The sequence below is a fragment of the Tenrec ecaudatus genome, chromosome 2 (assembly GCF_050624435.1).
Source record: "Tenrec ecaudatus isolate mTenEca1 chromosome 2, mTenEca1.hap1, whole genome shotgun sequence".
In the NCBI taxonomy this organism is placed as follows: domain Eukaryota; kingdom Metazoa; phylum Chordata; class Mammalia; order Afrosoricida; family Tenrecidae; genus Tenrec; species Tenrec ecaudatus.
Window position 1 is genome coordinate 3,581,450 of NC_134531.1, and position 72,089 is coordinate 3,653,538.

Genomic DNA, 72,089 nt, shown 5'->3' on the forward strand with positions numbered 1-72,089 from the left:
AGACAATGAATATGGAACACTGGAGGTGAGCTGATGCCTTCACGTCATGCTTGGTGACAAATAATGAATGTAACATGGACCGCCAGACGAAGAAGAACAAATCTGTTGAAAAGTACAGCCAGAAGCTAGAGTGGTGAGACGTAGTCTCTGCACTTAGGAGGGACGGTCTCCGGAGAAGGTTGTCATATGTGGTAAAGCAGAGGGTCAGCAAAAAGAAACAAATAAGGAGTTGCACAGAGGCTTCAAGAATACAACATGGCGACGGCTGTGAGGGTCACACAGAACCACGCGGTGTGTTATTCTTCTGCACAGAGGGCCGCTGTGAGTCAGATTCAATCCGATGACATTCAAAGACAACAAATGGATTAGAGAATTCAAAATTGTAAAACTGAAGCTGAGGCTGTTTGCTTCAATCAGCTGTAATGAATTACCCCGATGGGACTCCATGCCCTAGACACTAATCCAGCTTTTGGAGCCCAGGTGGTATTGTAGGTTAGACTGTTAACTAGCCACAAGGTCAGTAGTTTGAGACCACCCACTGCTCTGAGGGAGAAAGACGAAGCACGAAGAGTGTTGTAACCACGGAAACCCCCAGGCAGTTCTATTCTGTCTTCTAAGGTCACTAGATTCAGAACTGGCTTGTCAGCAGCGAGTCTGTTCAGCTTCCCACCGGACCTCTGGCACCCTGCCGACTTCATGTAACAGGTGACGGTGCGGGCTCTCCTCATCAGAGGGCAATGCCTTTCTGTCCTGGTGAGAGACCAACACTGAGAGAGCAACCATCTCTCTCTTATCTCCCTCTGCTTGTTGCAGCATTGCTCCTGTGATCCGGCGCATTCCACTCAGTTCCGTGTCAGAGGGATCCAATGTGCAACAGAAGGCTATGTCTGAGCCCATCGTTAGCACCCAGAGTGTCCATCCATCTTTCCTTGTGGAACATTTTCCTAGTTCTCTCTGATGTTTTATTTTTGCAAGCATGATAACCAGGATTGGTCCTTGTTAACAGCATAATTGAAGTACTTGAGATAAAGTCTCACTAGACTGGCTTCTAAGAAGCATTCAAGTTGTACTTCTTCCAAGAAAGACCCATCCATTCTGCTGGAAGTTCATGGTATATTCAATGCTCTTCACCAACACTGTAATTCGAAGGCATCAATTGTCTTCTGCTTTACGGATGCATTGTGAACGTTTTTCATGCAAATAAGGTGATTGACTAGATCAAGGATTGGGGTAGGTGCACCTTACTGCTCAAAGTAATATATTTGCTTTCTAATGGTTTAAAGAACCTTATAGAGCAGATTTTCCCAACATAATATGTTGTTTGCTTTCTTGGCTGTTGTTTAAATGTGCACTGGTTGTGGATCCAAGTAAAATTATACCCTTGACAACTTCAATCTTTTCTCTGTTTTTCATGATGTTGCTTGTTGACCTAGTTACGAGAATGTTTGCTTTCCTCTTGAGTTGTAATCCACACTGAAGGCTGTGTTTGATTTTCATCTGTAAGTACTTCAAGTGCCCTTACATTTCAACAAGCAAGGTTGTTTTCATTTGTATATTGAAAGCTCTTCATTAGTCATCCTCAAAATCTGATACCATGTTCTTCTTCATATAGCCCAGCTTCTCAGGTAATGCTCAGTATACAGACTGCATAACATGGTGAAAGGATCAACTCTGACACATGTTTCCTGGTTTAAAGCCATACCATATTCCCGTGTTACATTCAAATAACTGTCTCTTGATCTATGTACAGGTTCTCCATGAAGCATAATTAAGTGTTCTGGAATGCTCATTCTTCAAAATATTGCTGACAGTTCTTTATTGAATTAATGCTCCCACTATTGTGCTGCTCTTTTTAAAAATCATTTTATTGGGGGCTCATACAACTATTATCACAATCCATCCATCCATCCATTGTATTAAGCACATTTGTTGCCGTCATCATTCTCAAAACATTTTCTTTCTACTTGAGCCCATGGTATCAGCTTCTCATTTTTCCCTCTGTCTCCTCCAAACTTCCTCCCTCAGTAACCCTTGATAATTTATAAATTATTATTATTTTTTCATGTCTTACACTGTCCTATGTCTCCTTTCACCCAGTTTTTGTTGTCCGTCCCCCAGGGAGGAGGTTATATGTAGTTCATTGTGATCAGTTCCCCCTTTCTTCCCAACCTTCCCCTTACCCTCCTGGTATCTCTACTGTCATTATTAGTCCTGAAAAGATTATCTGTCTTGAATTCCCTGTGTTTCCAGCTCTTATCTATACCTGTGTACATCCTCTGGTCTAGCCTGATTTGTAAGATAGAATTGGGGTCATGATAGTGGGGGCTGGGTAATGAAGCATTAAAGAACTAGAAGAAAGTTGTATGTTTCATCAGTGCTATACTGAAACCTGACTGGCTCATCTCCTCCCTGTGACCCTTCTGTAAAGGGATGTCCAATTGCCTACAGATAGAATTTGGGTCCACACTCCACACTCACCCTCAGTCACAATGATTTAATTTTTTGTTCTGGGTCTTTGGTGCCTGATACCTGATCCTATTGACACCTCATGGTCACACAGACTGGTGTGCTTCTTCCATGTAGGTTTTGTTGCTTCAAAGAAAGATAGCCGCTTGTGTATCATCAAGTTTTTAAGACCCCATACACTATATCTTTTGATAGCTTGGCACCATCAGCTTTCTTCATCACATTTACTTATGCACCCACTTTGTCTTCAGTGATCATGTAGGGAGGGTGAGCATCATGGAATCCTACTTTAATAGAACAAAGTGTTCTTGCATTGAGGGAGTATGTGAGTAGAGGCCCAATGTCCATCTGTTACCTTAATACTAAACCTATAAATATATGTACATACATCTATTTCCCCCTCGTTGTTTATAAATATATTTGCATATGTACATGCCTGTATTAGGACCTCTATAAATGCTCTTTGCTTCCTTGTTCTTTCCTCTATTTCCTTGTACTTTCCTTTTGCCCCACTATTATGACCAGCTTTCATTTGGGTTTCAGTAATTCCTCTCAGTTACATTGCCCTTGATAAATCCCTATCAGGCCTCCTACACCCTCCTCGCCATCGATTTTAGATCACTTGTTGTTCTCTTGTCCCTGGGTTTGATGGCACCCCCTTCCTTTCTCCTGCCTTCCCTCTCCCATGTCCCCCCAGAACTGTTGGTCCCATTGTTTTCTCCTCAAGATTGTTTATACTGCCTATCTTATCGAGATAGCCATGCAGAGACAATAATATGCACAAAAACAAGACAGAGCAAAACAAACCAACAAAAGAAAACAAAACAATAACAACAACAGAAAAAAAACAATGACAAAAAAAGAGAAAAGCCTATAAATAGTTCAAGGTCTGTTTGATGACCTTTAGGAGTGTTTTCCGGTCGAGTCTAATGGGGTCTCGTGCCCTGGTCCCACAGTCTAATTCTGATATTCCCTGAGGAGTTCATTGCTATGCTCTCCTTGCTGTTGTGTTGCACACCCTTAGTGTTTTGCCTTGGTGTGGTAGGGTCAGTTTGGGTACAATTCCTGCACTGTGTCTCCCTTGTTGTCCCCTGTAGCTCTATGGGTCAGTGAGCAACATCGTGTATCACAGTGGGGCTGGCCCTATGGTCCTCTCTGTGCTTTGGCTTCTCTGAGCAGGAATGTCGTCCTCAGGACTTGGTGAGCCAGGATGGTTCCACTCTCTCTCCATTCTCCTTCATTTGATCCTTTGTGGTCTGGCCAGACATGACCCTCGCCCTCACTTCAGTGCTGTTCTCTGAAGTGAATTCTTCGGGGGGAAATGGGGGTTGTCCATGTAGTTGGGATTGGTGCTGGCCCGGCAGACTTCTCTCCTGTGCGGTTCTATAGTTTGTCCAGGTTATTGTTGTTGCTGGGTGCCATTGAGTCAGTTCTGATTCATAGCAACCCTATGCAAGACAGAACAAAACACTACCGGGTGCAGTGCCAGTCTTATAATTGTTCCTGTGCTTGATCCCATTGTTGAAGTCACAGTGTCAATCCCTCTTCTTGAGGGCCTTCCACCTTTTCACTGCCCCTCCACTAGGACATCAAGCCTAATGTCCTTCTCCAGGGACTGGTCTCTCCTGATAATATGTCCAGAATAGGTAAGAGGAAGTCTTGCCACCCTTCACTCTGAGGAGCAGTCTGGTCGTACTTCTTCCAAGACAGATTTGTTTGTTCTTTTATCAGGTCAGATTCTAATATTGGAGTCTAAAGAACAAGCAAATGTATCTTGCAGAAACACAGCCAGAAGGCTTCTATAACTGAAGATGGTGAGAATTTATTTCAAATAATTTATGCATGTGATTGAAGAGATCAGTCCTTGGAGAAGGTCATTATATTTTGTGAAGCAGAGTTCTCAGCAAAATTCTGAGTTATCTTGATAAAACTGACTTGAATGGTTTAATTCTTGTCACTTGATCCTACCTCTGACACAATGTGTTAGGCAGGGTTCTCTAGAGAAACAAAATTATATGCATATGTCAATATATATATGATTATGCATTTGTCATTTTATATATATTATATACATATATAAAAGTATAGGTTTATATAGTGAGATGGAATATAACAGCTAATTAGACCACACAGCAGTACATAGGGCTCAGTTTAACTCACTTTCGTGGGACAGTTAATATACTGAAGGTTCTTCAGCCTACACACTGGATTGTATCCTCAGGCAAGACAGGTGAGTCTGCACATAGGCAGCAGACAGCAGGATGGGGCAACGACAGTCAGTAGCGAGGGGCCGTAGTGTAGCAGGCCCCGATGGGGTCTCGAGCGCCAGTGATCTACCACATTGACACAATCCACCACCAGCAGGGTGAAGCAGGTCTTGAAGGAAGCAACGACACCATCCACAGGTTGGCTAGGCCCACAGGTAGTACAGCACATGACTGAGGCAAGAACTAGCTCAAGCAGCAGACAGTCTGATCTGATCACTAGGAATAGAGAGAGAAGGGGACCAGCCCTGGAAAGCCATTTATCTCTCACCCTCCAATCAAGCTGTGACCTGATTAAACTCCACCCACATATTCCTATGGAAGCCTAGTTGGCACAATACACTTAGCTATCACATACTTTGGGCTAGATCTTGTTTTCAATATATTCTGTAGGTTTTTTTCATATTGGGATTTATCTCTCATGTATTTTGTCCTTGTGGCTATCCCATTTGCATTTTTGTTATATGCTTTTCTGTTTTTTGATATGTGAAACTCCAGATTGATGAGTCGATAGAGACAACAAGTGGAATAAAGGTTCATGTGGGGTACAGTGGGAGCAGATGTCAAGGAGTTCAAGAAGGAAGACAACATTTTGAAATAGATTGTGGTAGCCCTTGTACAATACTGCTTGATATGATTGAACTATAGAATGGTATGTTATCTGGAATAGTTCCCAATAAAATGGTTTTTGGGGAAAAATCTGATTTATCGATCAAATTCAGTATTCTGATTACTTTATATTTATTTGATGACACAATGATTAAACTGCTAAATTAAAGACCAGTAGTTCATACTCAGCCACTTGCTGGGAGAAAGAACGAGTGATATGCTCAGACATAGAGCACAATTTGAAAAGTGGAAGCAGTAGCTCTGTTCTGCCACATAAGGTCATGATGCATTAAAAAAATCTGCCTAAAGGCATTCAGCATCTAACTGGCTAGTTAATGTCTAATGTAGAATTTTGCTTCTGCGTTTATGACACAATTGGTCTGTACTTTTCTTTCTTTGGGTTGTTGTTTTTCAGAGTAATGTCCCACTGCTATTGAGTAGTTCTAACTCCTCACAACCTGCCATCGTGTTTCTGAGGCTGTAAATCTTTACGGGAGCAGACAGTCTCCTTTTGTCCTGAAGAGTCTTGGCGAGTTTGAACCATGGCCTTGCTGTCATCAGTCCAATGCTTACCCAACATTGCCATTAGGGCTCCTTATTGCAATTCCAACAAGTCACAGACAAGAAATCCACACATACATATTGTAGTGTCCTTAATAGCAAAGGGTCCAGAATAAATTAAATCTGAGTCTGGTTTCTTATCTGTTTTGACTATATGTCCCTAAAGGAGTTTAGCAACAGCAGAGGCTAGGATACATTTGGAATACAGCCAGAGGCAAAGTTAAAAGGTCATTTTCACCTAGACAATTCTGTGATTTGAAGCCTGGAGAAGGATTAAAAAGTCTGTACCCGCTGGAAGGTCTTTCTTTTTCTAATCTGTATTTGGCAGGATTAACAATCTGAAAAGTGTTTCAATAATTAAGGAAAAAGAAAGTGTAACAGGATGCAAATTACCTTATTCACCAAATCACCAAGTACTTCCTGGCCTCACCACTCAGATTATTCACATTTTTCTAGACCAGTGGCTCTCAACCTTCGACCCTTTCTTATAGTTCCTCATGCGGTGGTGACCCTCACAACCATAAAATTGCGTATGTTGCTACTTCATAACTGTAATTTTGCTAATGTTATGAATCATAATGTAAATATCTGATATGAAGGATATATTTTCATTGCTACAAATTGAACATAACTAAAGCATAGTGACGAATCACAAAACAACATATAATTATATATTGTGAAATATTTATTTCTAATGACAAATAAATGAAATGTTGTCTTGAAGCATGGTGTAGCATGGGTAACAGTCTTCATGCAGAGTACTCATATCTGAGCGTAGCTACATGTGAGCAGACCCACCTGGAGACAATAAAGGAGCCGTCTCTTGATTCCTAAGACCATCGGAAATATGTCTTTTCCGATGGTCTTAGTCGACCCCTGTGGGTCGCGACCCACAGGTTGAGAACAGCTGTTCTATACGTTTCCCTGTTTTGTCCTATTGTCAAAGTGGCAGTTTACTCCTCTGGTAAGGGGAGTGTTTGGGTCAGCATAATGGTAATGCAAGACTGAATGCAGGCAAGCTGCCAGTCATGGACTCCAGAGACCCTCGAATGAAGGTGATAAGGTGACCTCGTAGTGGGACGACAGGCCTTTAAAGGGCTCCAGTCCGTGTTCGCTGTGTTAATGGACTAAGCTGGGGACTGACTGGCAGGATTGCACAAGATCTTCGCCGCAGGTAACCTAAATAGGAAGAAGAGGAGATTTTCTCAACTCCTGGGCATCTGACTTCCTTCCCAACCTCTCCTGAGCAGAGCTTCTCTTAAGGAACAAGGTCCATGATGGCCTTGGTCACTTTTAGTAGGTCTGAATGCTCCAGCGGAGTATAATGTATCCCATGCATCTTTCTTGATCTCAGCAGCAGGGGACGTGTTTGGTTTGCCTCGTGCCTCAGCAGCTCCTTGTGTCTGCCATTTTGCTGGCACATTCTGCCACACCAGCTCCTCCTAAATGTGCAAATACTCCCAGGATTCGGCCTGAGCACTCTATTCATTTCATCTGTTCCCTGTAGCCTTGGCCACGTGAGTCTCCCACCCTACTGGCTGCAAATGCCATCTAAAATACGCTCCCGCCCTCCGTGCTTCCGTCTCCAGCTTGATGTGTCTTTGCGCGCCACACTGAGAGCTGCTGTTGGAGTTATTTGGCAAGCAGCTGGACTATAGCAATCACTCCCCACTCCGTGTTTGCGTGTAGGCTGCTCTGACGCTCAGGTGGGGTGTTTCTCCAATACACAGAGGCTTTTACTCAGCGCTCTTCCCTCCTCTCAGTCCTCCTGGTGCAGCTCAAAGCCATGGGAGGAAGACCTGGAAACTGACTTCTGGAAAGCTCTACGGGGCAGTTCTGTTGTAGCCTATAGATTGTAACGTATGCTGGGTTGAAATCACTTCAAAAGTCCATGACAAAAACAAAGCCTTCCTGTGGATCATTACGTGTACATCCGTGTGCACATGTGCAATTATATGTTATAATATGAAGGCATTGCTTCTATAGAAATATATGTTTCTATAGTGCGGCAGCACAAAAGAGGAAGATTTTCAACACGATGGATTGACACAGAGGTTTCATCAAAGGGCTCAAACATATGAACAATTGTGAGCACAGGGTAGGGCAATGTTTCATTCTGTTGGATGTAGGGTCACCTCAGGTCAGAACTGACTCGGTAACACTTGACAACAACAACCACACCACATTTCTACACACACACAAACACATGGAAGACTTCATGGGGACCCAGCTCCGAGAACATGATGCTGTTTTAGGCAAGAGGATGACTGCATTACTCTCACGTTTTCAGCTGCTCTGTGGCATCGGGATGTGAGGAAGTTGGACTAGAAGTGGAGGAGCATCAGAGGGAAGCTGAGGCGGTCGGTGACAGTGAGTGGGTGAACTGAGGCCCTGGTGTGTAATTGGAGGAAGTAGCACATTTAGCATGCTCCTTCAGCACCTGGAGGAGCTCTGGGGCACAGTGGGCCCATGAGGTCAGTGGTTTGAACCCACCCGTCTCTCCACAGGAAAAAGAGGAGGGTGTCCACTCCTGTAGAGTCTGTCCTACAGGGTCATTCCGAATCAGAGGTTAGAGTTTGGTTCAGCACCCGGTGGGGCGATTGGAAGCATTAATGAGTGTACCCTGGAGGAAGTCTCCTAGTCCCTGAACTGGCCAGACTCCATGCAAGAGATGGTGAGCCCTTTGGGGAGAGGGGCGGGCAGGTCTGGACAGGTGATGGTGGTTGCGCTGTGCACCTGGAGGCTACAGTCAATGGGGGTCTAGGCTGGAGGCCACTGTTTGGTGAAGACAGTCCAGTGTTTAAAGGCACAGAAGAGCAGGCTGCAGAGTCAGGGGCATGGCGTTGAGTCCTGTAAACGTATGCCCTTGTCTGCTGTTTCGTCCAAAGTGTAAAGGGTTCCAATGACAGATGCGCACGCAGGAGCCGACGCCCCAGCCCTGAGGGAAGAGGCTGGTGCAGCACCACTGCCTGGTGTTTCTGTTTGCGGGATGCTAATGTTCGGGAGCAGAATAGGGACAGGGGCTGCCTGCCCCATGCCTGAAGACCCCCATAGACTAGAGGCAGTTGGAAGAGAATCTGGTGAGCCTTAGCCACCCATAAAGACTTTAACTGGGCATGCTCCAATTCAAGTCCCCCAATAAAGGTGGGCGATACACCTGGGAAGCCCAAACTAGTCCCAGGTGGGCTTGATTCAGCCAATGGTGTCAACCAATACCTTTGACCATGCCTCCCCAGCCAGAGGTTTAAATGCCTTAGTGGTGGGGCAGCCAGCCCTTTTATTTTTTCCTTCAGTCCTTCTGCCCTCTCCCCTGACCCTGCTCCTGCACCCGCTCAGCCATGCGGGGATCTCTCTGGCCTCAGGTCACCATGTGTGGGCACACAGTCCCACGAGGTTGCCAGTATTCAGTGGTGGCCCCAGCTCGGCTTATGTGTGGCTTGGCACACTTACCTGAAGTCACGTGTACTCCCTTGAGACTATAAAACCTGAAACTTCTGTGCTTTATAAAAACCAACTTGGATCACAAACCAGGCTTCTGTGTAAATTCTTCCTCAAGCGAAGGCAAGAGCCGAGGTATTTCCCACCGGCGAAACCTGCACACCGTTCCAGCCACACTGAGCTCTGCGATGCACATCTTCCTTTTGCTTCTGGTAGTTACAGCCACCGGCATGAAAAGCCTGCATGACCAGCAAGAAGTCAGTGTGGGAACAGCAGGACACAAATAAGACATCAGCGATGACTCCACTACTGGGAGGGCAGACAGTGCCAGAAACTTCAAAATGAGCATGAGGTTGGGTGATGGGGAGAACTGGGGGACCAGCTGCCAAAGAGGCTGGATAGGGCATCATCAGAACACCTGGGCCCTAGAAAATAGCCCTCATCTCAGATGGCCTTGGGAGCAATGTTCCGCCAACTTCAGTATGCTTTACATCAGGAGGATGTGCCATACAAATGCAGCTTCTGACTCAGTTCACCTGGGCTGGGTATTTGCATTTTTTACAAGCTCCCAGGAGATTTTGATGTTGTCAGCTTATGACCCTCAGTGGAGTAGATGGTTTCTGTTATGGTGCTGGAGGAGAATATGGAGAGCACCATGGGCTGCCAAACAGACATACAAATATAGTTTGGAAGAAGTCCAGCTAGGATGTTCCTCAGGGGCAAGGATGGTCGGACTTTGTCTCACATAATTTCACCGTATCAGGAGGGACCACTCCCTGGAAAAGGACATGCTTGGTAAGGCAGAGAGGCAGCGCAAAGGGGGAGGCTGTCAACAAGGTGCGTTGCCATGGTGGCTGCATCGATGGGCACAAACATAAGCACAATCATCAGGATGGCACAGGACCAGGCAGTGCTTCTCCTGGTGTGCACAGGGCTGGTATAAGTAGGCACAGAATCAACAGCATCCACCACCAACACCAGCACTGTTTCTGATTGATGTGTGCTTGACCTCAACAAAGTGTTAAGTTATCGACTACCCAGCCAGTATATCTTCTCCCAGTGCCGCTTCTCCTCTTTCTCCAGTCACAGGCAGGGTCCTAGATCTTCCTCCTCACCGACTTGCTTGAAGGTCAATGCCAAGATGTTCGCCTCGGGGCAGATTGCCCTCTTTAGTGCAATGCTTTCTGTGCAAGGGAGGCGCACAGAGCCCACTATGCTAAGCATGCTGTCTACAGCCACTCTGGAAAGATCTAGAAGAGAAAAGTTTATGGAGAACTATGTGGTTAGCAGAGGGCAGGCAGGAGGGGAGAGGTCACTGCCTCGGGGACACTGAGCCTCTTCTTTCTCTCTGCCACTGAGTTGCTTCCACTCACAATGCCCCTACATGACAGAGAAGAATGGCTCTCTGAACTTGCAAGGCTGTCAGTCTTTATTGGAAGAGAACCTTATCTTTCTCCAGCATCACAGCCAGTGAGCCTGAGCCACTGTCCTTGAAGTGAGCAGCCCAATTTGAAACCCACTATGCACAATTTGAAACCCACTATGCAAACGTTCAGAAACAGATCCAGGGGAAGTGGCAGCATTGTGTATGTGAGCAGGGTTGAGATAATAAGCATCTTGAAATATATATATTTACTATTTCTTAAAATGACATTAAAAATACAGCCACTGTCTTAAAACTGCTCTGCATTCCTTACCCATCAGATCCCAACTCTGGTCTGATTGGTTATAAGAGGAGGAAACGGAAAATCAAAATTGAGCTAAATTCTTTTGTGACACATGAGTTAGTTTCAAACAGAACCATAATCAAAAACAACACTGTCTTGGACTCAGCCATGACTTGGTTTGGCTGCTCACAAGCATCTGAAGTTCCTTATAAAACTCCCAGGGATTGTAGCCTGCACGCAGGACTCCCCAGGGCCTTGACTGTGGAAATACTGAACAGGTGCATGGTGCCTTTTCGCTTCCTTCTCCGACGAGCCTGTGTATCTGAGCTCCATGGTAGGGTAGTGATCACTGGAAGGAAAGAGACTGTGGACATGACTGTGGTGGAGGTAGATTAGAGGACTGCTGTGGCCCTTGAAATGAACACCTGCTGACCGTACTGGCTTTCTGGAACTGCCAAGTCGGTGATCAAATACTCCCTGCTTTAATTTACTGCCCTATGCTCTCCAGGTGATTGCTGCTAAGTGCGTGGGTCCCAATGAATTGACTGTCTGTTTAAAGGACACCTGAGCTGTAGGTGTGAGGTGGGTCTCTTATCACAGGTGGAGGCTGGAGTGGAGTTGGGGATTGTGAATGGTAACAGAGTGTCTCTGCATCTCAGAGAAGGAGGAAATCAGACACTTATATCCGTCTTCATTGTTGTCGGTTGCCATTAAGTCAACACTGACTCTTGGAAGCCCCAGGGATGTCAGAGTAGAACTGTGCTGCATGGGGTTTTCATTGACTAGATTTTTGGAAGTCGATTGCCAGGCCTTGCTTCTAAAACATTTCTGTGTGGACTTGGACCACATGCACCATTTGCATTGCCAAGGGATGTCCCTCTTTATTAATTTCTCATAAAGTTAGTTGTTGTTTTAGTCTGGGTTGATTAGAAAAACAAATCCAGGGACACTCATCTAAGTAAAAGAGAGAGTTTTTTTTTCTCATAACCATTTTTTTTAATTTTAACAATTTATTAGGGGTTCATACAATTCTTATCACAGTTCATACATATACATACATCAATTGTATAAAGCACATCTGTACAGTCCCTGCCCTAATCATTTTTTTCTCCTCTTTTCTTTTTTTACATTTTATTAGGGACCCATACAACTCTTATCACCATCCATACATATACATACATCAATTGTATAAAGCACATCCATACATTCCCTGCCCCAATCATTCTCAAAGCATTTGCTCTCCACTTAAGCCCCTTGCATCAGGTCCTCTTTTTTTTCCCCTCCCTCCCCTTTCCCCCCTCCCTCATGTGTCCTTGGTAATTTATACCTTGTTATTTTGTCATATCTTGCCCTATCCGGAGTCTCCCTTCCCCCCTTCTCTGCTGTCCCTCTCCCAGGGAAGAGGTCACATGTGGATCCTTGCAATCAGTTCCCCCCTTCCAACCCACTCACCCTCCACTCTCCCAGCACCGTCCCTCACACCCTTGGTCCTGAAGGTATCATCCACCCTGGATTCCCTGTACCTCCAGCCCTCATATGCACCAGTGTACAGCCTCTGTCCTATCCAGGCCTGCAAGGTAGAATTCGGATCATGGTAGTTGGGGGGAGGAAGCATCCAGGATCTGGGGGAAAGCTGTGTTCCCCATCGGTACTACCTCGCACCCTAATTAACCCATCTCCTCTCCTAAACGCCTCTATGAGGGGCTCTCCATTGGCCGACACTTGGGCCTTGGGTCTCCACTCTGCACTTCCCCCTTCATTTAATATGGTATATATATACATATACATATACATATACATATACACATATATACACACACATATCGTTGTTGTTTTTTTTGCATGATGCCTTATACCTGGTCCCTTGGCACCTCGTGATCGCACTGGCCGGTGTGCTTCTTCCATGTGGGCTTTTTTGCTTCTGAGCTAGATGGCCGCTTGTTCACCTTCAAGCCTTTAAGACCCCAGACACTATCTCTTTTGATAGCTGGGCACCATCAGCTTTCTTCACCACATTTGCTTATGCACCCATTTGTCTTCAGTGATCCTATCATGGAGGTGTGCAGTCAATGATATGATTTTTTGTTCTTTGATGCCTGGTAACTGATCCCCCTGGGACCACTCGATCACTTCCATGTGGACTTTGTTGCTTCTGAGCTAGATGGCCGCTTATTTATCTTCAAGCAAAAGAGAGAGTTTTATATCAAAGAGTAATTGTATACTAAGAAAACATCCCAGATCAAGTCCATAAGTCTGATATTAACCCATATTTCTGATACCAGTGTATAAATTTCTCTTCAGACCCACACAATACAGGCAATTATGCTGAATGCAGGAAGATCACAGGCCAGTGGGTGACAAGTCTTGCGGATCTAGTGGTGACGGGAGCATCTCAGCATTGGCGTGGGTTTCCATGTGGCTCCTCCAGATGCAGGGCTCTGGCTGCCATCAGCATAGCTCCATCTTGCTTGTCACCATAATGTCAAGCAGAGAGGGAGTGGGTTCGGCCTCCAGTAAGCCATTTATCTCTGTCGCACCTCCAAATAAGCCATCAAGCTTCTACCTGATTGACAGGATAAACTTCTCAATACTTCACTTAATACTTCACTCTTAATAACCTCAATTTGACAGGAGATCATGTAAGTACCACAGTGGTAATTAAAAAATGGTCTCAGCAGTTCATCAACAGGGAACTGTCAGAATTTTAAGTTGGATTCAAAAGAGGGTGTGGAATGAAGAAGATCATTGTTGATGCCAGATGGATTTTAGTTGCAAGCAAAAAAATATCAAAAAGATGTTTGCTTGTGTTTTATTGAATCTGAAAAGGCATTCAACTGAGTATCATAATAAAATACGGACGACAATTTGGGGTAGAAGGAGAATTTCAGAATTGTGTACATGTGGGACTTGTGCATAGAGCCATGCAGTGATGAGCAAAGCTGTGAATTAGTGTTGTTTCCTGTAAAAGCTCTGAGCCATCTTGTAGATCAAACAATGTCAGGAACTGGACTACATGACGAAGAACGTCTCATCAGGATCAGATGAAAACTTATCAACAACCTGTGAGATGCAGATGACATCACCTTGCCTGCTGAAGGCAGAGAGGGCTTCAAGCACTTACTGATGAAGACCAAAGACTACGGCCTTCAATATAGAGTAAAATCAGAATCAAGGAGAATAAAAATCTGCACAACTGGTCTCATGGGAAACATCATGATAAATGGAGAAAATGTGATATTGCCAAAGAGTTGACTTATTTGGATCTAAAATCATTGCTCGTGGAAGGAGCAGTCAAAAAGCAAATGATGTATTGAATTGGGAAGATCTCCTGCACGAGGTCCCTTTTAAGGAGCAAAGGTGTCCCCTTGAGGACTAAGATGTGCTCGATCCACATCATGATATTTCCAATGGTTTCATCTGCATGCAAAAGCTGGACAATGAACAGCGATGGTCAAAGAAGAATGGATGCCTTTGAACTGTGATGCTGGAAAAGAATGTTGAACATACTGTGGACGGTGAGAAGAATAAACACATCTGTCTTGGAAGAAAAGTATAGCCAGGATACTCCTTAAAATGAAGCCTGGTGAGACTTTGTCTCATGTGCTTTGAACCCATTATCAGGAAAGGCCAGTCCCCGGGGAAGGTCATTATGCTTGGGAATGTGGAGAATCAGCAAAGAGGAGAAAGACCTTCAGTGAGAGACTGACCCAGGGCTGCAGCAATTGCCTCAAACGTAACAGTGACTATGAGGATGGTGCCTGATCAGACAGAGTCTCCTCCTGCTGCTCACAGGCCACCGTAAGTCAGAACCAACGTGCTGGCAACCACAGGGGTGGTGGGTCCAGGCAGGAGCTCGAGGCCCTCCGCCTCTCCAAGTGACAATTAATCCTGTCTTCAAATGTAAAGAGAGCCAGATCCCAGCCATTTTTAATATGCAGAGTTGAAAATGTACATAAGTCCTAATAACATAAGTCCTAATGACTGAATCACAGTGTTTTAAGTGGAAAAGGAATCGGTTACCAGGATTTCATCTTTGTGCCAGCACCGGCATGGCGAGTCAATGGTCCTGCTTTGCCATTTTAACCCGTTTTTCTGAGAGTCTTGCGTCATCTGACACCTGGAGAAATGAGGGGTCGCAATGCTCCTCTCGGTAGGGCTCTTGTTTAAAATTACATAAAGTGACGTGAGATGATATTAAGAACTGAAGTCGCGGTGTCAGAAGAATTTTGACCATGGGTTATGCCACTCAGATTTGTACTAGGCTATACATTCACACCCTGGACAAAAGAGCCAAGGCTCTCCAGAAACAAAGCCAAGAGACTGGTCAATATGTCAGGTGGAGGAAGGAGATGCAATGAGGAGGGGCCCACATGGCATTACTTCACTGGAGCCACTGTAACCCATGTATCCAATGTGAACCCTATCTCTTTCTGCCTCCGTCTCCCTGGAAGCCAGTAGATGTCACTTCTCATCTGCACAGCTGCCTGTGCTGTGTTTTACCTGGTCTCTGGGACACGGCTAGAAGCCTGCCTTGAATAAGGACCGTGTAGATGTCATTGCAATGCATGTAAGATGTACAAGCCTTTCACCTTTCTGTTTCTCCTCCTAGTGTTTGCCTTCCCCATGACACCAGACTCCCGCCCATGACTCACAGCCTCCTTGATCATCTCTGCTCCTTAACTGGCTTCTAATTCCATCATCACTCAGAAATAATTCAGAGGAAGACCACGGAAGGCTTGCAATTGACAAATGCCAATGGTGACACCCACCCTTGACTGGCTGGCTCTCTCTGCTAAGTTGACACGGTTGGGTGCGCTCTCCCAAAGCGATCTGCTCCTTCAACACAGTGCTTTCCTGCCTTGGTTTCCCCTTGCTCCCCCTCTTCTGTTCTGACTTTAAAATGTTCATCTTCTCCTGGGCTCCACCTGCCCTCTTTTGGTCGCTCAACAAGCTCAGCTTAGATGATTTCTTTTTCTTTTTATGGTTTAAGAATAAAGCAGCGATGAACACACAAAGCACATTGCCGCATGGGAAGAACTGGAGGAAATCATGCTAAGTGAAGTTAGCCAAGCACAAAAGGACAAATACAACATGAATCCCCCCAAAAAGGGAGGCATAGGGGAAAAGCTACTCTATATATACATCCCTGGGGTGAGGTCCAGCAACTATGGCAGGGGCCAAACCCAATCCAAGGATAAATAATGGCAGCCAACTAATAAGAGTGAAAGAAAGAGAAAAAAAAAGATGTGGGTGGGGGTGGGGGAGCAGGGCACTAACCCACCCAAGGAAAAGGTATTGTTTATATTTCCATAGGAGAGGGAGTGAGAAACCAGAGAGACCAGGCTTCAACCCGATGAACCAAGACATGAATACAACATACCGGCATGTACCAGGGAACCAATAGGGAGTCTGCGAGGCCAGCCCCAATCCCAACTATGTGGACGCCCCCTCCCACCCCTCAGAAGAATGCACTTCAGAGGACAGCACTGAGGCTACAGCTTGGGGAGAGGGGTACGTATGATTAGAGCACATGGGAGAAAAAAAATGGGACAGAGAGGGAGGAGGGACATCTGGCCCACCGAGCTCCAAGGACGATATTCCTGCTCAGAGCAGACAATGCACAGAGAGGACCATAGGGCTGGCTCCACCGCGGAACAGGACATCCCTCACTAAACCATAGTGCTGCGGGGGATAATACTGGAGACACAGTGAAGGAATTGTGCACAATCTGACTCTATCATGCTGGGGCAAAACATTAAGGACATGCAACAGAGCAGCAAGGGGAGCAAAGTGATGAAATCCCTGGGGAACACTAAAAATAGACTTTGGAGGCAGAATGTGGCACCCTATCAGACTCAGCTGGAAAACACTGGTGAAGGCCAACAAGCACACCTTGAGCTATTTATAGACCTTTCCATTTTCAGTGGTTTACTTTTTGTTCTTTTTGTTATTGTTTTGTTGGTCTTGACTTCCTTTGTTGTTTTATTTGGCTTTGTTGGGGTTTTGTGCTTATTAATGTATCTGCATGTCTATCTAGATAAGATAGGCAGGATAAATAATTCATAGATGAAAAGAATGGAACCAATGGTTCCATGGGATACGGAAAGGGAGGTGGGAGAAAGGAAGGGGGCGACCAATCCAGGGACAAGGGAACAACAAGTAAACTAAAATCAATGGAGAGAAGGGCATAGGATACCTAGTGGGGCTTAATCAAGGGAAATGTAACAGCGAGGAATTACTAAACCCGAATGAAAACCAAACATGATAGTGGGACAAGAGGAAAGTAAAAGGAAATAGAGGAAAGAATCAGGAGGCAAAGGACATTTATAGAGGTCTAAATACAGACATGTACATATGTAAATATGCACATATATTTACATATAATGAAAGGGGAATAGAACGATGTACTCATATCTATATGTTAGGAATTAAAGTTGCAGATGGATATTGGGCCTCGATTCAAACACTCCCTCAACACAAGAACACTTTGTTCTAACAATCCAGCATTCTGTGATGCTCACCTACTCTACACGATCGCTGAAGACAGTGCATAAGTAAATGAGGTGAAGAAAGCTAATGGCGCCCGGCTTTCAAAAGATATAGCATCTGGGGTCTTAAAAGCTTGAAGATAAACAAGTGGCCATCTAGCTGAGAAGCAACAAACCCTACATGGAAGAAGTGCACTAGCCTGTGTCATCATGTTGTGTCGATAGGATCAGGTACCAGACATCTAAAACCCAGAACAAAATCATACCCAAGGTGAATGGTTGGGGGGGCATGGGGTGGAGACCCAATGCCCATCAGTAGGCAATTGGACATCCCCCTACAGAGACATCACAGGGAAGAGATGAGCCAGTCGTGATGCAGTATAGCACTGATGAAACACACAACTTTCCTCTAGTTCTTTGGTGCTTCCTTCACCCCACTATCATGACCTCAATTCTACCTGACAAGTTGGATTAGAGCAGAACATGCACACTGCTACAGATAAGAGCCCGCAACACAGGGAATCCAGGATAGATACCAACACCACCCCCCCCCCCACCCAGGGCCAGCAATGAGAGTACAGATACCAGGAGGATTAGGGGAGGGCGGGGGGAGAAAGGGGAATTGATCACAAGGATCAACCTTTAACCCCCTCTCAGGGGGATGAACAAGAGCAAAGTGGATGAGGGGTGATAGAGGACGATATAAGATAACATGAAAATAATGATCTATAAACTTATCAAGGGTTTGTGAGGGAGGGAAGATGGGGGAGTGAGGGGTAAGAAATGGGGAGCTGATATCAGGGGCTCAAGTGAGAAGAGAATGCTTTGAAAATGATGATGGAAGCGTGTGTGCAAATGTGCTTGACACGCTGGATGAATGTACAGATTGTGATAAGAGATGAAAGAGCCCCAATAAAAGTATTTAATAATGAAAAAAGAAAGAAAGAAAATACCAGGGTTGGGTCAGGCATCATTTTTCTTTAAATAAACATGTCTTTTGCAACAGATCTGCCCAGCACAATGTCATTTACCTACATGTGATATTAATGATATTTTACAATAATTTCTGAAAATAAAAAAAATAAACAGATGACTCTCAAAGCTACAGCTCAGATCTTGCTCCTGGGCTTCAGATTAACTTATCCCTTGTCTGGTAGACCCTACAACACAGGATGCTCCGACTCAGAATATCTACCAGTGAGCCAATTTTTCAGCAAAATCCAGCTCCTCCTTCTGAATTCCCTATAACGCCCCTACTCACCACCCCAGTAAGCAACCTGCAGTCCATTTGTAGGCTGTCCCTTCACCTCAGCCTACATGCAGTCCAGAGACAAGTCCACCCAACTTCTCCTTCTAGTATTTATTAAATATCTCTGCTTCTGACCTTGAAGTCTTCTGTAACTGACCACCTGCAAAAGCCTCACAGACTGGGCCCCTGCTCTCTTTGCTCTCTGTCATCAGAGTGGAGATCCGCTGCTAGAGCAATCTAGGAAAACCAGATACCAGCCCTTGTAAGCCTCTCAGTGTAATCTAGCATGACTCCTCACCCCAGGTGGAAATCTGAATATTCACCTGGGTGTGTTTCTATCCCATGCGTCTGTCATTAATACTTCTGCTCACATGTACTAGTTACCTAGCTCCCAATATTGGGGTCCATCAGAATAGGTGCTGGTCTCATACATAAGCAGTCGTGGGTGCTATACTGTACCAGTATTAGTCCTTTAGGTGTGGGTTTGTGGAAAGTTCTAGAGAGAGTCTGAGTCAGTGGAGGCACAGAAGGGTAGAGGAAAGGGTGTTTATTATCTATACATTGTAATGTCAATATCTTAGCATCTGTGTGACAGGTTCTGTGTGTGTGTGTGTGTGTGTGTGCGCGCGTGTGTGTGTTCCAACATGGCATCTGTAAGAAGTTTAGCCTGTCAATCAGGTTGCAGCTTGATGACCTCATCTGGAAGTGCGGCCAAGATCAATGGCTCCCTGGAGGTGGACCTCTCTCTCTCTGCATCTTCACCTTCCTGTGGTGATCCATGCTGAAACCTGTGAGAGCTCTGGAGATGCATCCACCGCCAGTGGACACACAAGACTTTGCACCCATTGGCTGGTAATGTTCCTGCATTTTCATCATTGCATGTGGCTGCCTGAGTCTGAAGAGGGACTGATGGACTAGTATCGGACTTTCGGACTTGAATTAGACTTAGCTGGGATGTCTTATTGATGCATAACTACTTCTTGATATAAAGCTCTCTCTTACACATACATGAATGTCTCTGGATTTGTTTCTCTAGTGAACCCAGCCTCACACCATCGGATATTGTTTCACCTGTGCATCCTGGTACACCCAAACACCGATTCTGCCACCATCCTGACCCACCCCAGTCTCCCACCTGTTTTGAATCACGTGTTTTAGGCTCAACTGACTATGACAGACCTCTGAATTACGTCCAAGATATAGGATCTCCCTCCCTCAGGCCCAGTTCGTACATATCTTTCTCAGACGAATGCCCTGTATCCTTCCTCAACCACTAAACACACACTACACTCTTCATGTTAGGGTTGTCAGAGCTCCTGGAATTTATTCCCATGTCTTTCTTGTCATCTGAATTATTTTTAAAATACACATTTGTCTTCCTGGCTCTCTGACTAGGTTATGAACTCCATGAGGGCTGTGCACAGGTCTGTCTTCCAGCAGGACATGTATTCTTCATTTCTGAACATGGCTTAAAAACTGTAAACACGAAATCATATTTTAAAGGCATGCGCATGCTCTCTTAGGAGTCTGGGATACCAACAGACTCCACTGGCATTGGGGACAGTGGAAAGCACGTGGATACATCCTAAATGACCCAAGATTGGTCCACACGGTCAGACTCTGCTCCTATGACCTTCAGAGACCTTGGGCTTTGTCCGCCAAACTCCTAATTTCATATCTGTGGTTTAAAAGTTATTTCCTTGGCTGTCTCAAAGGATTGATTTGGGGTACCAGATGGAATTTACAAAAGTATTTTGTGAGATGTAAAGTGATGCATAATTTTAAAGATATTATCATTAAAATATATTAAAAGACCATGTGGAGCTATTTAGAAGGCTGTACTATTAAGGGTTTCATTAACGGCATATTGAAGAAGATAACCTTATGACTAAAACAAATTTGAATCATTTCAGAGAAATATTTTAACCTGCCTCCCCAACCCAATCAGGTGCCTTAAAATCTTCAGCATAAAATGTCCCTATTTCGCCAGTGCATGAATCCAGAATAAAAATAAGGTAAGTTCATCTACCTGATAGATTTCACCTTCAACCACAACTTCCCATGCCCCGAGCCCCACAGGTACCCTGTTCTGTGGGTTGGACCTGGGTGAACGTGGAAGACAGACATTCCAGGAGTAAGCAGAGGGCAGTCCTTCTCCGCCCTCCCATCATCACACCAAGGATGCTGAACAGGAATGAGACTGTTGGGCTCCAGCATCTTGCCCAAGTACCTTCCCCATGTCAACAAAGATGAGAGACGGTGAGAGGAGAATCCCCCATGCTCTGCTCTTAGTCTCCAGGAGGAAACAGATGTGTCCCGAGAGACTATGGAAGATACTTATTACCCCGAAGTCATGATATCCAAAGCTATGAGTGAAATCCAGTACTCAAAGCCCTAACTGGCGGATGGGTCCCCAACAGAGGCAGTGTGGGTTCAGTGGATGAATTCTTGCTTTCCACATGGGAGAACCAAGTCTAAGTCTGAGACAATGCACCCCAAGAGGAGTCACTACCCCCCATCTCTTTGTGCATGGCTTTGATGCTGAAAAGTTTTTCAGGAAGGTTTGAGACCAAGACACAGTAGAAATCAAGGCTTGGTGACCTACTTCTGACAAACAGTCAAAGAAAGCCCTGTGCATCCCTGGGATGCAGTGCAAGTCAATCATGGGGTGGTAGAGGACCAGGCAGGGCTCCCTCTGTTGTGCTTGGCACTGCCGGGAGTCAGGGCCCTTTCTGTGGCTCTGTTCCTCATGGACTCATGGTGTAACAAGAGAGGAGACTGACTTTATGTTAGATTTCCTCTCTCTGGTGAGAAACAGCCGGTATTTCTTGCTAGGATGGGGCGGGGGCCCGGGGAGAAGTCAAAGACATGCCAGAATAGCAGTCTCGGTGGTGTTTGAAGATACTCCCATGAGGGGCATTTTGTCTAGGCACAGGATCTTCACCTCTTACTCTTATCTTCAGAAGAAACTTGAGTGAGCAGAAAAAGTGTGGGTGATGTGTGTGTCCATTTTTTCTTTTCTTACCCTGTGATGAGTTGAATCGTGTCCTTCCACGGTGTGGGTCAAGTTGGTAGGCCCATGACTCTCAGTATTAGATAATTGCCCTCCATTTTGTGTTCTGATGTAATTGCACAGTGGTTTGAAAATTCTCACCTTGTATTAAAGAGTGTTAAAGAGTAGGATCAGTGGCGGCTAGACTAATGAGGCAGGATGAGATCTACAGGGTTAGGTTGCAGTTCAAGACAATCTCTTTTGAGATATTAAAGTGACTAAACAAACAAGCAGAGATGGGAAGGACCTGGTACCACCAGGAAAGGAGAGCGAACATCTGAATGTCTTCTTTGGAATCAGGGTCCCTATGCAGGACCTTCCATCAGAAGCAGCAGAGGGAAAGCTTTCTCCTAGAGTCAGTGCCTGAACCGGGACTTCTAGTCTCTGAAGCCATAGGAGAATACATTTCTGTTTATTAAACAATGTGTTCATGGTATAACTTTTTATCAGCACTGGGAAACGACTGGAAGAGGTTGAAGTAAAGGGAGCCTCAATGATGCAGAAATAGAGCAATACTGGGGATGGTTCAGGACTGGATGGGGCATGCTCTCTTGTCTAGAGGGTCACTGTGAGGTGGAGCTGGTTCCACAGCACCCGACAACAACAACAACAACAGAAAACTAAGACTGGCTCTGACAAGTGTCAGATGCTGCTCACCCAGGCTTGGACATTAACTTTCCATCGCATTAAATGTAATCACTCGGTGTCAGAGTTGGAGAAGCTGCTATTCATACTCTAGTGATCAAGTGTTATGTGAGAAAATTACTTGTACATTTACTAGTTTGCTATTCATACCTCATTTCAGTGTAGCTTAATAACCCATTCCCTTATTTGTTTTCTTTATCTGTGGGGAAAATAAGTATCACTAATTGGAGCAGGATATGTGAAAGTACTGCAAAAATAAAACACACCATGCTAATATTAGAAATAGTAGGAAGGATTTTGTTTTCTCAAGGAAATATTATGAAGAGTGGATAATTTTGTTGGTGGGACTTAACACTTCCATGTAGTAAACGCCCAGGTTGGTTACTAGAGCTTGTGGGGAATAGGGAAGGTGGGCAAATGAGTGTTTCACCGATGTCTTTGCATCTCAATTCAATCACGTAAACCTGAGCAAGTGAATTAGCTTCCAAGTTCTCCTGCTCTTATCAGCACTGTGAGAAAATGAGATCAAATTACTTCAAGTTTTGCCCAGTTTTAAAATGGTATAATTCTCTGATTTCTCTTTCGCCTCTTGAATCTACCTTCTGATTCAGCTAGCCAAACTTATATGGCATACATTCTGCCAGGTGTGAGGTTCTGAACGGGTCCCTAGCCTCAGGACGATGCTATCTCTGGGTACACAAAGCAGGAGACAGGGGAGGGCTAGGGCTGCACTGGGTGCGAGTGATCCACAGAGTCAAAACAAGCACCGTGAATGTTCTTGGGTGATTACATTTACACATACATAAAAGACTTTATCCATGGGTCTATACACAGGTGTGTTGTTGTTAGAAACCGTTGAGTTGATTCCAACTCATAGCGACCCAATGTACAACAGATTGAAACAGTGTCTGGTCTGTGCCATCCTCACGATTGTTCTTATGTTTGAGCCCGTCTGTGCAGCCACTGTGTCACGGTATACAGGCATGCCACATTTCATTGGGCTTTTCAAATATTATATATTTTTTAAAAACTGAAGTGTGCATGGAGGAAGTCTGCTGGTGCCATATTTCCAATAGTATGTACTTATCTCATATCTCGGTCACATTTTGATGGTGTTCACAATATTTTAAACATTTTCACGGTGTTATTGCACTGGCTTAGATTTCAGTGTAGGGTAAACATAGCTTTTTGCCATGCTGACTCATAATGACTCGGTGGGACAAGCTAGAGCAGCCCCTGTGCATTCCCAAGACTGCAACTCTGCCGGAGTAGAAAGTTCCATCTTTCTCCCTTTCCCTGCAGGAAATGTAAACTGTGGGTTGACTCACTTTATTGCAGTGTTCTGGGACCATCAGCAATATCCCTGAGGTCTGCCTGCACAGAAAAACCTCCAAACGCCAGACACTGTGTAGGGCAGATACCAGCCAGAGAAGGAAAACGCAAACACTCCCCACGACTAGAGAGAGGCAAGAGGGAGGACAGCACTGCACTAAAGGTGGGAAACTGGGCCAGACTCAGAAACACGAGGCACCTGGACCAAGTTCAGCCTCTTGTTAGAATCACCGTCAGATTCTTATTACCCATGTTCTATGGCATCGGTTGATGTATATATAAAAGATTACACGTGTGATGTTATAAACATACGTGAGTAGATTTCATTGTTGTTCCCTACTTTCTTTGCATGCCAGAGACAGTGTCCACTGAACGATTCCCACATTTTTCTGGCTAAGGGGCTAGAGCAGTGGTTTTTAACCTTCCTAATGCCACGACCCTTTAATACAGTTTCTCATGCTGTGGTGACCCCCCACCCTAAAATTATTTTTGTTGCTACTTCATAGCTGTAATTTTTCTACTGTTATGAATTGGGCGGCCCCTGTGAAAGGGTCATTCGACCTCTAAAGGGGTCACGACCCACAGGTGATGTACCTCTGGGCTAGAGTGATAAAACAGGTGAGGACCCATGGAGCGTGCCTCAGAGCTGGAAGTTCCAAGCCGGGGCCTCAGCGGAGACTCCCATCTCTCCTGCGGAGCAGAAGCACTGTGTGCCCTGCACTGCCTTTTCCATGATGCATTAATGAGTGGCTCTCTGCTATCCCGTCTGACGTGTGTAAGTGGAGAACAGATTTGAGACTCGGCTGTAGTCAAAACCCGATTTGTGGGAGCCGGAGGAAGACGCCTTTTCTTCTGCTGTGTTTCCATGTTGCACAAGGGGGGGTGGAAATGTGGTGCATTTCAAATAAAGTAAGTAACACCAAGCTTGACCTAAACATATGACAAATATTAAAGAGTCACTTGATTACGTATTGGACTGTTTCATGGTCTTAAATACTGTGTAGAATGCCTGAATGGTTAAATATGACCGGTGTCTCATTCGGAGCAGTTAAATTTTTTTAAAAAATTAGTTCTCACAATCAAACCCTATGGAAATAAGAGGGAGGAAGTATTAGTCCACCGAGCAAGAGATCAAGTTTGGGGAAAACAACAGCACAAAGGACGGAACAATCTGGTTTACAGTCTTCGCCAAAGTCTCTGTTACCCCCCTTTAGTTCAGGAGCACTGACATTAGGACAGTGGTTCTCGACCCTTTGGGTCACAAGCCCTTTGGGGATCGAATGACCCTTTCACAGGGGTTGCCTAAGATCATTGGAAAACACATATTTCTGATGGTCTTAGGAACCGAGATATGGCTCTTCTATCCGTCTCCAGGTGGGTCTGCCTATATGCAGATATTCTGATCTGGTGAGAAAGAAGCTATCTCAACCTTGCACTCTCGTTGGCTTTTCATGCACACTGTCACAAAATGTAGCAATGTAGTTTACTGTTGTTATATTAAGACTGTTACCCATCCTACACCATGCTTCAAGACAAAATTTCATTTATTTGTCATTAGAAATAAATATTTCACAATATATAATTACATATTATTTTGTGATTAATCACTATGCTTTATGTTCAAATGTAACAATGAAAATATGTCCTGCTTATCAGATATTAACATGGTCATTCATAACAGTAGCAACATTACAGTGATGAAGTAGCAAATAAAATAATTTTATGGTTGGGATCACCACCACATGAGGAACTGCATGAAAGGGTTGCGGCATGAGGAAGGTTGATACCACTATTCCAGGAAGTGGTGGTGGTGGTTGTTTTGCGGCTGAGTAAGTACCAACCCATCGTGAGTCCTTGCCCAACAGAACTGGGAAGCAAAGGTTCCTAGAATTCCAAAGACAGATGATCCTTCACCAGAGGCAGGTCTAGGAATCGCCACCAGTAATAAGACTTGGTAGAAGACATGGGAGGCTCAGAAGTGGAATTCTAGACTTTTGTGTGGGGCCTGGTGGGGTGGTGGTGGTGGTGGTCCATGGTTCTCTTTCTGGTCAGTCTGCCCCCTGCCACCACCCATCCTCCTGCAGGCTTTCTTGTTGCTCTCTTCCAGTGAGCTTCCCTGGTGAGGAAGAAAGACTTGGCGATTTGCTTCCGAGAAGTCAGCCCGCCAACACCCTATCTATGGATTGCATTGGTCCCTTTCCAGCCAATCATGGAATGATGCAGGACCAGATAGCGTGTTGCTCTGTGGTCATGACTCTTCATGACTGTGTGTGTGGTGGTGGTCGGGGCGGTGATGTAAGGGAGTCCACGGCTGTAGCAGCTGTAACAACCTCAGAAGCTGGTACTTGAGCACCAGCTATTCACCAAGGAAGCCCAATCAATGTGTGACTGAAGCATGGGCCAGGGGCTGGCAGTCAAGCATGCTACCTTTCCCAGTGTGTGTGCCCATGCTGTAGACATTACCCCTGCAGTCTGCAGTCAACGCTCTTACGACAGAGAAAAGATCAGCGCTGTGACCAGATATAGGAAGAGCTTGCTCTACGCCACTGCTGCACACATTGCCCTTGGGATGGATTTCTGACACTGCTGCTGGCATTCTCGTCCACACCCCACTTCATTTTTTTCTTTCACATGTATTACTTCAGCACAGAATCCTTTGTTTGTAGTCATCTGGAAATCAGGTACTTTTCAAGCATTGGTGGGTGGGGCAAGTGGAGGCTGTAGACTACAAATAATATACTTTGATAAATCAAGCAAATAAAAGAATCTGGCTTGATATGCTTTAAGAGACATATTGATGACAACAGGCACATCTCTGAGCAGAACTGTCAGACAATACATCTCTGTTCTGTCGAACTGTTCACCGCCTGCTCTTTTGTTAGAAAAGACCCAGGGCGGTAAGAGAAGGTTAACGACAAAACTCAAGGAGGTCGGGGTTGATCAGCTTCTTCTCACTCTTAAAAGAACTTCTCTCTCCACCTCTGTCTCTTCCAGGCCTTTGAATTACATGTACTTACTCCTGACTCATCAACGATCTCATCACCTGACGTCTTTCATCCTCGACAAGAGTAGAACATCTATCAATGCACCACATTGTGCATTCTCGACAGAAGTCTGCAAGCAGCACCCACAAAGCTACCAGGTGAGAGTGGCCCTGACTGTGAGGTTCAGGTGGTGTCAGCTTGGCTGGGCCACAAGTCATTGTGCTTTGGCTGTTATGTAATGACATAATTTGGCAGCCAGGCAATGATGTCACTTGGTTGCTATGTTATGATGTCATCCTCTTTCTCAATTTTGCGATCTGCTGTGGCCATCCTCCATTGCTGCATACCGCCGAGGTTTGCGTAAAACCATGGCCTTTGCAAACCAGCCATGTAGATAAATGAGGAGTGGTTATACTAGCATCCTCTGCATCAGTTTCACCCCACATCTAGGAAAAGTTTATAGCTCAACTCTCTTCCATCATCCAACAACCCACAGGAAACACAACAACAGTGACCAAGAACACAAAGCATAGCACTCAATAGTCAAGAGCGTGAGGATGACTGCGTCTATACAGAAAGGTTGACATGGACTTACAACTGTTGATGCTTCATGGTCACAGCAGATGTCTGCTTTCGGGTGGCATCCGGAGCAGCCTTTTGTGGCATGGGGACATGTCTGATGGATTGAGGCACCACCTGATTTGGGTGGCAAAGGAGTTGGATCCCCTTCTCCTCCTTGGTAGGAAGCATTGCAGTAATGGCTGCAATGTGTTGAGCTTCACAGCCAGGTTCTCTGGGAAGAGTTACTTTCTGTGATGGTGAACCAAAAGTAGAAGAAATCTAGCATTTAAAACAATTAAATGGTAGTGTCAAGTGGAGTAGACTAGATCAGAATAAAGCACAAAGAAGCACAGCACTTTTTTGGCCACTCTTGCTGCTGGCATGTATGATACATACACATGCCCTTACACTGGGCTGTGCTGATCATGGACTCCTCTTGCAGTGGGTCTGCAAGCTGAAAGCCACTATGTGGGATGCAATGTCCCTGAGTTAGTCAACCCCTGTCTGCTATCGGAAAGGTTGGAGCCTCATGTCCACGCTCAGAAGAAAAGTCTGGGGAGCTCCTTCTGAAAAGTCAGTCATGGAAAACCGTACGGAACACAGTTCGACTCCAGCACTCGGGAACGTCCATGAGTTGCTTTCAATTCAGTAGCAGCTGTAGGAGTGACAAGAACGATGGAGATAGGAGAGTGGCACTTGGATACATGATCTGAAGCAGACCAAGCTCTTAGAACCAGGGGCTTAGACACTAGGTGCTGTTCTCCAATTCTAAGAGGTCAACGGGGCCCTTCCTAATATTTGGAAATCTGGGGATAGATTTATACATTTAACATAATTCTTTTTTCTTTGCTCTCCAAAAAGCTATGATTAACTTGATGAAATGTTTCAGAGTCATTGCCCTCGGTAAACTAACAAATGAGAGTGTGTTCTCCAAAGCACCGAGCCTTGGAGAGAAAATGAATCCTGAAATGATAGAAACCATGCCGAGCAAATGGGAGAAAGGAAGTGTGCCACTTCTAACGACACAGCTGACGAACACAGATTCCTCACCGTAGGTAAGGGGGAGCTGTAACCGAAATACCCCAGAATATCGGTATTTGGGAAATACCGCTCCCTCCAGGGCTGTTCCTCAGATAGCTTGTTCATATTGTGTTTCAATTCCAGCATTGTGGTAGTTGCGTAATTTGGTGTCAATTTGAGAGGATTACAGGTGAAGGGGTGGAGTCTGGCCTGTCAATCAATATATAACCAACGAGGGTTCTGCGTGGGTGTGGCCTTCTCCTGAGAATTCTAGGAACTCTTGTATTTTCCTCCTTGGAGGTCGGAGACATTTCTCTCTCTCTGCTGATTCCCTGTGAGACATCCCTGAGAGAAGCCACATGGACCCACCCTGATGCAGCCTAGGAAGTTGGGGAAGCCACGTGGAGATCCCGGCCAGCACTGAGATGCTTACCACACCACTGGATCCAAAGATCTTCCACCCACTGGCTTGTGATCACCCTACATTCTGCATCATTGCTTGTGTTTTGTGAGTCTGAAGAGGACTTTATAGATTGGTATAGGACATATGGCCTAATATCAGATTTATGTGTTTGGACTGGACTGGGTTGTGATGCTTTCTTAATGTATAATTACCCTTTATATACTATTTTATACACATATGCATGTTTATGAATTTGTTTCTCTAATCTACCCAGACTAACACAAGCACCCTCCTTTCTACATGATACCAGAACTCTCTTCAATGACAAAATACATTCCTTTGTTTGGAAATATACTTTGTCTATTTAGTGATTCACAGCACAATGCATATCTTGATGATGACCAGTTATCTTCTTAATGAATGCCCACCACACATTCAGATAAGGATAAAGTGTTACCACAACATCGTGTGGATGTTGCTGTTGTTGGATAACTGTCTAGCTGATTGAGACATACCAAGACTCCGTCTACAGCAGAACAAAACGTCTCTCACAGTGCTGTTCTCACGGTCATGCCCATGGTGAAGGCCTTTGCTGCAGCCACTGTGTCAATCTATATGGGAGGGTCTTCATCAATTTCACTACCCAAGCATGGTGTGATTCTTCAGGTACTGCTGTTTCCTGATGACATGTACCAAGTACATGAGGCAAAGCCTTACCATTGTTGTTTCTAGGGAATCATTCTGGCTCTTCTTCCAAGACAGATTTGTTTGTACTTTTGGCAGTCAATGATAGATTCAAGATTCTTCACCAAAGAATCAATTCTTCTCTGGTGTTTCTTATTCATTGCCCCATTTCCGCATGCATATGAAACTATTGAAAACACCAGAGCTTGGGTCAGGTGTATCTTAGTTTTCAGAGCAAAATCTTTGATTTTTAATACTTTCAAGAAGTCTCATGCAGTGCACTTGCCCAATATAATGTTGCTTGATTTCTTCCTTGATCCTTCTAGGGGAAATTAATTGGAGATCCAAGCAAAGTGAATGCCTTGGCAACTTCAATCTTTTCCTTGTCTACCGTGATGTGACTTATTGATCTGACTGAGAGGGTTCTTGCTTTGTCTAACTTGAGGTATAATCCATACTGAAGGCTGCAGTCTGCGATCTTCATTGGTAATTGTGTCAAGGCCTCCCCGTCCTCGGTGAGCAAGGCTGTGTCATTTGCATATGGCAGGTTGCTAATGAGTCTTTCTCCAACCTTGATGTGACATTCTTTATATAGACCAGCTTCTCAGACTGTTCATAATGCAGATTGAAAGGAGAGGAGACAGCCCTGACACAGACCTGCTCTGATTGTGAACCAGGCAGTAGCCCCCTGTTCTGTCTGAGTGGCTGCTTGTTAATCTTTGTACAGATTGCACGGGAGCACAATTCAGTGTTCTGGAATTGTTGTGCTTCACAACATCGTGCGTACATTGTTATGATTCACAGTCAAATGTGTTTGTGTAGCCAATAAAACACAAGTCGACCTCTTTCTGATATTCTCTGTTCTTGCCAAGATTCACCTGGTATCCGCAACGGAAGCCCTCATTTAACCGCTATTAAAATATATCAAAATGACATCTCCTCCATCTACAACTATAGTTTGTCCAGTTCTCTAGTCCTTTCCTGACAAGTTCTCCACATCAACAGAGCAGTTTGGGCACTGAACGGACTCAAATCCCATTCCTTTCAAATCTTCTTTAAGTTTTGGAGAAGCAGAGGGAAATCTGAAAGGACAACATCAGCACTGAAGGAGGCAGGAAGTGGGGTTCCCCAAGGAAATCCTGACAGAACAGCCATGCTGCCTTCCAAGAAGAAGTAGCTGAATTGTCATGATGGAAACGAATGATCCGATGCAACTTCCCGGGACTTTTCCTCACCAGTAAGTTTTTATTGATTTATGTAAGTTTCTTCTTGATAATCTCCTGTGATTCTCTCATGATCTTTGAGAGCACTCGTCCCCTCAACCTTCTGAGCTGACCGCTCTGCCTTGGATTTGTGGTGGTTAGAGTTTATGCCAACAGGACCCTGTGGGAAAGGGATGGGATTGATGGAGCCACAGCCTAGTGATGTCTCTCCATGGGCGTGGCATTTTTATAAGAGAGACAAGGAGGACATCTCTCTCCTGCTTGTTTCAATTCTTGTCTGCCTCTGGGGGGAGGGGCAGCTCCACGTGGGCCCTGACAAGCTCCCACTCTCCTCGGATCCCCATAACTCTGCACCCACCAGTCTGCAATCTCACTGCTTCCAGCTGCGGCTCCGTGCGTGGCCTGAAGAGGTTCCAGCTAGCATCAAACCCGTGAATTTGGCTTGGATTGATATAAAATTTCTTCTTGGTACAATTTTTTTTTCTTATATGTCTGAGTGTGACTGGCTTTGTTTCTCTAATACCAACGAGTCTAGCATAACACTGAACTCTCCGAGGAGATCCACTCTGAAGCCACTGTTTTATTGCTTTGTTTTGTTTTAATTTTTTTATTGGCCTATAAATGGCATTCAGGTAATTCGATCATTCAGTCTTGTTCAGAAGACTCGTGAAACCCCCACAGTCAATGGCAGAACATTTTCTTCTTTGTTGCACTCGTCGATGCCACCAGGCAAGAAGCCGCCATGCTGGGCATGAAAACGAGGAAGACCTTTGACAAGATCAATGACAGTCATTGCCGCTCTGGGCTCAAACACGAGAACGAGTGGGAGGCCGACACGGAACAGACAGTATTTTGTTCTGTAGTACATAAGATCGCTATGCGTTGGAACCAGCTAGTAGGCCCCTAATAACATGTTTGATTTCAAGAATTTAGGTTTATTTTCACAAAGAACTGTGAAAGTGCATGGAAAATGCATAACACATGTTATTTGGATAATAGCAGAGCATGTCTTCCAAAAATAACAGCTCACTGCTTTCGAATGGATGCCGATTCACAGTGACCCAATATGTCAGGGTAGAGCTGTCTGTATCTCAGTGCATGCTTAACTGCCCAGCCTTGAGGAACATGTTTATTTGTTCACTTAGTTGTGTGTCTTCTGCAAGCTGGAGATCATTCGGGGATTTTTATTTTGCGTTGAGGCTATGGAAGACGGCTCTGCTGGCAGCCAGACTGTGGTATTTCCAGGGGAACACATTTAAATGCTCAGGCAGGATCACGCCTTAACCCCATTGAAACAAGGAAGTGTTAGGCCATTCAGTAGCCACAAAAATGACCAGACACTCCTGCCACGCTGCCTGCCCTTTCTGTCTACAGTGGAAGGAGGTCACTCTTACCAGTGACAACTCAACCCTGCCATTGTCCATTGAGCCAATGCATCTCCTTGGGGATCTTCCATATGGCAGAACCTCTATTCTACTAAACACAATATCCTACTCCTGGGACTGGTCTCTACTGACAGGTCCATAGTATGTCCAGAAGGAAGTATCTCCATTTGAGGAGTATTCTGGTGGAGTAGATGTGATTAAGGGGCTATCAATAATGTTTAGATCAGACCCAGAGCCTGGTATCATAGTGGACTATGCTTTGGGCTGCTAACTGCCAGGTTAGCAGTTCCAAACCACCAGCTGCTCCGAGGGAGAAAGAGCTGCTTATTCCTGTAAAGAGCTACAGTCTTTGAAACCCATAAGGGTAGGTGGTGCTACCCTGTCCTGCAGAGTCAGCTACTGGCTGGACGGCAGGGAGTTAGAGAGAGTGAGGTAGAACATGATTTGCTTCTGTTATGTGCTTTCTCTTTCAGTGAATTTTATAAAATGAGACTTTGTTTTATTGAAAGATTGTATCCTTTGTTTCAATAATAGCTCTCAGTTAAATGTTTCTCTTCTTGCTTTATTTGTTTCTTATTTGCTTAAGATTAACCTTCACATTCCAAATTCTTGCGAATAACTGAGCATGTTGCTGTGTTTTTGTGTTCACTTCTGTGTTAGAGGCTCTGGCTGATTTTCTGATGAAAGACAGGCCATCCAAATGCTGGAAGACACAGGCTCCCTCAAAACCACAATGCCCAAGGACAATATTAATTAAAAAAAAAGTTGGTTATAAAACAATTTGCTATTGGCCAAACTAAATGCATTAACTTTTCTGGGGCATGGATGAAATTGATTTTTAATGAATGATTTTACTTTCATATACATTCTCCATTTTCTATTAAGTAAACAAATGTTTTTTCAGAAATATTAATTACTCTATTCTCTATTGTTTTGGAATAATTTTAAAGTTTCCGCCTTAAGAGGTTGTTTACAGCCTCACAAGAAGCAATTCCTGAGTCATCTGATCATTTGCACCGGAACACATTGTGTTCAGGTCTACCTGAATGATGTTTGCAATAGCATTCGGAATCTATTAACTAGGACAGCGTGCCTCTATTTCACATATACTGTGACGGACTTTTCCAGAGGGTGCCTGGGTGGTAGAGATGGTGAAGCGCTCGGCTGCTACTGTAAGTTTGGAAGGTAAAAGCCCACCTGGATACACCTCTGAAGATAGTACACTGCCGGAAAGTTCAACCCTGTACACCTGTGTACTGCAGTACTACTCTGCCTCTGTGGCACCACCATGAGTCTGTATTAACTCGACAGTCACTTTTTCAAAACTTCACCATGGCCCCAAAGCAAGGCTGTTGCTTTCAGGATTCAGGTGCACCTGACACAAGCCATGGTATTTTCATTTGCCTCATATGCATGTGAAATTTGGACATTGAATCAAGGAGAACAAAGAAGAATCAATGAGTTTGAATGATGGCTGGTGCTGGTAAGGGATCTTGAAAGCACCACAGACTGCCTAAAGAACACATCTGTCTTGGAAGAAGTACAGCCAGCATGCTCCTTATAGTCAATGATGGCAAGACTTTTGATTCACGGACTGTGGACATGTTGTCTGAGAGACCAGTCCCTACAGAAGGAAATCGTGTTTGAGAAAGTAGAAGGGTAGTGAATAAGAGGAACACCCTGGACAAGCCGGATGGACACAGTGGCTGTAACACTGGGCTCAAACAGAAGAACGGTGGTGAGGGTGGTGGCAGGTCGGACATGGTTTCATTCTGTTGGACACAGTCCAGCAGAGTGCCAGGATATGCAGTCAATAAGGGATGGGTTGCTTCTCGAGCAGCCCTCACAGCTGTATCTGCAGCCCTGCCACAGAAGGCCACTCTGGGCAGCATTCCTTTTCCTCCTTGTCTCTTTCCTATCAAAATATTCTTTAGTTCTGCTCTTGATTTGTTTGAAGTATTTCCCCCTAATGTTGTATGAAAATTCACACACCAACATAAAGACAGCCCGTAAATGAGCCTGATTTAAAACGGATATCACCATGCTGAGCCGCCCACCTAAAGAAGCAGTATGTTTATCTCTTTGTTCAGAGCTTTTCTATTTCCCAATGAACGTCGGTCATTTTTTTTACTAAGGTCATGCTTCCCATCTCAAATTTATTTCTGAGTATTTTATATTTGTGTTTCCTTTGTAAATAGAATTTTATAAATGACGCATTCCAGGTTACTGTGGGTCTGAGAGACCGCAATTGAGTTTAACTCTGCTTATTATGTCTTGCCAATCTATGAAACTTTCATCAGGTCTAAAGTTTTCTGATAGAAACACTTAAACTTCCCCAGAACGTGATTATACTTAGCATGCCATTTTCAGTCTCGGTTTTGAATATTATATTTTCCTTTTAGTACCAAAAAAGGTTGATAGAGTGAAAATACATCGAGGGTCAGCTCAACCCATCCAGAGGGTCTAAACACATGGAGGCAGAAATGTTACAGGAGTGCAGGCTTGATCAGATCAAGCTCAGAGGGCCCCAGGCTGTAGGCTGAAAGTGTCTCCAGAAGACATCCAGGTCTTAACCCCTGTAATCCGAGAATGCTCCTTTATATGGACAAAGTGCTTCTGCAACTGTTATTACGGATATTGAGGTGCTAAGATCACCCCAGATTATTTGGGTGTCCCTTAAAGATAATCCAAAGAAGCAAGAAAATTGACTTTTGAGGTGGTTAATTTTAGTCATCAACCTGGCTAGGTGGTGGTGTCCCACTGTTTAGCCAAACACTAGTTTGTTGTTGTTGTTGTTGTTAGTTGCTGATGAGTGGGTTCCAACCCATAGCATCCCTAATGAGAACAGAATGAAGTACTCCCCGGTCTGGCACCATCTCCACAATTGTTCTTACCTTGGTGAGCCCACTGTTGCAGCCACTGTGTCAATCCATCTTGTCAAGGGCCTTCCTCTTCTTTGCTGCCCCTCTATTGTATCCAGTATGATGTCTTTCTCCAGGGACTGGTCTGTCCTGGCAACATGTACAGCATACGTGAGACCAAGTCCTGCCATCCTTGCTTCTGAGCAATCTTCTGGCTATACTTCTTCCAAGAGATATTGGTTTGCTCTGTTGACAGTCCATGGTCCTTTCAATGTTCCTCTCCAGCATCATAATTCAAATGCATCAACTCTTGTTTGGTCATCCGTATTCAATGTCCAGCTTTCACATGCATGCAAGGTGACTGAAAATGCAAGGGCGTATGTCACGACGGAGAGCACCCTTGCTTTTCAACATGATAGGTGGGTCTTGTGCAATGCATTGTTTGGTCACTTCACTTGACTGCTGAAACACTTGTTTACTTGCTATTATAAGCTAATTTCATTGATAAACCAGTTGGCCACAAGTCAAGCAAATTACCCTCTATGCGATTGGTTGATTTCATCCCACCAGTTGAAGATCTTGAACTAGAAGGAGTTTCCACTGGGTATGTTCTGTCTGCAGACAATAAGTAGACAGTTTTCCAGAACTCTTTCTCTCCTCACTTTTCTTGTAACCAGTGCTGTCAGATGCCCCTCGGAGAGTTCCAAAGCATAATATACCAACCCTGTATACAGCAGAGCAAAATAACACCTGGTTCTACACCATCTTAACAAGCATAGGATCCTGTTCTTATAGCCGCTATGCCAATCCACCTCACTTAGGCTCTGTCTCTATGTCATTGACCCTCTGTTTTACGCTCCATCACTTCTGTAAGTTTGTCAACTGGTGGCGACTTGCGCGTTGCTGTGATTCTGGAAGTTATGCCATGCTGTTTCAAATTCCAGCAGAGTGGCTCACAGTGAACAACTTTCTGCAGGACTTCTAGATCAAGGAAGACTAGGAAGAAGGAAGAGCATGTCCACTTCAAAGGGATTAGTCACGGAAAACCTTATGAGAAGCAGAGAAACGCTGTCAGGAATGGTGCCAGATGATGAGCCCTTCAGCTTTCAAGACATTCAATATGTCTGAGGAGGAGCGGTGTCTTCAGATTAGCCTTAATCACATGGGTGGGGTAAAGCTTTGGGGAAGGGCTTTGGCTTATGGGGCATGATTGAAAATGAGAACGGTATCCGTTAATAATCAGACGTTAGAATGCAGGAAGCATTGCATTGAAAGTTGTCAAGTAGGAGGTGGAATACTTAAAGATTGTTTTCAGTCCTGGAGTCATATGGTTTGCTCTCCGGAAATGACAAATTCAAGGAGAGCAGAATCACATTCGTCATCAAAATGAACATTTCAAGGTATGGTTTGAATTACAAAACTCTTTATGATAAAATAACATCTGTGAGGCTACAAGGGACGTTCAGTTAATACAACTATTATTTAAACTCATTACCAGCCACTAAAGCCAGGGATGAAGAAAATGAAGATGTTTAATACCTTCTTCTTCTTCAGCCATCAAACATGTCATCAAAATGCACTGATACTTACTGGCAATGGAAGTTCAAGTGTCAGAAAGAAGAGAAGGTGAAGACTGTGTGATAGGAAAGTGTGGGCTTGGTGATAAAGCAAAGCTGGAACCCATGACAGACGTCATGTCAAACACTTTCTCTTTCAGGGTTACAGATGGTCACGGTGCACACACGGAGGATTCCTGACCATGGCGGGCTGCAAAGCCACCACTTGCTCGGCGAGACAAAGAAATATTTCTTGGGAAAAGTTACAGCCTTGGGAATCCACAGAGGCAGCCCGACCCTGTTCTATAAGATCGCTATGAACTGGGATCTACTTGAGGTCAGGAAGTTTGAAATCAAAAAATGAATTACATGTGGGCAAATCTTCACAAGACACCTTGATAGGGTTCAAGAACAAAGATGACGTCATGGTATTTTTCATGGCCTCATATGCGTGTGAAAGATGAACACTGAATAAGGAAGACTACGAAAGAATGGATGCATGTGGATTATGATGTTGGTGAAGAATTTTGAAAGCACGGGGGATGGCTAGAACAATAAACAAATCTGTCTTGGAAGAAGTACAGTCAGGGTGCGACTTAGAATTGAGCATGATGAGAGTTGCCTTACATTCTTTGGATATATTAATAGAGGAGACCAGTCCTTGGGAAAAGACATCATGCTCAGAAAAGTAGAGGGCCATCAAGAACAGAGAGGAACCCCCTCAATAAATAGATCGACAGAATGGCTGCAACTATGAACTCAAGCGTATCAACAACTGTGAGGATGGCCTAGGATTAGGCAGTGTTTCCTTCCGTTTTACAGAGGGTCCACTAAGAGCAGGAACTGACTCAGTGGTGCGACCTACTACCACCAATAACTCCTTCTGAAGCATGATGCCACTGTGTGAATTCATCATGTTGACAGTTCTCATGCCGCCTCCCCACCCCCACCCCACTTATGGTGAATTTCCCCTTCTTTAAGCATGATATCATTCTCTGGAGATTGGGCCCCTTTTATAAAATGTCCAAAATATGATGAAATCTTGCCATATTCCTGTCTGAGGAGCATTTGGGCTGTATTTCTTCCAAGAGAAAACTGTTGATTCCTCTGGCCATCCATGGGATATTCAATCTTCTTTACTAACTCCACAATTCAACGGCAATGCCTCTTCTGTGTTCTTTGTTCATTGTCCGGCTTTCACATGCATAAGATTGAACATACCATGACTTGGGTCAGGTGTCCCCAAAGTGATGTGTTTGCTTCTTAAAACTTTTGAGGGATCTTTTGAACAAAATTTACCCAATATTATATGTTGTTTGTTTTTTTTTTTGTCTCCTGCTTCCATAGAATATGATTGTGGATCCAAGTGAAATGAAATCCTTGACAGCTTCAATCTTTGCTCTGTTAATCTTGTTGAACTTACTGATTTTGGCTTTTCCATTTCCTACAATTACATGAGCCAGTATCTTAAAACTTACTTCTATGTATCTATGACTAGGGTCAGGCACTTCTTAGTTCTCAAAGTAACATCCTTGCTTTTCAGCACTTTAAAGCGGTCTGTGCAGCAGATTCATCCAATGAAATGTGACCTTTGAGTTCTTGACTGCTGCTTCCATGAGCATCAATTGTGGATTCAAGCAAGATGAAGCCTTTGATGACTTTAATCTTTTGTCTGTTTATCACAATGCTAGATATTGGTCCAGTTATGAGGACTTTGGTTTTCTTTACCTTGAGTTGTCATCCACACTGAAGGCTGAAATGCTTCTGTAAAAATTTGTAGCATTGGAAACTCCATGGGGCAGCCCTACTCTGACCTATAGGATCAATATGTTAAAGTCAACCCCGTAGCAAGAGGTTTGATTTGGTCAGGTATCCTTTTTTGTTTGTTTCTTTTTTCATTTTAAAATTTTCATTTTTCTCAACAGTTTTATTGCAAGTAGCTTGTGTATCATATAATTCAATAGTTTAATCATTCAATCATATAATGGATAATTGCACAATTATCAATTTTAGAGCATCCCCTCCCATTACCCCACAGTTAAATCACCTTTAAGATGATTTGTGCATCCACAATCAGTTCTAGTGATTCCCCCCCACCAATTCTGTCTTCATTAGTTACTCCGCTAAATCCCTTTCCCTTCCTGTTACACCACCACCACCCCTGTGGTCCCTATATCCCCTTGCATCCATTTTCACTATGCCTCCACTCCTCCTGTGCTTCACAGCTGGGAGATCCAACAGAAAAGAATGAACAACAATATCGTGCTAAGGTGGTAAGGGTGAAAACATAATAGCCTGCAGATGAAAATACTACGAATGCATAAGAAGGAACAGACCACTGTGGTAGTTACATCATCTGGTGTCAATTTGAGGATTCAGAGTGAAGGGGTGGAGTCTAGCCTGACAATCAGGTAGTAGCTTGATGGTCCCATTTGGAGGCACTAAGGAGATAAATAAGCTTGCTGGAAGCAGGACATATGCTCACTCTCTGTGAGACATCCCTGTGGAGAAGACACGTGGAGAGATGCTGATGGAGCAAAACTTCTGGAGCCAGAGAAACCATGAGGAGACCCCTACCAGCGCCGAGATGCTTACAACATCACTGGATCTACGAGACTTCCTTCCCACTGGCCTGTGATCTTCCTGCATTTAGCATCATTGCATATGTTTTGTGAGTCTGAAGAGGACTTTATAGATTGGCATAGGACATATTGGCTAATAATCGGACTCATGAACTTGATCTGGACTGGGCTGGGATGTTTTCTCAGTGTTCAATTGCTCTTGTATATAAAGCTCTTCCTTATGCATATGTGAGTGTCTGTGGATTTGTTTCTCTAGTCTACCTAGACTAACACCAAGATAATCAAAAAACCATGGGAGAAATTCCTGTCATGGAACCAATAAGAAATACTTGCACCGGACAAATCAAAATCACATCTGAAGGGCAGTCAACTGGCCACGTGTCAAATTGGGTCCAGCATAATCAAGATGACAATGGTCCTGCCTGGTAATAAGGCTGATGGAGACTCTTGCCTGTCGCTAGAGCGGATCTGCCAGCGGCTCGATCTGACCAGGTGTCCTTAATAGGGTAAGCTCTGGTGCTACAAATAGTGCGTTAGGTGAGATTGGCAGTTTCCATCCATCCAAAAGGTCTCAGAAAACAGCCTTTGTCATTGGCTTCTGAGAAACCAGCCATTGGCCAAAATTCTGTAGAGCACAGACCCCCTGTGGCTCATGCGTGGCTGCTCTAATTCGTTCAGCTGGTTTGATTTGCCTATCGGGATAGTACATAAAGAGGAGCTGCCACCAACCATGATAAGATCCTGCCCTCGAGTGTTCTTGGTCAGAGACAGAGTAGTCCTGGTGGTGCAGTGCTTAAGCACTAGGCTGCTACCCAAAAGATTGGCACTCTGAACCCATCAGCTGTTCCACAGGAGAAAAAGACTGCAATTGATTTCCATAAAGATTACAACTGTGAAATCCCCAGGAAGCCGTTCTGTTTGTCCTAGAGGGTTGCTATGTATTTGAATGGACTCAGGGACAATGTGTTTCTGATCAGGGACTCTGGGGCATAACAAATTTTGCAACGTGGTGGCACTGTCAGCTACATGTTGGATTACTAACTGCAAGGTCAATGGTTCAAACCCACCAGCTGCTCCAAGGGAGAAAGATGAGTTTAAATCTTCCATAAAGGTGAATAGACTCAGAAACCTGAGGTTTATGGGTTTAATGTGTTGGAATTAATTCGATGACAGTGGATTTTGCTTTTGTTGTGGTTGTTTTTGGTAGAGGTGGTAAGGAGGCGTTGCTATAGCTCATGGTTGCATTAAAGTTTATTTCTTCCACTTTCAAGGGACTGGAGATTAGGAACTATGGTGGACTGGAAAAATGAACGGTGATTCCCACCCCACGGGGTCTTACCTTGAGTCGGGTGCAGTGTACACATCTGCCTCTTCTTCTCCAGCACCTGTAACACGGACCATTGTCCACTTTCTCATGCAGGGGAGAGCGTCTCCAAGAAGGAGACATCTCAAAAAAGACTGCATTTGAAACGGGTCCCCAGAAGAAGAAGAGCATGTTCAGTGAAAGACACTGAGAGCCGGGCTCCTGTGGAGAAGCCACTGTCATCGTCCAAGGGGACATAGGGAGGTAGTGTCAGGGAAGGAGGTTCAGTCCTTGTCTTGGAGCACAAATGAAGCCACTGCGAGCATCCCTTCTCATCCTTTCTCCCAGCTGACCTCCTCTCCCCGAGATCCTGCTGTGTCCATATCCTTTGTGAAGTTAGGCCATTGCTTTTGCTTCCTGGTAAAACAGAGCCTTCTCTGCAGGGCTCACGCCAACTTTGCTTTTTTTGGTGGACTTTATAGGAGATACTGCTTATTCCATTGAGGAGAGTGGGGTGAGCTTTTGATGGACCTCAGAGCTAAGTGCTGTGTATTTAAGGAGTGCAATTGGGATCAAAGCCAATAGTTAAGAAGCACACTCCTCTGAGAGAGGAGCTCAATCATGAGGTGGGCCACTCTCGGAATGACTGAAAGAGCAGAGCGCCCACGTTTCTCCCCCCACTCCTGCATTTATAGCAGCCTCCTTTTAATGGCTTCGCCACATATCTGGGCAGCTTCGTTAACCCGCCAGCTCGCTCATCCTCTCTTACTGTGATGTATGGGACCATTCTCGCTATGCGAAATAAGACCCCCTTTGCCATTATTAATAATGTCACAGTGATTCAGAACATGCAGCCATTATAGTGGTAATAAAAAGAGAGACTGACATTATTTCAACCGCAGAGCAGAAAACGAATGGATGCTCCATAATTAAGGGCATTTGGGATGCTTCAGCAGCCGCCAGGAGCCACCGAAGAGGGACAATGGAGAGCCAGGCTCATCAGCAAGCCGCCATTCGAAAAGCTGGCAGAGAGTCAGGAGGTGGCTCCCACCCAGCGCGCTTCTGCCCAGAGAACTAGATGCAGCCTTCACCCCTCTGGGACGCTCCACCTTAACCTCGCAATGCACTTTAATATCAAGCTGCTCATCAAACAGGATCCCAAGTGGCTCAGAGGTTGAACACTGGGCTAATAACTGATTGGCTAGTAGTTCAAACCCATCAGATGCTTCAAGGGAGACAGATGTGATCGTTTTCTCCCTTAGAAACTTGCAGTCTTGGAAATCCTGGGTGGCAACTCTACTCTGTCTGCTGGGCTACTATGAGTCAGAATGGACTTCATAGCAGTTGGTGTGGTTTGGCATTGTTCTCATTCATCAAACTTCATGTGATAGACTGAATATTGGTGGTAGACCAGGGCCCATTGGCAGTCCTACGGATTTTTCTTTTTATGTACAATTTCTGTCAGAGCTTCCCATTCAATTAATATATCACAGCTTTATTTACATGTCTAATGTCAAAGTATAATATGATTTGTAAGAGATAACCTCTTCACAAAATCTGGTGGTCCTTGGTGATTTGGAGATTGTGGTAGTTATACAATTTATGTCAACTTGATACATAGAATGAAGAGGTGGAGTCTAGCCTGTCCATCAGGTCACAGTCTAATGCCTCCTTATGGGCACGGCCTTCCCATGCCTCTCTTCTTCCTGGAGGCAGGACAGACTCTCAGCTTCACATGCCTGTTGACAAGCCACATGGAGCCATGCTGATGGCAACCAAAGCCCTGGTGATGTTTCCAACCCCATGGCATCCACAAGACTTTCACCCACCAGCCTGTGATCTTCCTGCATTTGGCATCATTGCAAATGGCTACCCGAATCTGAGGAGGAATTTATGGACTAGTATTGAACTTATGGGCTAATATCAGACTTGTGGACTTGATCTGCACTGGGCTGGGATGTTTTCTTAATATGCAATTACTGTTTCATATAAAGCTCTTTCCTCTACATAGATGAGTATCTCTGGATCTGTTTCTCTAGTCAGCTTGGTCTAACACAGGGGCTTAGAGTTCTAGGTAAGCTCCAGTCTTGTGTTTCAGCATTCATCTGTATTCATTCAATATCTATCAATTCAAGGAAGTCATCAATGTTCATTCGAGGAACCAACTTTGTTTCTTTGCCATGCACAATCCTGGTTTAACTTGTGCCACTAGCCCCATGTAAGGGATCAAGAAAGGAAGGGAAGCAAACATTCTAAAACAAGCTTCATTGGCATGGTTTGTTGCCACAGAAACGAGAGCAGGCTGTGCCAGTGGAACCTCGAGGCTTCATCTCTGCTCCAGGTACTTCCTGCGCAGAATTCTGTGGGTTCAGATGGCCCTATCTTCCCCTGCCAAACAAGGGGTGGTCCAGTCAGCTCTTCCTCATGAGAGCTCCATGTGTGTCAGAGTGGAACTATGCTTGGTCATGGCTGTGTGAGCACGTGGTTTTGTTTTATGTCTTGGAAGATCACCAGGATTTTTGATGGCTTCCCTTTTGGAAATCACTAGGTCTTTCTCTGAAGAGCCTCTGGATGGAATTACATTGCCAACCTTTTGGCTGCTGGCTGAGCTTGTTAACTAATTTGTGCCACCCTGGGGGCACTGAAAAATAGTTCATTTTCCTCAAGTTGATACCAACTTGTGGTGACGTGGGGTGTGCCAGGGAGGAACAGAACTCCGTAGGGTTTCTGTTGCTGTGGTTGTTGTACCCTCGAGTCAGTTCCAACTCACAGTGACCTGCCGCACAACAGAATGGCACACGGCACAGTCCGGCACCATCCCACAGTGGTTCCTACGCCTGGGCCATTCTTGCAGTCACAGTGTCGGTCCATCTCCCGAAGGCATCCCTCTCCTGCACTAGCCCTGCAATTTACGAAGCATGATGTCCTTCTCCAGGGACTGGTCTCTCCTGTCCAAACTGTGTAAGACAGAGCCCTCTTTCTGGAGGGTTTTGCCTCTGAGTCACCATAAAGATCAAGGTGATGGATCAAGTGGGGGCGGGGCCTTGTATGGCCCCACCCAAACCCATATGTTACAGGTACTATGTACTGAACGAAGAACAAACCAACCAGTCTCTCTAGACTACATGTCCAAAGTATATAAAATAAATTCTTGCCACCATTGCCTCTAAGGAGCCCTCTGGCCATACTTCTCCCAAGACAGATCAGCTTGTCCTTTTTGCAGTTGTGTTACTCTGGGTATAGTAGAGGAGCAAATCTAGGGAGACTCATATGTGTATAGGAAGGAACTGTATATCCAAGAGAAACTGAATATTGAGAAAACATTCCAGCCCTGTCCAGATCAAGCCCATAGGTTGATATGAGCCCATATGTCTGATACCAATCTATAAAGTCCTCTTCAGACTCACAAAATGCATCTAATGACACAGAATGCAGGAAGATTACAGGCCAGTGGGCGGGAAGACTTGTGGATCCAGTAGTATTGTAAGCATCTCAGCACTGGCATGGATCTCTATGCGGCTTCTCAGGCTCCAGAGATCTGGCTCCATCGGCCTTTCTCCATGTGGCTTCTCAACAGAAATGTCTTGCAGGGAGTGATCAGAGAGAGAGAGTGTCTCCTGCCTCCATGGAGGTAATACCAGAGTTCCCAGAATCCTCAGAACAAGATCATGCCCACACAGAGGCCTTATTGGCTATCACCTGATTGCCAGGCTAGACGCCATCCCTTCTCTCTTAATCCTCCAAGTGACACCAGGTTATGTACCTACCACTGCCGTCTATGGTACTCTCGCTATTCTCCAGGGCTGCAATTCCACTGATCTATTCCTCTATGGTCTTCCTTATTCCATGTCCGATTTCCACATGCATATGAGACCATTGAAAATGGCACGGCGTGGCAGGCTCATCTTAGTCCTCCAAGCCACAGCCTTGGCTTTCATTCTTTTAAGGAAGTTTGTGCAGCACATGTACTTCATGCAACGCAAGGATTTTTGTCGGCAGATGAAAATTGATCAAGTTAACTGACTGAACAACTTAAGGATGTCCTTTTCCCCACTATTTCTCTATCCCCTAATTTACCCACTTAGATTTGGCAATTTCTGCTTTGACATGCCTCTGTGCCTCATTTATTAATATTTAATACTTTACTTGCAGAATCGCTGGAGGTTTTGAAGGGAAGAATGCCGTTACTTAAAAATGAACTTAGCTCTCACCATTACGAATTCCAACCCTGAGGGACACCATCTGTCGGGATGAGCTCTGGAATTGTCTTAGAGCATTAGAAAGGGTGGGCAGGCACCAATACCAATCTACCTAAAGCGGGGGTTTGCCCGCATTGGCAACGCTGTTGTTATTGTTAGGTGGCATCAAGATGCTTCCAACTCCCAGTGACCTTATATAAAACAGAACAAAACACTGCCAGCCCTGTACAATCCTCACGAGCGTTCTCGTGTTTGAGCCCATTGCTGCATCACTGTGTCCACTCAACTTGTCAAGGGCCTTGGTATTTTATATTGCTCTTCTGCTTTACTCAGCATGATGTTCCTTTCCAGGGACTGGTCTCTCCTGATAACATGCCCAAAGTATGTGTGGCAGTGTCACTCCGTCCTCACTTCAAAGAACATCCTGGATGCACTTCCTCCAAGACAGATGTGTTTGTTCTCTAGAAGCTCACGGTATTTTGAATATTCTTCTCTGATACCATAATACGAGTGCACTGATTCTTCAGTCTTCCTTATCTATGTCTAAGCTTCATACGCATAGGAGGCAATGAAAAATGCAATGGCTTGGGCCAGGCTCACCCTAATCCTTGAGGAAAGGTCTTTGTCTTTCAACTCTATAAATCGGCCTTATGTGGCAGATTTATCCAATGCAATGCATCATTTGATCTCTTGACCCCTGCGTCTTTGAGTCTTGATTGTGGATCCAAGCAAGATCCTGGGTAATGTCAGTCTTTTCTGTTCTGGAGACTGGAACATCAGCTGGGTTTTCCTTTCTCCAGAATTTCCCACAGGGGTTTTCCTGAGACGGAAGCACATGCCAGCCCCAGCCATGGAATATTCACCAAAGGACCAATTTCTTTCCAAACCCATCAGTTGTTCACATTGACCTTCAAAACATGCAAAGCTTGTGCTGCACTCACTTCTATCGAGTCAATGCTGACTCAGATGGACCCTGTCGGGAAAGGTGGGACTGCCCCTGAGGGTTTCCAAGGCTGTGACTCTTTGCAAGAGTAGAAAGATCTGTCTTTCTTCCAAGGAGCGACTGATAGTTTTGAACTGCTGACCTTGTAGATTGCACCCCAATGCATAGCCACTATGCCACCAGGGCTCTAGGCCAAAGTTAAGAGTAAAAGTTTGGTCCACAGTGAGTTCTCAGACCCTGTTAGACCTGCTGCCCATCACCAAACAATCAAAAACCGGTGAAACACAGTAAAAACCAAACCCAACAACTTAAGATGCTAGAAACTATCCCAGGAAAATATAGCAAATGAAGAAATATTCATTCAAGAAAATCTAATTAATGTTGAGATTAACTGAGAATCTGTACTGCTTCAGCCAAGACATGCTTCCTCTCCCCCTTAGCCATCCAACAAAGCTGGACAGTAGATTCACTCTAAGGATATGTCGTCCCAAAGAAGGGGCTTCACTCTGCTCCACCTCCAGAGATGCATGATCTCACCGAAAGGGGCAGGGGTCCAGAATGTGGCCCTTTCCTGAGGAGCTTAGCTGAGCTGTCAAGGGTCCCTAACCTGCAGCAGGTCCCGCCCATATGCACCCCTCCACCTAACTGACCCTGTCTGCCAAGAAGAACCCTCCCTCCCTAGTTCACGAGTCAGGGTGTAGGACTTCAGCACGTCTCGTGTTTTCAGGACACAATCAAATTCATGCTTAACCCTGGCCAAAGGAAATTGCATTATGTGAAGTATCACGTGGAGACATTCAAGCCTAAGTGTTCTCTGGAAAACAATGGGCATTTCGGTGGGAAACAAACAAGAGGAGACTGGTGGCTTCTCTTAATTAAGAAGACAAACTAAACCCCAGGGTCTCTAGTTTATTGGAGAGAAACATTCAAAAATAGAGCAATGAAGAGCCTGCCTTGGATCGGAGAGGGGGATTAAGGACTCCCTGCCAGAAAGTCAGTGAGATCAGCCTGCAGAATGTGCACCAGAGCACGGCGGGAGAGACCCATAGAACCTCATCGTTTGCTGTGATAGCCCATAAACTAGACAGTCTTATCAGAGAGGTCGGGAATGAGAGGGTCCCAGGGAACCCGATTAATGCCACTGCGACCCCAGGATGTCTGTGCCCTTGGAAGACTGAGATCAGAGGTTCCACAAAATGGGCATCACGGACTCCAATAACAGTCCAGCCAAACCATGACACCCATAAACAGCGACAAGAAGCCACAAAGACCAGGGAGGCAGTCAATACCCAAAGCTGGTCCAAGCTAGGATCGCATAGGTCTAGTTTCCCCCTGAAAAAATCGCAAGCCTCTCAAAGAAAGTGTGACCCAGGAGTTGGAGGAAGGGTTGGCGGAGGAAGCCCACACCTGCGTGATAGGAGGCCCAGTTGTGGGGTTTCATGAGGAAAGCGGCACATCAACATTATAAAGATGAGGGCGTCTCAAAACGTTGATGGGGGAACATCCATTATCTTTTCATTGCACTGTTCCAGGAAATTGTTGCGGCTCCTTCTGGTGTTCAGAGAACTAAAGAAAGCCGTGCTCCATAAAGGAAAGGCAGCTCTGATGTGTCAACGTCTCACTAAATAGAGGGCAATCAAGAGAGGTGGGCATCATCAAAAGGACCAAAGGGAAATGGTGGAGTTGAAAAGTACAGTCATTGAAAGGAAAATATTTTGACAGGCTAAACAATCTATTTGAACTAACAGAAGAACCACTCCAGCTCACCGTATTTATTTCTCTTGCTGGAAGCCTGGAGGATCAAACCTCTGTCTCACGTCAGGCAGGCGTTTTCCTGGGCTCTGACTTACGGCGTGACAGGAGGCCAGCGCACAGGTGAAGGATGCAGCAATCACTGCTGTTCGTGGTCCACAAGTTGGCTCTGATTCTGAGAGAACAACACACTGCCTGGACCCATGCCATCTCCGTCGCCCCTGGTTTATTGGATCCCATGCGCTGTCCATCCCTGTATCCCCATAAGATTCCACGTGTTTTCACTGCCTCTCCACTGTCCCAAGCTCATGTTTTTTTTTTCCAGAATTGACACCTTCAAAGTGAGTGGATGCAAATCTTTCCATCTTTGCTTCGATGGTGCAGTCATCCTGCCTATTCGTGACTCCCCTTTCCTCGTCCCCAGGTCCAGGAGAGCAGCAGGCAGCAGACATTGAACGGTCCCTGGTGGCTGGTGACCTCCGTGGACGGAGAAGGATTTGTTGGGTTTAAAGAAAGCCTTAGAGAACCGATGTCCTGCTTGTCCTCCCACAGACAGGCCGAGGGAGACTGTGACCTCTTCTCCCAGGGCCAGGATATCAGTCTCGGGCCGTCTCAGCTTTACTGACCGCATCCTCCCAGGACACAGAGAGACGGGGACATTGCAAGGGGAGGTAAAAATAAAAGAAAACACAACACCACTGAACTGTTGCGAAGCAGCGGGGACTTATCACGGATGCTTCCCCAGATGGAGAAATGCTTATCTTATTACAAACAGCTCAGAGATGCGCGCCAGTAACCCCGGTGAAACCCAACCAGTGAGGACTGGGTACTGAAGCCTGACGGTGGTTTCAGGAATCTCATTTTCTCCCTTCACAATGACGGAGGATGTGGCACACAAGCCCATTTGCTTGGCAGAGCAAGGTTTTATTTTATAGACGATGTGTAGTGCTGAGATATATAAAGAGAGCTTTCTGGAGGCGAACCCTCCGAGAATGGGGGGGGGGCGACAGGGGGGGGGGTGGCAGCTGGCAAAGGCACTTTCTCCTCCTTCGTCCTATGAAGGAAAGATACGTTTGACTTTTAATTTCAGCTCCACTCAGATCACAGCTGCTTTGTCTTTTCCTCAGTCCTTCAAGTCTGCGGCTCCTTCACGTCCAACTCCTGAAAGTGGGGATCCATTCATCGAAGCAGGGCAGTCCTTTCATCTCAAAGGATTTCCTTGACTGGATGGAACGAACGCTATGTGGCCACGATTCACCACGAATACTGTGGAACCTGCCCAAACCCAGCACTGGTGAGCAGGGTTGAGGTGGGAAGCAGTGGGGCTTCAAGGGATAAACATGGGCTGGAAATGAAATTGTGATGCCAAACCGGTCTGTCTCCAATTTTGCCTTTCCTTGGTTGTAGGGCTGTGCGACATTGACCTTGAAGGGTGACACATGACGAGTCGGGAAGGTTGACATCCAGGAAGGGCTTGGAAGAAAGGCTTGAGGTCTCTTCCACTGAAACCTGTGTGGGGCATCGTTCCAGCCTGCCGCCTACGGGGTCACTGTGAGTCAGACCTGCCTTGAAAGCAAGCAGTCTTGTGGTGGTTTTAGAACTGTACCGCTGCAAGTTCACCTGTCATCCTGTTATCGTCACATGGGAAAAAGAGATTATTCTCCCTCGTTGTCACATTGGATTTTTCACCTGGACTAGCGCTAGATTAAAGTGCCCTGGTTGAACAATGGTAAGAGCTAAGCTGCCAACCTAAGGTTGCTGGGTTGAATCCACCAGCAGCTTGGCAAGAGAAAGACAAATAATTTACCGCCTTAAAGATTTCGCCTAGAAAACCCTAGAGGGCAGTTCTACTCCATCCTCTAGGATTGGCTTTAGTCAGAATTGACTTGATCGTCCACATGAGCAACAATATTAATTAGCCATTACCAATACTGTTTGTTTTTTAGTGTCATCAACAGAACCTGTGGACAACAGACCAAAAGAGAGTCAGGTGCTATGCCGTACCCACAATCATTGCTGTGTTGGAGCCCAGTATTGTAGTCATTGTGTCAATCAAGCTCATTGATGGTCTCACAATATTATCAAATATCACATACAAGCAAAATTTTGCTGGAGACCATCCAACAATGGTTGCAAGAGGACATTGAGAGGGAGCTGCCAGAAGTTCAGAGGGATTCAGAAGAGGACGAGGAGCAAGGGATACCATTGCTGATGTCAGATGGATCTCGGCTCAAAGCAGAGAACACCAGAAAGATGTTCACTTGTATTTTATCAGTTTCTCAAAGGAATTAACTTGTATATATCACCTTGAAGAAAAGGAATTCCAGAGCATTTCAGTGCTCACGTGGAACGTGTGTACAAACTAAGAGTCAGTCACTGAAACAGAACAAGGGGGTTAAAATCAGGAAAGGTGTGTACCAGGGTGGTGTCCTTTCATCAGAATTACTCAATCTGTTTGCTAAGCAAGGAACCTGAGAAGGCGGCTGTATGAGACACAGTATGGCTTGAAGGTTGGAGCGAAACTCGACAACAGTTTTAGATATGCAGAATCCATGACCTTCCTTGCAAAAACCAAGAATTCGAGACACTTATGTTGAAGATCAAACACGGCAGCCTTCATTAAGAATCACACCCCAACACAAAGAAGACAAACATCCTCATAATAAGACCAATGAACAGCATCAAAATAAACAGAGAAAACATGCTTGTTGCCAAGGATTTCATTTTACTTGTATCCACAAGCAATGCTCATGCAAGTCAAGAAACCAAACAACTTATTGCACTAGGCAGATACGCTACACGAGGCCATTTAAAGCAGTCAAAAAAGAAGAATCTTGTTCAAGATGTCAGTCTGAGGACTAAGGTGCCCCAGACCCAAGCCGTGAATTTTTCAGTTGTGTCATATTTGTGGAAAGCTGGACCATGGATAAAGAATTGATCCACTTGAATTATGGTGTTGGAGAAGAACATTAATTATTCAATGACCTTACAGAAGAATGAAAAAATCTGTACTAGAAGAAGGTCAAGGAGAATGTGTCTTAGAAATGGAGTTTTACTCTGTCCCACCGGGTTACTATAAGATAGGAATGGGTTTTGGTTAGAGGAGGCTAGATTAACTCGCTTGTCAGCAATAGCTGCTCACATCACAAGTGAGACAGAATAAAGCCACCTTGGACGAGGCCTTGTGGGCAAAACCAAAATCTGAATTTGATCAAATTCACCCTGGACAAGCATATTCATGTATCATTTTGTACGAAATGCAGGTGACCGTGCTAACCAACAGGCAGAGATTCAGCCAACTCAATAGAGGACCTGTGATACTTGGTAGGACGGACACTCTCTCTGAGTGAAAAAAAAACTGGAAGAAAAAAGAAAAGACTTACAAGGATAAGAGATCAGTTAAAGGAAGCTTCAGGGACATTTTAGCCCCACTCTTCTCTGTATTTATTGAAAGTCTCTGTCCCTATGAGTTTATTCTGGAAATGGAAGCATCTTCTCATTGTTGCATTCATCCGTCTAGCTGAGAGGAAGGCTTCTTCCTCTTGTGGATGCCATCCCTTCCCGGATTACTCTGAATCCCAGGCTTGGACATTTCCAAAGAATCTCATGGCATTGATAGGCCACCCACTATCCTCATCTCTTCCTTTATCGTTGCCTTCTGTGGTCGTTAGATATTTCATGTCAACTTGAAGGTGCATAAAAGTGTAGGTGTGGAATCTAACCTGTCAGCAGGTCAGCCCGTTGCTGTCTTCTTGTGAGGGAGGGGGACCTCCTACCTGGAGGACCCTGGGAAGATCACCTTCTCTGTCATTTCACCTTGCCACTTGCTGGGACTCTGGTGACCACCCTGGAGGTGGCCAGTGCTCTGCCATGTTTCCACTGCTGTTGGGGCCATGCAGCTCTGCACCCTCTGGCATGTGATCTTCCTGCATTCTGCGTCACTGCAAGTGGCTTGGTGAGTCTGCAGAGGGCCTTACGGACTAGTATTAGACTTGCGGAATTGAGTTGGACTTGGCGGGGATACTCGATTTATTGTTATTTATCGACATAAAGCTATTTCTTATACATAGATGACTGTCACTGGATTTGTTTTCCGGTCTAACACACCTCCCTCCCTCCCTCCTCCCAGGATAAGGATGCTCTCCATCCTTCTCTTCCTTTTCTTTCCATATTTTCTCTTTAATGCATCTCCTCCTCCTCTTCCATCTCCATGCCGTTCTCTTTCCAGTACACAATGCTATGCTTACGACGGTAGCAAAGGTTCTGTGTCAACTTGGCTGGGACAGGATTTTTAATGGTTGGGAACTTAACACCTAGTACTCCCCCATGACCTGACCCAACACACTGTAATCAAAGACAATTAGTTATAGACCCCCGCAATTAGGATGGAATTCAATTGTATCCGTCACTGCCTTGATACAATTGAAAGAATGGTTCCTCAGAAGGATGACTTCCTTCCTATATAAGGATGCTGTGGAAAGGCTTGCTTTGATATTTTACTGGGTCTGAATCCTTTGTCTAGAGATCACTGGTTGAGTAATTGATTGAGTAATGGTTATACAATGGGCTGTGATCTGCAAGGCCTACAGTTCAAAACCACCAACTGCTCTGAGGAAGAAAAACAGACTTTTTATTTGGTAAAGTGTTACAGACTCAGAAACCTACGGGGTCCGTTCTTCCGTGTTCTATAGAGTCACCATGAGTCAGAATCAACTCTATGTCAGTGAGCTTGGTTTGGTTTTGACCGTTCATCTGGCTCATTCTTTGTACTTGAGCCAATGGCTTACTATCCTTCCAGCTAAGCCTGGGAGTTGTCAGAAACCTGCCATCTGACCTGCAGGCCAGTAGAGAGGTAGTTGAATCATCTCTAGCCAGGGCTGAAAAGAATGGAAAAGTAACCTGAAGAACGGATAGGGTAGAGGGGATATAGTAGCCAAAAGTCTGAATCGAGCGTTACTCATTTTTTTCCCTTAGAGCTTTAAGGGGTTTGGGGTGATATTTTATTTTAACATAATTTAGACATTGTTAACTTATGACATTTGGCATTTGGTTTTAATGCTTCTTTAATCATTCACTAACCTGATAATGCTGTTCCTTGAGCCTAGAAGTAGGCTGGAAATGCTGATTGTTGCTGGTATTCCACAGCCACTGCCCAAGCACAGCAACATTCTAGTTAAGTGCCTGGGGTGTCATTCGTCTTCCTGTTCATCCACCCATGAATCTACAAGAGTCAGGAGAAGACTCCAGTCTAACATCTGACCTTTGGGCTTGGAACCTGCCTGGACTTCTGTCTGACCACTTGACAAATGTGTGACATATTTTAATGATCCAAATTTCCCTATGTACATAAATAAGGATTGCTTGGGGCATAGTGGTTATACATTGGGCTTCTAACTGCAAGTTCAGAAGTCTGAAACCACTAGCAGGGAGAAAGGCAGGGCTTTCTACTCCCGTAAAGAGTTACAGTCTTGGAAACCCACTGGGTTGTTCCACCCTGTCTTGCAGGGCTGTGAAGAGTCGCATTGACTCGATGGCAGTGAGTTTTATGTACATGCATAGGCGCACCTGGTTTTGCCTCTCTATTGAACCCAGCCTAACACACTAAACTTCCTAACAACCAGATTCTGCACACCCTCACGTTGCTTTTCTTGAGGCAGAACATCAGATGAGCTACGTGCCTGCATTTCCAGTGTCACGATTCCGAACAGCTGGAAAAATAAGTAAGGACTCCGCTGATGGAATAGAGATACATGGCTCTTTCCCCTGTCTCTTTCTCTCTCTCTTCCTTTCTTTCACACCTGTTCTCCTCTTTCTCTCTTGTCATGACCTCAATTCTACCTTACAAATCGGATTAGCCCAGAGCATGCACACTGCTACAGATAAGAGCCCGCAACACAGGGAATCCAGGATAGATAAACCCCTCAGGGCCAACAGTGAGAGTAGAGCTACCAGGGGGATAAGGGGAGGGTGAGGGGATAAAGGGGAAATCGATCACAAGGATCAACTTATAACTCCCTCCCATGGGAAGAATAACAGAAAAGTGGGTGAGGGGTGATGGAGGATGATGTAAGATATGAAAATAATAATCTACAACTGATCAAGGGTTCGTGAGGGCGGGTTAGGTTGGGGACGGAGGGAGAGGGAAGAAATGGGGAGCTGTAATCAGGGGCTCAAGTGGGAAGAGAATGCTTGGAAAATGATGATGGTGGCATATGTGCAAATGTGCTTGACACACTGGATGAATGTATGGATTGTGATAAGTTCTATAAGAGCCCCCAATAAAAGTAAGAAAAAAATTCTGCCATACACACAAACAACATGTTTGTGTGTACATACCTGTGGTTGAGCCAAATACTAATGGGAAGTACAAATTGCTAATTACTACTAAGAAAGGCCTTAGTCCAGGGAACACTACTATTAAAAATGTCTCTGCTTCAGTGTTGACTCCAAGCAACACAGGGATGGCGTCCCCAGGGATGCAAGATGCTCTCAATCCTGTCATCATATGTGAAAGAGTTTCTTTTTACAGGGAGAAAATATAAAAAATAATTCAAGATCATTGTATTTCCTGTCTAGCATTAAACCACCACGAGAGAAAGAAAAATGAGACACCCACAGGACAGAATTCTAAATCACAGTTTTTAATATCGCATACATTTACATGGATAATTATGCTTCCTGCAAAAGTTCTCCCTTTGGAATACTCACTCGGGAAAATGCCAGTGGAAATGTGAACTGAGGGTGTTGACTGGCGAAAGCAATATTAGGAAAGGTGATTTCTCTCAGTAGCCTAAATGCCAAGTCTTTATGAAAGGATGATATGAAGAAACAGGGATTCTAAGGCCACACAAGACATGGGGAGACAATAGGGACTGTCAGAAGCAGGAAGCTATTCCTATTTTGGAGACCGGGGGTGGTGCGAAAGCTTATCTTGCTCAACTACGAAATAAAATGCTGGAAGTTCAAATCTACCCAGAGTGCAGTAGTCGATAGTAGTGAAATGATGTATGAACCCTAATTTTTAAAGTTGTAGATTCTAAACTAAATGTAGGCTCAATGGACTAGTGACATTCTCTTGTCAGGGAGACCCAGAGTACGTTAGTTGCTGCTAACGATACAGATATCGTTCAATCAATCCTGACTCAGAGAGACCCGTTGTTAATGTCAGGTGTCATCAAAGAGGTTCAGATTCATAGCAGCCCTGTGGACAACAAAACAAACACTGTCTGGTCCTGGGCCATCTTCCAGGGCTATGCGTGAGCCCATCTGTACAGCCGCTGTGTTGATCATGTCTTTGAGGTTCTTCCTCTCTTTCATTCATCCTCTATGTTACTGAGACATGGTCTCCTTTCCCAGATACAGGTCTCTCCAGTTAACATATCTATCACATATGAGACAAAGTCTTGCTATCCTTGCTTCTAAGAAGCATTCTTGCTGTACTTCTTCAAGACAGATTTGTTTATCCTTCGGGAAATCCATGGTACTTTCAATATTCTTTGCCGATGCTATAATTTAAAAGCATCAATTCTCCTGTAGTCTTCATTATGCAGCTGTCACATGCATGCGAGACAATTGAAAATGTCATGGTTTGAATCAGGTGCACCTTAATGCTCGAAGTAACATATTTACTCTTTAATAGTTAAAGGGGGTCTTGTGAGTAGATTTGCCAAATGCAGTTTGTGGTTTTGCTTCTTGACTGATGCTTCCGTGGACATTGATTGTCAGCCCACGCAAAATGAGACCCTTGACAACTTCAGTCTTTCATCTGCTTATCATGTCTATTGGCCCGCTTGTGAAGATTCGTGTTCTCTTCAAATTGGGTTGCAATTCATATCGAAGGCTATGTAGTCTTTGATCATCAACAACTGCCTCGCATCTTGTTTGTTTCAATAAGCAAAGTTGTACCATCTGCATATCAAAAGATGTCAATACACCATCCTGCAATCCTGATCCCATGTTCTTCATAAAGTCCAGCTGTTTGGATTATTTACATACATGCAGATTGAATAAGTACGGCGAAAAGAGACGGCCCTGACGGACACCCTCCTTGGTTTGAATCATGCAGCATTTCCTTTTCCTCTTTGAATGACTGCCTCTTCATTTATAGACAGGTTTCTCATGAGCACAATTAACTGTTCGGCGATTCTCATTCTTCATACCGCTATGCAGAGTTTTTATGGCCCGCATAGTTGAATGCCTTTGCATAGTCAATAAAACATGAGTCTTTCTAGTACTCTGTGCTTTCAGCTAAGATAGATCTCATGTCGACAACGACGACCCTCCTTCCACCTCCTTTTCTGAACGCAGCTTGACTTTCTGGAAACTCCTGGGTGATTTACAGCTGCAGCCATTTTTGAACTACTTACTATTCGTAAAGCTGTCAACACCGAATCTCTTAGAAGTGGACAGCTCTTCCTTCTTTCTGGTTTGTGCTTTCTCTGGAAGCTCCACTGAAACCTCTTTACCATGGTGAAGAACCCCCTGGTGCTTCCAATACTGGGGGCATTGCTTACAGAATCACAGCGACATGCAAGCCACCTCAGTGGACACATCGTCATGGGTGGTGGAACACATCACTAGAAAATGAAATCTTAAAATGTATGTGTCTGTCACTGAAAAGACAAGACTTAGCTAAAGATGGACAAGACCTCCATGTAGAAACAGACAGAAGTTCAGAGAGAGAGTAAAGAATGCCTACACCAACGTGGACACGTAGCGTCTTCATGGATCAGAAGACACTTTAAGCGCATTTCTCTCTGTAGATTTCATGCAATCCTTATAGAAATATCAGCAGGCATTTTATGGAAATTGAAAAGATTATTATAATATTCACTTGGAATTGCAAACTTGCACATTCATAGTAATCTTGAAAAAATGGAACAATGGAAAATGGAACAATGCTGGAGGAAATAACCGGCTTTCAATACATACTGTAACCAAAGTCACAGTACCTTGTGTTGACCCAACTTTTCTTGCAGAATGAGATTTATGGACAGCTTTACCCTAACCTTTTCCTCTAGCCACACATGCATTTGGGAGAAAGGAGAAGGGATGTAGGAGTGCAGGAGGCCATGAGTTTGGGTGATAATTTCCCTGGCTTCCACCCAGCGAGGTCATAGCTGAGTTCCTCCATTGAAGATCACAACTTCTATGTGGCTCCCCAGTTGCCATGTTCATCTTTGGCCCACCTTTGAAGGTCTGTTGCTAAGTGCCATTAAGTCGGTTCTGACTCACAGTGATCCATGTATACCAGAATGAAGTTGCTGGTCCTGTGCCGCCCTCCACGAACCCATGGTTGCAGTCACGCGTGAATCCTTCTTGTTGAGGATCTCCTTGGTTTTTGGTTTTTGCTCTTCATCTCTACCAGGCATGATGTCCTTTTCCAGGGGCTTGTCTCCCCTGACAACATGTCCAAAATGCTCCTTCCTTGTTTCTGTGGAGAATTCTGTCTGTGCTTCTTCCAAGATAGGTCTGCTTACCATTTTGGATGTCCGTGATACTTTTGATAATCTTTGCCAGCAGCATAATTCAAATCCATTGAGTCTTCTTGTGTTCTCTCCGTGCTCAGCTGTCACATGCATATGAGACCATGGTCACTCCTGGGCCTCAGTCCTCAAAGTAACCTTCTTTCTGTTCAACACTTTAAAGAAGTTGTGTGCCACAGATTTACCCACTGCAATGTGTCTCCATGGACATTGCGTTAGACAGGGTTCTCTAGAGAGACAAAACCAGATTGCTCATCATTTAATATATATAATTATACAGATAGATAGATATATAACATAAGAAATGAACTGTTAAATTATAAAGCAGTACAAATGGCTCAGTGCAAATCACTCCCATGAGTGAGTTGTGAGACACTGACAGTCCTTCAAATCCTGAGGGTCGTCAGGTAGTCCTCTATAGAGAGATTCAGGCAGCAAACAGCAAGGCAGGTCACCAACAGTCAGCCAGGTCACCAACCGTCAGTCCCCAGCTCCAGAGATGTACATCCCAATTCTCTGGCGAGCAAGGTCTTAAAGGGGCCTCAAATTACAGGGACACAGTCCACAGGTTAGGCGTCCCACAGGTAGTGTAGCTTGCAAATTGAGGCACAGAACAAGCAAGGCAACACACACTGGTCCGATGATCAAAGAGCGAGAGACAAGAAAGGCGAGGCTCGACGAGCCATTTATTTCTCCTCCTTCAACCAATCCCACATGTGTTTATCAGCCAGGCTGGCACAATAACCTAACTATCTCAGACATCAATTGTGGATCCAAGTTTCAAGGTCAAGTCAACAAAATTTCCTGATTAATTCAAAATAGAATATTGGGAGTCAAAGATACTATATGAATAGATACTATATCATTTACTGCTTTGGGTCTATGAAGCCCAGGATTGATGAACCTATAGAAACAACTGTTAGAATAAAGGTTACTGGGGGGTTCGGTGAGGGAAGTGGGGAGTAAATGGAAGCTTCCTCAAGGAGGAAGAAAATGTTTTGAAACTGATTTTGGTAGCTATTGTACAATACTGCTTGGTGTGATTGAACTATGGAATGGTGTTATGTCAGGAATAGCCCCTAATAAAATGGTTTGGGGTAAAAAATATGAAAAAAACTAAAGGGATTCTGAAGGGGAAAACATCAAGAGTTCTCTTTGGGATATTTTAGATTGAACTTTCTCATTAGACATGCAAGTGGTAAGATCAAGATTCATGGGTCTCAGTCTCAGGATAGAAGATATATGTTCTGGTGTTCTCAGTTTCTATGTGGTATTTCAATGCCAATGTAAGCCAAGGTGCACAGTAAGGTTCAGCATGAATCCAATCCCTAAAATATGGAACAATCCTGCTCTCATGTCCCCACATGTGGTAGTTACATAATATGTTGTCAATTTGAGACTGAAGAGTGAGCGGGTGGAGTTTAGTCTGTCAATCAGGTGGCAGCTTGGTGACCTCATTTGGAGACACTAAGGAGATAAATAGCTTATTGGAGGTGGGACACACACTCAGTCCCTGTAAGACATGCTTGCTGACAAGACGCATGGAGCTACCCTAGAGTCCTGGAGTTGGAGGATCCACGTGGAGACCCCTGCCAGCTCTGAGATGACTTTACTGCCACTGGATCCACAAGACCTTCCACCTTCTTGCCTGTGATCTTCCTGTATTTGATGTCATTGCATGTGTTCCATGAGTCTGAAGAGGAATTTATAGATTTGTATTGGACATGTGATGTGGGCTAATATTGGAATTATGGACTTGATCTGAACTAGGCTGGGATGTTTTCTCAATATTCAATTGCTCTTGTATATAAAGCTTGCTCTTACAACTCTGTTACAAACCATAGATCAATTGTATCTGATATATTCATACATATATTCCATCATTCTTTGCTAGACATTTACTTTCCATTGAGCTTTTGGGATCAGCTCCTATTTTTTCCCTCCCCCCTCCAACCTTGTGGCCCCCTGATAGATTGTAGATTCTTAATTATATTCAAGTCTCACGCCGGTCACTATCTCCTTTCCCCTCTGGTTTCTGTTGTTCTTCCCCCTGTCTGGGGGTATGTGGTTATGTGCCATTCATTGTGATCGGTGTCCTCCTCCCTCCCCACATCTCCCACCCTTCACGCTGCCCTTTTGGTATCTCTAGTCCCATTCCTGTTCCTGGGTTTCATGTGTTGTGAGTTTTTTCTCTTGCTATACCTATGTACACACTCCCATCTAGTCTAGATTGGGAGGCGGCACTGGGCTTGTGATAGAGGGTGGGGGTGGGTGGGTGAGGAGGCCTCCAGGGAACAGAGGTGTATTGTGTGATCCATCAGTGCTCTATTGCACCCTGATTAAATCACTGCCTCCCTGCACCCCCTCTGTGGGGGGATGCTCCATTGTCCATAGATGGGCTTTGGGTCTCCGATCCAACACCCCTCCATTCTCACCAATGCATTTTTGTTTGTTTACTGTTTGTTGTGAATCTTCTGATGTCTGTTGCCCAGTCTCGATGACACCTCACGATAAAGCTCCGTCTTAGACACACATGAGTGTGTATGAATTTGTTTCTCTAGTCTGCCCGGACTCACACACCCTCCTCTATCCCCGTCACTAGCCGCTCTCATGGCACTCTCTCTCTTCATGGGCTAAGTCAGAGTGCATACGTTTAAAGGGTTTTATCCTTAATATGCCAAATAGACACACCTGCCACAGGTGTGTGGTCTTCATACAATACCCCAGTCTTTCGACCTCCTGGACACAAATTCAGGATTAGCTTCACCTCCCCCTTCAGAATGTCAGCCGAAATTTCAGCAGTTCACACAATACCCTTTCCTTTTTGACCAAATGGCTCCTGATGCCCCTTCAGGTTCCACAACTCTCTGGAACAACTCACAGAATTCGGTGCAAGTGTGCCATGCTCAGAACTACAGATGTATTAGAACTCACTAGGATCGGAGTGGAAGAGATGGATAGTGAGGGGTCTGGGAGGGTTCCCAACACCGAGCGCCCATATCCTAAGAGATGTACTCACTGCCCTACTAAAAGCAGGGCTTCACACCAACCAGGAAGCTCTGTGAGCCTTCATGTTCTGGACTTGGATTGACCAATTTGGCTAATGAAGCTGCCGCACACCATCTGAGGCGAGTCACTGTTGGTTTCCCAGATGAGACACATTGCACTGAGCAAATCTGCGGCACACAACTTCTTTAAAGTGTTGAGAAGGAAGAAGGTTACTTTGAGGACAAAGGCCCAAGAGGGACCATGGCCTTTCACATGCATATGCATGTGAAAGCTGAGCACTGACTGAGAAGGAAGACTCAAGAAGAACCAATGAACTTGAATTATGCTGCTGGCAAAGAATATCGAAAGTACTGCAGACACCCCAAACGGTAAACAGACCCATCTTGGAAGAAGTACAGCCAGAATGCTCCATAGAAGCAAGGATGGAGTGTTTTGGACATGTTATCGGGGGAGATAAGTCCTTGGAGAAGGACATCGTGCTTGGTAGAGTTGAAGAGTCACTTTAAATAATTCACTGTCCCTGCACTAGTTGTGAGGTTTTTAGGAAAGTTAACAGCTTATACGATAGAAATATTCAGGATAGAGTTATTCAGACAGGACATCTTCTCTGCAGTGCCCCGCAGGCAGGCCTCTCTCTGACTCTCAGTCTCTTTGCCTGGCCTCTCTCTACCTTGCTCAGGAAATCCTACAAAGCTCATTTAGGGCTGCTAAGAAATGCCCAAAGGGCATGTCTATCAGTGATAAGCCTCAACCCTGAGGCATCCAGCTCTAGCTCCATGGGTCAGCAACCGTCAATTAAGTGCTCAGCGACACTCCATTCCACAAGCCAGCCTCTTGCACAAAAGCACTCAACTCTACTTGCCCTGTGGACTGGGAAGTCTAGTTCTTTATCTCCCGCTCTGGCTCCTGGTCCCATTGGTGCTGTTCCTCTGACACACCTCTGGTGTCACATCATTATTCTGGATCAAGGAGGTTCAGTGTGCCCGAATCTCAGGGTCCCAAGGATGCAATCCATGCCTGGCTCTCGTGTTTTTCAGGCAGTAAGACCTCCACTTTCTGCTTCTGAGCTGGCTCGTGCTATTCCCAGCAGGGTGGCAATCTCAATCAACCCTGCTAGCAACCTGTCAATATGACTAGAAGAGCCGCATTGAGTAATTCACTGCACTGCCATCACCCAAGGACAGGGACAATAGACAGAAGAGAAGAGGTTGAAGGAGAAGCCTCTAAAGTATCCCAGAACTTAGAGGCAGGAAAATGGGGACAAGAAAGAGGAATGATTTTTAAAGGAGTCGTTAGTGAAAGAGGAAGGAAGACATGCAGCTCCATTTGTCCAGTACACAGAAATGGCTATTAAAAGGCATGCCTATTAAAAAGGGGGGACTTGGGATGCAAAGTCACACAAATTATATGAAGCAAATCTAAAATAGCAGTCCAGTGCCTCAGCCAGTGCATTAAGTAGCTGCGCATACATGTGTGTGTGCATGCACCCACAAGCATTCACAGGCATGTGATGATGGACCTGTACGTGCCAATCTCTCCACCCACAGCCACGTCGAAATAACGTGTGCTTCCTGGCACTCTGTTCTCAAGTGAACCCATCTGTGTAGCTTGTCTGGGTGATCATTTTGACATTTCAATTATTTGTAACAGTTTCACCAAGCATATTACAGTTGAATAAGTCGTTGAGGTCTTTCATCCTATGTTCTTATTAAAATTTCGGGAACCTGCGGCTCATCCACAATTCCATAAATGAGGGGGAGAAAAGAGTCTAGGGGCAACTTTCCGACCGAATGCTTTTAAGTGAGTCTTTGATGCCTGAGATGTTGAATGGCATATTCCTTGAATGATCTACTCATTATCTAGTGTTGCATTCTAAATGGTCCTCCACTTTAAAGAAGGTCTTTTTCTCCTAGTTCCTGGGGTCCTGAGACCTGGTCTCTCGAAAAGGGGCTCTCAAGGTTCTGGAAGGGGAGGCTATTGCTCAACTCTACCTCGGAGCAGCCCTCAGGTCCTCATGGGACCTTGGCCACAGACCTCATTCCTTGAGCACTGGGCTCTCCTCTCCAGGGGGCAGCCCACAGCCCGGCAGATGGCTCCTCGGAGAACACACCCACAAGGAGGCCATCGGACATGGCAGCCAACGGATGTTGACTCCAATCTCAGAAGTGCTTTCCCATCACACCTGTCTATTCTACTCACTAAAAGCAAGTGGATTAGCCAACAGCAGACTCAAAGCACATCAGAAAGTGGGTTATTGAACAAGGTGGCCTGGAGGGTGTGAGAGAGGCTGAACCTAACAGATATTCCAGGAACCAGGGCTTCTTGACTCAGTGCAGAGCGGCTGAGCTACTGATGTGCAGGTTGCCTGTTGGAGCCCATTCATCAGTGCCTTGGAAGTGGAGCGTGGTGACCTCCCTTCATAAAACTCTGTGGAACATATCTACTCAGCGATCCACTCATGGGTCAGCCTGAGTCAGAATCAACTTATGGATAACCACTTTCCCTGACAAAGCAGGTACAAAATAATCCGAGTTGTCTGTCACCGTTCTTGAGCAACCGTGCTGTACATGTCTGTGAATGGGCAGAGCGTCGGGAAACAATTATGTCATATTCCCTACCGCCGTCGTCTTTCCCTGCATCTCATCTTATTGCAAACATTTCAACTGAGCAGCAGCCTCATAGCAGGGAACAGTGGCTTGGCAGGGTAGGTTATTTTAATGAACACTTTAAACTAACTCTTCGCCATCTGTTCTGTTTCCTAATTACAAACCTACTCTCATTTGGAGTTGCACCATTAAAAGTGAGATTCTGGGGAAGTGCTCTAAATACCTGCCAGGCTCAGACTCTCAATCAGATATGTTTCCTTGGCTGTGGTAGGGTCAAGTCTGAGGTGTCCCAGTGGAGGTGAGGGGCGACCAGCAAAGAAGGAAATTGACGTCTACAGAATCGCAAGTGATAGGATTTAGGTCTTGATTCCTCTTGCTCTCTCCCCCGCCTCCTCCCTGTGCCCTCCCCACTGTTCCCTTCTTCTAAGCAAGCATCCTCTTCAAGGAAGATTTTACATTTCAAATTCCCCAACTGTCTTTGGTAATTTTAGCTTGCTTTAGGGATAAATGGAGGATTTAAGTGGAAGCCCTTTAAACAGGAATTAAACTCATCTGCACAATGGAGACCTACGGATCTCCCTTGTGAAAATCATGAGGCGTTTTACCAGAGTTCAACTCTTCAAATATTGTTTTACTTCTTTGCTTCCTCCTCTCCGTGGAATTATTCATCAAGATCAACTGTAAGCCAACTCAAGAGATACATAGCGTTTGCACGTAATCTGCTTATATCCCATTGTTCATCCCAAGGGCAGTGGAGTTCAATAACAAAGTAGATGCCGAGAATTGGCAAGACCATCGATTTTGCTACAAGGCACATCGATAAGCACTTGTGGTCTTCTAAAAAGTTGTGGCTGTGCGTCTTGGAGTCTCTATCGACTCAGCAAAGGCCCAGGACCAGGCCTATGTGTCCCATGGTGTTTCCGAGGCTGTCATACTAACTTACTGGAGCAAATCAAAGGCCTCTTCTCCTTGGAGCTGTTGGGGGGACTCAAACTGCTGGCCGGTGAATGAACCGTTGAACTCTTAACCACTGTGTCACAAGGACCCCGTCTTCTAAAAAACATGAACCTGCAGAACAGTAGTCCACACCAGTCCTGGCACTGAAAACCACTTCTTTGCCAGCCCTTTTTGGGCAGGTCTGTGTCCCTGTCACACAAGACCTTGTCCTGGTTTCTTAGCCATGGGCACGTGGTTTGACAGGACCTGCGGTGGGAACAGGAGCCCTGGTGTCATTGGGCTGGTAACCGCAAGGTTAGCAGTTCTAAGCCACCCGACTCTCTGTGGGAGAAAGATGAGACTTTCTACTCCCTCTCAGAAACTCACCGAGGCAGGTCTACCCAGTCCCATAGGGTTGCTGCGAGCTGGCATCAAAAGGAACTCCGTGCTCATTAGTTATTTTATATTTTGGCGATGGGCATGGCATTCCATGACTCATAACCTACTTTTCTCATGATGTGCCCAGGAAGAGCTCCTACCCAATGTCAACAATATTGTTTGTTAGCTGTCCTTGAGTTCTTTGTGACTCACGGCCCTCTAGTCCAACGGACAAAGCACTTCCTGGCCCCGCACCATCGTCACAATCGTTCTGTTTGCCTATTGTCTCAGACATTGTGTCCATCTGGCTCATATGCAGCCTTCCTCTTTTGGGATGACCCTCCTCTTTGCGATGATCCTCTTTGTTGCACAACCCTCTCTGGAGGAGCAAAGTGCTCTTCTCTGGAGATTGGGAAAACAAAGCCCTAAAAACTGACGGAACAATATCCTAGTATGTCCAAAAATGAGTTTCACAAAAAACACGTGCTTCTGAATTTCCTGTTATGATAAAAGCTGCATTTTTATCTTTTGTACTTTGATGAAAGTTTACATAGCCCAAGATATATCATCTCAACAGGTTTTACATGTACAATCTAGTTCTTCGTTGTGCTACACTTCTTGCTCTCCTCCAAATTATTCCACCCCTGTTATCTTAAACCCAGTGCCCCTCCAATGTCCCATCCAACCTTTCCAGTTGCTATTGTCAATTTCATGTCACAAGGTTGATCCTTCAATGGAGCAGAGTTCACCAAGATGCGGCCTCTTTAACACCAAGTATTCAAATGAGTGGATGCTTGAATGAGTACAGGTTAATGAAAATTGTATGTTCAATGCAGGGAATGCTACAGAGAAAATTTATGGAGCAGAAATTAGTTATGGGTAAAGCATCTTTTATTTCCAGTGAAGCTAGGCCTGTGTGATGCTTAGATTTTATGTCAACTTGTTGGTACCTGGGTGGAGGCAGGAATAGGGCCCAGTCTATCAATCAGGTTGCAGACTGATGAGGCCTTCCTTGGGGCGTGGCCTTTTAATGAGAGACACTGCATTTCTCTCTTGGCCCTTGTTGCCTCCCTGTGTGCTGGAGAGCTCATCTGACTAGGGAGGTGGCAGCCCATGAGGCTTGCTGGTCCAGGGAGCTGTTGGCACCCTGCCATGGAGCCACTAAGTTTGATGCAGGAGACCCTGCCCCTACTGACCTCTGAGCTCCCAGGTTCCTGCTTCCCTTTCCTGATTCACCCTTCAGCAGCTGGGTGAGTCTGGGCGTCTCCAAGTAGCATCGCATCCATGGATTTGATTTGGACTGGGCCAGGCTGCTTTTTTTTTTTTTTCATATAAAATTCTTATACCTACATGAGTGTAACTGGCTTTGTTTCTCCAGAAAACTCAGCCTAAGGCACTATGCTAATTCGATGGGAACCTTAATGTGCTCACCGGGGATGTTTTTCCGCAGGCCTGTGCTTCTAGGGTGCTGGCTTTCTTGGTGTGTCCAAAGGTGAGACTTCAGCTCCCCACTGTGGACTGTAGGGCAGGAGAAGCAAGGTGTATGACAAGAATTCTGGGCAAGAAAGAAGGCTGACAGAGTCCAAGAGTCCACAATGGAAAACAACCGATGGACAATCCACGGGATCGCAGACAAAACCCACGGGCAGCCTCCTGCTGGAAGCAGCTGCGTTTTCTCTGGGAAAACTATTGTGATTTTAATGAGTTTCTTACCACCCCTCCCCCAGCTTGTTGGAAAGAGAATAATGAATGTTCTCAATGCGCAAGTGCAGTGTTGCTTCCTCTGTTTCCTCCTGCAGCTTATGTCGCCTTTGGGGGTTTCATGAATGTTCAGAATGGTGACTCCGGGCCACAACCGCAGCTGAGGCGCTGGACCCCAGGGTCGCAAAACAACTTGGAGATAGTAAGGGTTTCTGAGAGCACAGACCAAACTGCAATTCAAGATCAAACTCAGAACCAACCCCAAATGTTGCTGGCAGGCTTCTTGCCCGCAGCCCGAGTTCTGAACACACAACACACATTCCTAGCAAACGAAACTGTCCCCAGAGCTAGATGGCGTGCTTCCAACACTATCAAAGCCATTAACTTCCTAAAAAAAAAGAGTGTTTGATGTGTGTACTTGTTTTATACACTTCTATGTAACAATGTATCGCATTGGGTCAGTCTGTGGCACAAAACCTCACTGAGTGTTGAGATCAGGGCAGTTACTTTGGGGTCTAAGTTGCACCGGACCCAAACTATGAAAGTTTCAACAGCCTCCTGTGACAGTTGGACATGGAATAAGGAAGACTGAAGAAGAACGGAGGTGTTTAAATACTGGTGCTAGTGAAGAAGATTGAAAGTACCATGGACTGCCTCCCCAAAAGGACACCCCAAAAAATCTGTCATGGAAGAAGTACGGCAATAGTGCTCCTTAGAGGCAAGGATAGCAAGACTCCATCTCACATACTTTGGACCTGCTGCCATGAGAGGCCAGTCCCTGGGGAAGGACATTGTGTTGGTAGAGCGGAGGGGCATGAAAAGGAGGAAGGTCCACAGTGGCGGCATCCATGGGCTCAGGCATGGGGACAATTGTGGGGATGGCGCAGGCCTGGGCAGCGTTTCCTACTGTTGCACACAGGGTCCCTATGGGTTGGGACTGATTGGACAGCACCTCATAACATCCTCTGGTTGGAGGAAAAGGTCTTGGGTGAAAGGGAATCTTGAATGGAAAACTTCCAGAAGCCATGATGTGGCATGGTGGTGTACGCTGTTCAAGTGGAAGCCCAGGGAGCTGAGCTAGGGAACACGATCTCACAGCTGCAAAATTCCCAGTCAGGGGAGCATTGGTGACTGAGCTGCTGTGGAGCTGGCCCTCCAATCATGGTGACCTTGCCACTCAGCACAATGTTTGGTGGGCCTGAGTCATCCCAGGGATCCCTGAGGGATCCTAGGGACTGCATGCTGTGACCTATTGGCTTCCTACTGGCTGGTTTTCAGAAGTCGTTTGTCATGTCTTTTGGCTTAATTTGTCTTCCCCTAAAACGCAGACCCAGACTGACAGGGATGCTGGCTGCATGTGAGGTGCACTGGCTGGAAGTGAGGCCCTCTGTGTGGAAGGTAGGAATTCTATGGGAACCAGCATTAGCCCAGAATGACAGCTCTCTCCTTACAGGTACCTGAGCCCCCTGTTGTAAGCATATCCACCTTCACTCAGGTGCATGGCCTCACATAGATAGCTATATTTCTTAAAATCACCTTCACCTATGAGTCATTATGAAGGGTGGTAAAGAAACCAGATGGTGCCCAGCAATTAGAGATAATATCTTCTGGGGTCTTACAGGCTTGTCTTAAAATGAGCAGCCATCTAAGTGAGGCATCTGCATGGAAGAAGCATACCAGTCTGTATGATCCATGGATTAGCAAAATCTGTGTAAATAATAAAATCCAAATCCAAAGGAGGGAATTGTATCAGAATTGAAATTGTGAATACCGAGTTTTCGGAGGGCCACAAATGACAGCGGAAACAGGATACCCATTTTCCCGGTCCCTGCCTGGGCTCAGCACTCAGGGAATCCCCTCTGACAATAGTCTAGGGGGGCAGATAGCATCACTAGCAGGGAGAGGACACTGAAAAGTCCATTATGGTGAGATGCAGTTAGGTTAAAGTATAACAGCTTACTCTCTTCCCCCCCACCCCCCACCAAGCTCCTTTTGACCCATTTTAAAGTTTCAGTTTTTTGGATCTTCTGCTTTCTTGTCAATTGAGGTTTTCCTCTGTTTTCTCTAGTCATTGCTGTTTTGTTTGCTTTCTTCCTGTCTGTGATTTGGGTGATTCTAGGGGTCCTCAAACTTTTTAAACAGGGGGCCAGTTCACTGTCCCTCAGACCCGTTGAAGGGCCAGACTATAGTTTAAAAAAAAAAAAGATAAACACGTTCCTGTGTACACTGCACATATCTTAATTTGAAGTAAAAAATAAAATGGGGCAAAAGCACCCTGTGGCCTGGATAGATATCCTCGGCGGGCCCCAAGTGGCCCGCGGGCCGCAGTGTGAGGACCCCTGGAAGCTATTGAGACAGTATTGTATTCAGAATTTTCCATGGGAATGGCAGGGGATATTTGGGGAAAATGGGAAGCTAACGAAAATGGAAATGAGAAAAATAGGTTCTGAAATTGATTGTGTGATGTTTTCAAACTCCTCTCAAAATGACTGAATGATGAAATTGTGTGCTATATGGAGTATATGCTAATAAAACGATTTTAAAAGTAAGATGAAACCACTCACTCTCCTTATAGTAGGATGTATCAAAGCCATACACCTCACTGAGGGGGGTCCACTCCCGGAGGCAAAGCAAATGCTTATGGTGCAGCACTTAGCCTTTGGTGGCAGAAGGAGAAAGAAGCCCTTGTTTCCTTCACTGCGCATGAATCGCCTTCTTCTCAGCAATAGAGCATGCACTCGGTTAAAAACAATCATGACATGTAAGGCCAGAGTAAAGAACACTACACGTGCCCTACAGCGTCCAAGAAACAGCTACAATAGAAGGTGTTATTCCACTTCTCTATGTGTCAAAGACATATTTCAGTATCGATGAGCTTTGAAGCCTTCTTGCAAGCCAGAGGAACTGAGATTAATTATTGTTTAATGAGGCCAGCTCTGTACAGCCCAGAGGACGTGTTCTGGGCTGTGCTCAGAGAGGCTTTGGAGCTCCTTGCCTCTGCTTGTGAATTGCCAAGTCGTTGGTTCCAGCTGGAAGGGGCGAGCAGGATGGCAGATGAGGAAAGACACGTTGGCACTGTTGGCAGCTATAGAAATAAGAAATGCCCCCTTTCCGTGCTGGTGGGAGGTAGCCTGGGAATCGTCCAGAATGCCAGAAAGCTGACGGAAGAGCTTGGAGATTATTCAGGCAACAGATCTAAAATGGAAAGTTGTGCCCTCCTCCTAGCCAGCGATGCAAGGAAATGCCTTCCCTTCATCTCACCGAAGAGTTCAGATGCGTTGCTACCAGCCGGAGAAATGCACAGTGATACCTCGCTGGCTCCATCCAATTCCAGCCACTCTTCCTCCACAGAGGAGAACAAGAAACTGAGACCTCTCATGGGAGACACGCATGGGAAGCATGCTGTATCTTCATAGGAGCCTTAAGAAGTTCAAAACCAAGAGCCGCTCCACAGGAGCAAGACTCAGGAGAAAGTCTGTGCCCAGAAAGAGGGAGTCTTGGGACCACAAGAGCAGTCTCACGCTGTCCCACAGCATGGCTGGGAGGCTGAGTCGGCAGGTGGTGGTGAGTTTGCCTGTTTGGTTGTGGTACTTTATTGTCATGCTGCTTTATTTTGGAATGTTGAAAATTGCAACGGAGAAGCCCAGTTGAGCCTAAAGCGGTGGCTGGGACATGCTTGGTGACTTCAGAGCAGCTGGGCCGATATAATTGCGGCAGCGGAGAGAGAAAGCAAAAGGCCGAACCATTGCAAGACTCTACGTGTCCCTCAGCTAGATAGTCGCACACTTGCTTCATCATTTCCCTCGGCAGTCTTGCCCTATCTTCCTTGGCGCTGCCATAGGACCGCGACCGTATCTTACACTTTTTTTTTTTTTTGGATCTTACAAAGCTCTGGAGAGACATCATAGAGGGAAACTCGTGAGTCCTTATTGGCGTTACAAATGAGGTGCCCATGCAGGAAGGTCAATCGTAATGCCATTCCTGCCCACCGAATTTGCTCACTATTCTTCACATGACGACAAACAAAAAGCATTTTACATGGGAAAAAAAATCTCTCTATCATTACTGGCCAAGAATGAATGATTCCAGTATTTAGGAAGAAAGGTGATCTAGCAGGCTAACTTTCACTACACTGGCCTTACAGGTAAGGTCTCCCTCAGTGATCTCTGACCTAGGAAGCTGGCGCGATGTGAGGTGGATACGAAGCCACAGAGACCCTATGCCTCTCTGGTCACTTAACGGTGCTTTTCGATAACCATTTTGGATCTGATGAGCCGTAGAAAATATCCGGTGCCCTCTGCTTTCTGCTGAGCCCATAAAACCATCTATTACTGAGGTGGGGGGCACGGGTGCAGTTCAGTGGGAGATAGCTGGAGTTTTAATTCCGGGGAAACACTGTTGCTTTTAATATGAAGCTCAAGACATTTTGTTCTTATTTACAAGTGCACGTCTTGCAGTGCCTTCATGGGAGGTCAGCGCACAGGGCGCATTTGCAGGGCTGCTCCCTCCTGCTAGTAGCGCAGAGGGGAAAGCCCCTGGGATGCTGCCGCTGATTGTGTGCTTGACGACACATGCTGTGGGGGGCGTGGTCTTGACTCCTCAAGATCTATTTGCAGATTGCTCCCGCTGGGGGAACAAAAATTGTCTCTAAAACCGTCAGCCCATCCGATCAAACTTTTGCATTTGAGTAGCTTCAATTCTGAGAGAACCCAATCCCTGCTCTTGCTCCTGCTCCTCCTCAGGCATGAGGTTCCCTGCTCCGGTTCCTGCTCCTGCTCTGGCTCCAGCTCCGGCTCTGGCTCCGGCGCCGGCGCCGACGCCGGGCTCCCTGCTCGCCCCGTGCAAGCAGAGAAGCAGTCCGTAGGAACTGCAGTTTGAGGATAGTACATCAGGGTTTGGGAACATCCTCAAGGAGCCTTATTTTCCAACTTGGGAGTGGGGTGGGGGAGGTGAGCTGTGATTTGGACGCAGTGGGGGCAGTTAAAAACATCTCTGGCTTCCAAATCTGTGCGCCCCCCCCCCCCGCCCCCCAAGAACCCTGTTGAAAGTCCTCAACAAATATTGAGAAAACCATCTGGTCATAGCTGCCTTTCCACCCTGCTTACCACGCTAGGCGCAGTCTTGGAGAGTGTTTAGGAACAGAATAGAAGCAGAAGCAGTGTGTTGGCTTGTTTTCCGAAGGTTCCACAGGCACAGATACTTTGGAATGATAGACAAAGTCCCCCAGATTCTGCCAAAAATATGTGCCAAAGGCATCACAATTACGCATCTCCAGGGACTTATTCCTGCCAATGGTGAATTAATGAGATGGCATCATTCATGATCTTTGAGCATGACAAAATGAAAAGAGAGATGCAAAGATTATGACCCTGGGGCCTCATGCTATAAGAAACAGCACTTCTTGGCTGTTGAAAGGAAAGATTGTCTTAAGGAATGGAGTCAGAGCGACTGTGCTGCTCACACGTGTGGACAGCGGGTCTGGGCCAAACGGGTGGTGACATGGCGAGTGAGAGGGGTCCTCTCTGTCCATCAGCGTGTCTCCCTTTTAATCAGAATGTCTTCTCTCTGCTTCCTCCTGCCCCCTTGGCCAGAACCGCAGATCAGCACATAATCGGGGCTGCTTAACACCAAGAAAATCTTGCAGACATAGAAAAGCGTTCTCTCATGACAGAAGAGTGTTACGTAATTAACCTTCACCTTCTCTGGCGACTGAGAGGCCATTGCAACAAACAAGGACCAAATGTGGAAGCTGAAAAGCAAACACGCAGCCCGGTGCTAACAAAGCCATTAAAAATCGGAGTGAGCTCCTTCGAGTTCTTTAATTTCTCTGAGCTTCTCTTTCCTCATTTGAGAGATATGGGGTTGCATGGAATCCTCTCAGCCATCACAATGGACGTTCCTGATTCTGAGAGTCCAGGAGCTTCTTGGCGTTAGAAATTAAATTGCCTGAAATAAGGAAACTTTTGAAAATGCATTTTATATATTGGGGATGGGGTGTGCTGTCTCAATTTCCATTGTGTGCTTATATTTTCTATATTTTCACTAACTGGGTATAACGGGAACAGTCACAATAGTAAGGCATGTACACATTGGAGTCATTCAGCATTCAAGATAGAAAGGGCAGGGTTTACTCAAGGACAAAGTTCAGAAAGGTCAGAGAAGGAGACTGAATGGAAGCAGGAAGCATAAGGAAGAAATGGGATAGGCATCTGTTCTGTGGGGGAATTGTAATCAGTGATATGAAACAAAATGTGTATACGTCGTTGAATGTAAAACTGATCATCTGCTTCACAAATCTTTACAGTGCAAAGTTTAAAAAATAAAGAACTGTCGTCACATCACATCATCTGTCGTCACAGCGAAGCCCTTTCTGAAGAAGAAACCTTGAAGTTCTACTTGAAGGAGGAGCCACCGGTTGGCACAGAGTAGTGAGAAACATCTTGTGAGCAGGGGACAGCGAGAGCGAAATGTTCATCTTGAAAACCTGGGGCACATAATTTAGAGACGTCTTACTGAGAGAAGCTTCTGCAAAACACGTATCATAGAGACAGACTGATTTCATAAACAGTGAGTGTAGACCCGATGAGCGGCGGCTTCGATAAGAGTGAAATCCCCGAGCGTGCAAGTCACAGTGCACACCACGGGGTCTTCATTTGGCTAAGACACGTGATGCAGATGGCCTGTTGCTCCCCAGGGTGAATCGCTGGCTCCACAGCAGGAAGCAGACCTGGAGCGTGCCTCTTCTGG